Source organism: Trachurus trachurus, assembly GCF_905171665.1.
Source record: "Trachurus trachurus genome assembly, chromosome: 11".
Lineage (NCBI taxonomy): Eukaryota > Metazoa > Chordata > Actinopteri > Carangiformes > Carangidae > Trachurus > Trachurus trachurus.
The window spans coordinates 12,515,867-12,586,223 of NC_139904.1; the positions used below are offsets into that span (position 1 = coordinate 12,515,867).

General features: G+C 42.9%; 6 protein-coding genes across 15 annotated transcripts; 3 read left to right on the forward strand and 3 right to left on the reverse strand.

Annotated features, from left to right (window-relative positions):
* Positions 1-2,356: 2,356 nt before the first annotated feature.
* c19h1orf216 (chromosome 19 C1orf216 homolog) lies at positions 2,357-5,894 on the reverse strand. Of its 2 annotated transcripts, none has more exons than XM_083981864.1 (2): positions 5,850-5,894; positions 2,357-4,019 (listed from the first exon to the last, which is right to left on the reverse strand). In XM_083981864.1, exon 2 carries the CDS (start codon positions 3,998-4,000, stop codon positions 2,906-2,908), a length of 1,095 nt encoding a protein of 364 aa, XP_083837990.1. In that variant the 5' UTR covers positions 4,001-4,019; positions 5,850-5,894; the 3' UTR covers positions 2,357-2,905. The 2 variants fall into 2 exon arrangements, with proteins under 2 accessions (XP_083837990.1, XP_083837989.1); XM_083981863.1 differs by lacking the exon at positions 5,850-5,894 and adding an exon at positions 5,697-5,826.
* Positions 5,895-12,493: 6,599 nt separating this feature from the next.
* Positions 12,494-27,849, reverse strand: clspn (claspin; the record flags this gene model as incomplete). Its single annotated transcript, XM_083981495.1, has 24 exons — positions 27,630-27,849; positions 26,210-26,330; positions 25,338-25,777; positions 25,086-25,238; positions 24,275-24,355; positions 24,105-24,177; positions 23,877-23,979; positions 22,561-23,180; positions 22,275-22,463; positions 21,200-21,363; positions 20,868-21,082; positions 20,283-20,335; positions 19,949-20,142; positions 19,027-19,582; positions 18,573-18,606; positions 18,326-18,404; positions 18,057-18,199; positions 17,806-17,967; positions 17,433-17,554; positions 16,316-16,443; positions 16,052-16,172; positions 15,014-15,093; positions 13,445-13,606; positions 12,494-12,619 (listed from the first exon to the last, which is right to left on the reverse strand). The coding sequence occupies exons 1-24, from the start codon at positions 27,654-27,656 to the stop codon at positions 12,494-12,496; spliced, it is 4,146 nt and encodes a 1,381-aa protein (XP_083837621.1). The 5' UTR covers positions 27,657-27,849.
* A 2,470-nt stretch (positions 27,850-30,319) lies between these two features.
* On the forward strand, positions 30,320-58,611 carry ago4 (argonaute RISC component 4). 9 transcript variants are annotated; one of them, XM_083982635.1, is made up of 19 exons: positions 30,320-30,498; positions 37,962-38,133; positions 38,986-39,106; positions 40,161-40,342; positions 40,950-41,086; positions 42,147-42,320; positions 43,029-43,116; positions 43,594-43,741; positions 43,880-43,999; positions 44,088-44,249; positions 48,302-48,450; positions 49,360-49,544; positions 49,648-49,807; positions 50,477-50,647; positions 51,655-51,829; positions 51,923-52,057; positions 52,162-52,263; positions 53,264-53,463; positions 54,180-58,611. In XM_083982635.1, exons 1-19 carry the CDS (start codon positions 30,480-30,482, stop codon positions 54,286-54,288), a joined length of 2,709 nt encoding a protein of 902 aa, XP_083838761.1. In that variant the 5' UTR covers positions 30,320-30,479; the 3' UTR covers positions 54,289-58,611. The 9 variants fall into 9 exon arrangements, with proteins under 9 accessions (XP_083838761.1, XP_083838764.1, XP_083838762.1 ...); XM_083982638.1 differs by having other exon boundaries at positions 42,147-42,281; positions 50,477-50,648; positions 51,659-51,829; XM_083982636.1 differs by having other exon boundaries at positions 42,147-42,281.
* A 2,802-nt stretch (positions 58,612-61,413) lies between these two features.
* On the forward strand, positions 61,414-62,103 carry cldn35 (claudin 35; the record flags this gene model as incomplete). The annotated part of the gene is made up of 1 exon (XM_083981828.1): positions 61,414-62,103. The coding sequence occupies one exon, from the start codon at positions 61,414-61,416 to the stop codon at positions 62,101-62,103; it is 690 nt and encodes a 229-aa protein (XP_083837954.1).
* Positions 62,104-62,179: 76 nt separating this feature from the next.
* airim (AFG2 interacting ribosome maturation factor) lies at positions 62,180-64,542 on the reverse strand. Its single transcript, XM_083981656.1, has 4 exons — positions 64,067-64,542; positions 63,513-63,692; positions 63,302-63,420; positions 62,180-62,916 (listed from the first exon to the last, which is right to left on the reverse strand). The coding sequence occupies exons 1-4, from the start codon at positions 64,333-64,335 to the stop codon at positions 62,876-62,878; spliced, it is 609 nt and encodes a 202-aa protein (XP_083837782.1). The 5' UTR covers positions 64,336-64,542; the 3' UTR covers positions 62,180-62,875.
* A 530-nt stretch (positions 64,543-65,072) lies between these two features.
* Positions 65,073-69,742, forward strand: cdca8 (cell division cycle associated 8; the record flags this gene model as incomplete). Its single annotated transcript, XM_083981605.1, has 10 exons — positions 65,073-65,163; positions 65,924-66,052; positions 67,604-67,644; positions 67,783-67,858; positions 67,961-68,025; positions 68,166-68,248; positions 68,345-68,443; positions 69,215-69,344; positions 69,507-69,593; positions 69,707-69,742. The coding sequence occupies 10 exons, from the start codon at positions 65,073-65,075 to the stop codon at positions 69,740-69,742; spliced, it is 837 nt and encodes a 278-aa protein (XP_083837731.1).
* Positions 69,743-70,357: the final 615 nt, after the last annotated feature.

Below are 70,357 nucleotides of genomic sequence, written 5' to 3' on the forward strand. Positions count from 1 at the left end.
TATGAGTTCTTTGTTACAACCCTTGAACTCATGTCTAGTCTGGCTATAAGTAGAAGTATTACAGTCATTTTTTCAACAGTACAATGACGGGGGGGGGGGGGGGGGGGAGTACTGAAATCCCTTTGTCAGACAATGAAAGGCAGGAAATGTGAGCTCTCACTGTTTGGAGGTGAAGAGGGAGCAGCACAACAGAAACATGCAGATCCTCCTCCTGCTGCTGCTGCTCCATGAGTGTCACCGTGGGGGGTGGGGGTGCCACCACCACCAGGCCCAGCTGTGCGCACCCCCCAGGAAGTTCTGCACACACACACACGCATTTAACACCATATACCTGATTTCCATGTCTGGATTTAGATTATATAGCCTACTCACTGAATCAGGAGGTTCACATGCAGAGGAAGAAGCACCAATGGCCGCAGTGTGTGAGGATCAGCACACCGTTTTATGTGACACGGTTATAAAACATCATGATCAACACTTGAAGACACTATTTATATATTAAAAAGTGCTAAATAATGGTTTCACTGTTGATAAATGAAAAAAAAGGTTCACTCTTTGACCTTGTGGCTCTTAAATTGGTGAGGGAGACCACCTCGGGAGACCGTTTGACCTCTGACCTTCTGAGCATCTGCATCAAAAACCCATTCACCTGTTAAACACTGAAAATGTGTAGTTAAAAAAAAAAGGTATTAACATTTATAATTACAGAAGCCAAATAACTTTTGCTGTTTGCTTATTCTGAAGTGATAAACATGTGACATTTAATTATTATTGAATGTGAATAATAATTATTATTATTCATATTTATGGCTGCAGGTGTTATTAAACAGTTTTTATAATTTCTCAGAGAACCTGCAGCAACTTGAAAGTCAAATGAATGTCTTAATTCTCAAATGGTCTATTAACCAGTGATGAAACTGTTATATTAATACAGAGTGGCACCAATATGTTTATTTATTGTTTTATTCCCAGCACCTGCAGGAGGAGGAGGTGGTGGTTCATGTGTGTGTGTATGTGTGTCTGTGTGTGTAGCACCATCAGGGGATGTTTTAACACTGACACATTTGACATCACTGACACTTTTTCCTCCCGGGGCGAAGTTGATCAGGTGTGTGGGGGCTCATTCATTTATCTCCTTATGCTCTCACCACCATAGCTTTATTTTGGATGCGTTCACGGCACCCTGAAATCGTCTCGGTGTTTTACTAAATCACAGTCAAAGGCATGTTTCTTTTTTTCTTCTTGTGTGTGTGTCTGTGTGTGTCTCTCTTTCTTCTCAGAGGTTGTTGCTCGGCGCGTTGTCCCGCTTGTAACCGTGTTATCCGCGCGGCTTTGAAGCCTCGTGAACATCCACCTTCAGCCAGCGAACAAGGGATCGATATGTAAATGGACCTATACTATAGTGGCTGTGCGATGCTGCGTCCAAGAGGCGATAAGCTTTGAGAAAAAAAATAAAATAGGCTAAAATAAACGGGAGTTAGAGCTACAGAGCCGGGGATTATCCCTGCACACACTTGCCCCGGGGTTTGGCTCTCCCCGTCCTGCGCTGCTGCAACCAACCGGACCCGCGTCTGTTGAGCAGCAGCGGCCGGATAGGAGCTGCAGGGCCCCGGGGCGCAGACTGCCAGGCTCCCCCGGGGCGCAGAGGGCCCCAACCAACCAACCAACCAACCACTCAGCTCAGGATTGGAGATTATAGGGTGGCGGTGCGGCTGGTATCTCTCTAAACACACACATACACACACACATGCTCATGGAAAAGAGGTGAGATGATGTCGCAGTGCCCGCGGCGGCGACCATCATCATGCATGCAGCCAGCCAGCCAGGCCCAGCCATGAAGATTGACGCTGACTCGCTACTGAGCTGAGCCTCCTCATACGGATATCACACTCCCTGCAGAACAGAACACACACTCCCTCGGCCCCCTTGTGATGATGAGCCGATACAAAACCAACTTTGTTCAAACTGACAAAGACGCAGTTGTGGAGCTGAAGGTCATTGGCCCGCGGGCGCCAAATGGCTAGTACAGAAAGTGCAGCAGCTCTCTCTTCAACTAAGAAGATAACAACTTGCCCCCACCCTCCCCTCTTCTTTAAGTCAGATCTGCACCGAGGGGAGCTTTTGATAAAAAGAAAAAGAAAGAAAGAAAGAAAACCTGCTCCTTGAAATCATCAAACTGATCTGATCTGAAATGAAATGAAGGCTGTAGTGGCTCTTAAAGTGGAATTAACACACTATAACTCCCTGCGGATTAGTATAAAACCATTAGACTGGGTGCTATTCATGTGTAGGAAGAACAACAGAACACGTCATGTTGAGGTATAAGGTCGTTTTATTTCTTATTTCTTAAATTATTTTCTATACAGCATCTCAGGGTAGAAATCAAAACATCATCATTAATTAAACTCACTGTGATATACTCTGATATTTTTTTTGGTACAGCAGGTGTTTTTTTACACTCACAAGTCAAGACATACCATAACAGCAAACACACGTAGAACATTTTTGATATAAATATCTTATTCATTTTACAATAAAATGTTTATTTATCTATTTATTTTTTCCATTGCTTAAATGAGAATACAGTATATTCTCAGACATTTGGGTTTGGAGAAGGGACTGGGATTCGGAGGGGGGATCCACCTGAATAAAAACAAGTCGAATACATTAATTGATGCTCTGGGTGGGAAAACCAGAAATGCAAATCTACAAAAACACAAACACGATGTTTTTGTGTCATTACAATCAGCAGAAAATGAGCGTGAAGCAATAAAAATGTCAAATAGGATGATGGGAGATTGTCTTTTTTAAAGGGGAAATGGCAAACAGTAAAAAAAAAAAAAAAAAAGTGCTGTTTTGAACCACTTCCTGTCAGCTCCTCCCACCCCTCTCTCTCTCTCTCCGTTTATGACTGGACGACGGCAGCGGCGGGGGCGGAGTTGGCGACGGCAGCGGCGGCGCCCATGCGCAGCAGCTCCTTCCTGTGCGTGAGGATGACGTCGAAGCTGGACTGCAGGCGGTTCTGCTGCTCCTGGATGCGGCCCTGCAGCGTCCGGACCCAGCGGATCAGCGCCAGGCGGCGGTACATGGTCAGCTGCACCTGGTGCTTCTCCATCTCCTGGGCCTTGAAGCGCTCGCGGTCTCGCAGCGTCCACACGGCGTCCATCAGCTCCGGCAGCTCCGCGTCCGAGTCCGAAGACTGGTCGTGCTCCTCGCCTCCCTCCTCCTGCAGGTCTGCCAGGTTGCTGGCGGTCAGCGACTTGCGGCTGAAGCTGCGGTGTCGGGCCGGCTGGTCTCGGTCTCTGCTGCCGGTTCTGTTCTGGTTGCCTTGCTCCTGGTAGTTGGACTTTGGCTCTCCGACCCCGATGCGGTCCCAGCCTCCCATCAGCATCCCTTCGCCGCCGCTCTCCAGGTTGAGGGAGGACCTGCTGCTGCCGGACCGGTAGCTGTCGGACTCGGAGTCGCTGTCTCCCCATTCGTCGTCGTCCTCCAGCCCCTCCTCTTCCTCCGCCGACTCCCTTCCTCTGAAACCCAAGCTGCTTTTCCTCCGCTGCAGCTTCTCCTGCTCTCTCTGCTTCTCGTCGTTCTGGCTGATCATCATCCTCCCCACCTCTTCCTCCATCCTCCGCTCCTCCGCTCCGTCGGGCGGGACTCGACCGTACCCGTCGTCCGTGTTCTCGATTTCGGGCAGGGGCTCCAGGGGGCTCCAGCAGGGCAGGCGGGACCGCGGGGACAGGACCCCCGAGTTGTGGTGATACCCGCCGGAGGACGGCGAGGAGTTGGGCGGGTCGCGACCCAACGGGCCCAAGTTTCGGGGACGCACCTGGTTTCTGTTCTCGTCTCCTCCTGCCGATCCCTGCTCGTCCTTTCCCGGCAGGAAGTTGAAGTTTCCATCCTTGTCGCACTTCCTGTTCCGAAGCGAAGAGGAGGAGCCGTAGTTTGCGCCTCCCTGGCCTCCGTAGGCCGAGTTCTGATGTTGGTCCTGATGTTGAAGCATCATTGACCTCGACTGAGCTTCACTGAAACGACAAGGAGACAAAGTTACAGCGTGAAAGGACCTTCGATACAAGTTAGTCAAACATGGGAAATTTGGATTTGTGCATTTATTTTTGAATTATTGTGATTTATTTTATAATTGATTTTTTCAGAGAGTCAAAAGCTTCTGTTCAAATCAACTTGCAAAGACTTGAAACTTTTGGGTACCCACAGAAATCAACACACATTCTTGCACCAACTTGGACTCAAACTCAAAAACAACGTTCTCAAAAACAATTAAGAGGGGAAAAAACAAAGAAACTCCAACAAAAGAGTCGACAGGAATTTTTCCTCAAACATGAAACTTAGCGTGGGAAACTCGGGTATCCAAGACATAACACAACGCCCAAACCTACCACATTAACGCTGTCCTTCTCACAAAATGTGTTTCCTGTTATTCCACAGTCTTAGATAACGACACTTCCCAGAAACTCAAAACAAATCGAGCTTTTCAGCTGCACAAGCGAGACGTGATGAATTGACTGAATGTTCACCGTGACAGACTTATTTCCCCCGTCTCTGCAAAGCTGAGTCTGTGTTATAAACAGGAGTGTAAACCCAGCGATTCAATATATATATAAAAATATATATAGGGTATAGGTAAAACCAGTCACCAGCAGTTTGACAGGCAGATACTTTGCAGCAGAAATTGTAAAGAAGATGCAGATTTGTGGAGGAAAACAGCAGGATTAACAAGAACAATTGGGCGTAAATGGATGAGCCGCAGCAACAATACACGAGAAGAAAAGAGGAAAATGAAATCCAGATCAGCAGCCCACCCCTACCCCACACACACACAAACACACAAACACACACAGACACACAAACACACTCACACTCCTGGGTCGAACCCAACTCCTTGTTTATGTCTATAACTACAGGCTGGTCTGCGCACTCCACTTCTATTAGCATCAAATATTTACATGTCTCCTCAGAATGGAAATTTCTCTAATCCTGACTTCAGGCTGCTGTCAATCACCCCCTCTCCCCCCTTCCTCCTCCTCATCCTCATCATCCTCCTCCTCCTCCTCCTCTCAGTCCCTGTGCACGCGCGTTCACGTGGTGCTGAAGGACAGCGACTGTGGCTCATGACGGGAGCGCGCATGCAGCAGCAGCCACAGACTGATGCTTAACGGTCACGAGGAGAGAGAGGGGGAAGAAAAAAAAACACAGGCATCATCCATGTCGCCGCTCCACTCCATTTTTGAATGTCGCCTATTATAATCAAGATTGTGTCTATCCATTTATCCATACAAAAAAAATAACAACACAATGCAATTCACGCGAAAGAAAAGGAGAAATTAATACCAAAATAGTCCCGCTGCTGCTGCTGCTGCTGGCGCCGCCGCTGCTGCTGGGTGGATGTTTCTTATCTGTACCAAGAGATGCCCGTTTTTACACGGACGACGCCACAGAGCGTAAAACGCGCGACCAATGGCGCTCAACGGCTGCTGCATGTTTACGACGCAGTAGCAATAGGAATATTTATAATAATAATAATAATAATGATAATTAAAAAATAAAATAAATCAAAACACGACCCCTTCACATCCTGATTTCTTTAAAAAGCAAACCCAGTATCCGCTCTACACATGATCAAATCAGACAAATACGGAGCAAAGCAGGAATATTTCATCTGCGCTGCGTTATGTAACGCTCACCCCATATCTGTGCCGTCTCTCCTCTCTATCCCTCCTCAGTAAAAAACAGCCTCAGAGCCGGCCTTTCATCTCCTATTTGCCGATTGCATAAGTCAAATGACTGACAAGGACCCATGTGAATCTATTTGCATGAGGATACGGATTTGTTCTTACCTCTATTTATCGCCGGTTTGCTGGTCGCTGGAGAAGCTGGACGATGCGCCCTCCCAATTTTTTTCCCCTCCTCCTCCTCCTCCTCCTCTGACCCTCCTATGTGATGTTTATCTTCCTCTTCCTCTCTCCTCCTCCTCCCGTCCTCTCTGGTGCTGGGAAAGGAGGACTGGCTGGCTGACTAACAACACTTCCTAAACTGGGCTGGGACTCTAGGAAGACGGAAACCGAGGAGAATGAATAGAAACAATAGATGACAGTCATGTTGCTGTGATTTTACAATGAGCAGCAACAACCTGGGGATATATTATCTTCTGGACAGTACACTCCTATATGTCATGACCTCAATAATAGCCACATGACGACATGGTTATGATATGCCCATAAAGCTCACATGTGTTTTAAAGTTATGGATGATCAGGGTAATTTTGTTCTAAATTTACATCAGTTTCATTCATTGCTGATTGTCATGTGAGGTTATGTGGTGGGGTTGTGTAGCAACAAGTTTTTGTTCAATGATTCATGCTTTTTCTTTCTTTCCGAGAAAGAGACACTATAGGCTACAGGCAAGAACACAGTTTTTTCATGCACTGATCAATTTTGAGATTTTGGACTATTTGTCTTCCCTAACATGTATTCTTTCAGAAAAGTCAAAAGAAATGGTAGAAAATCCACATTAAGCTGGTTGTTTCACTTCGTTTTGTTTTCTTTCATAAGTAGATTTCTCCATTCACCAAAAGTTAACATGCTACTGTGACAAACTGTGCTGTGCCTGTTGTCTGACCCATGTCATGTCAGGTATCATTGTAAAGCCCTGTCGCTCCTGAACAATTATGTAGGCTCCAAAATGGTAATTTCTTCTGTATCCACAAACTATCGTAAAATCTCCACTTCAGAAGCACTTACAGACACCAAACCTTCCAGTTGTATTCCTGTCGATATTCTGAAGGTTTTGACAGAGGAGATTGTTGATATATCATTCAAAGCCTGATTTATACAACATTTTATTTCCTAAAAACAAAAGAGATATCCAAAATCCCCCTCAGTAAAAACTTCTGGCTCTAATATGTCAACAAAATAAAACAAGAATTTTGAAAGGGGCTTTATCCATTGTTCCGATTTCGGTACTGGAAATGTATGCAAATTAGCGCATATTTCTTTAGATATTGCCTCATTTACAAAAACATAAATTTTGACAAAACTTGTAATACAAAAAACATTTGTCTTAATGTCAGTGATAAACTTGGGAAGTTTCATGGTGATATCTGTTAGTTAAAATCTTTACCCTATTCACCTGTAGTGTCCCCCCTTAAACAAACAAAGAAACAAACCTACTGGTAGTAAACTGTTTATCTGAGTCGAGTTTTCACTCTTTATGGTTTGGAAAAATAAAAGAAAACATCCAATGAGCTGAGAGGTCAGAGGTCTGAGGCCACGGCGGGTTCACTAAACCTGGACAAACACCTGCCCTGCGTGATGGATGTGTCTTTGTGCTGAGGCAGCAGACGATATAGAGTCAGAGTCTGGGAATCCATGGTTCAGTGTGATCATGTGAGGGGTGAGGATAGAAAAACTGAGTGCTTTCTCTCTCTCTCTCTATTTATATCATATAATTATGTTTTGTTTGAGGGCTCTTCCTGTTGAGCAGAGTGCTGCTCTCTGAGAGAACTGTTGAATTCCTCTCTAAATTGGCCATATCCTTTAATAAAGTGGCTTGAGATAATGCATATCGAGATTTGGTGCTACACAAAATAAAGTCGACTTGAAGTGAAAACAATCTCATTACAGTGAAGCCCAAACGCCAAAATATATCAATATCAAGTCAAACACATTTTTAGCAATAACAGCTTCTTTCTTGTTGTTTAACATTTCATATAAAGTGATATAAAGCTCATAAAGCTCTGATTTCTTTTGCTTTAGTCGCAAAAACTGAATATTGATTATCTGTCTGTAACTTTTTTTTTTTTTTAAACAAGCAAACAAGGGGAAATTCCATCACAGGAGAGACAGTTAAAGGCCGGAGAGTTTCCCTGCAGCTGTGATGTGAATGAAGAGATTCACTATGAGTGGGGGAAAAATAAATCATCTGTTGCTTTTACCGTGTTATACTGCAGTTCATTTTTCTCTCCCTACATTCGTCTTATTGGATATAATAAGCAAGTCCATGCCCATCCTGGAGTGGTTGTCAAAAGGCATGCTGGGAAATGATGGAAAACACTTACACGGGTCTGAAGTAGAAGAGCGAATTCCAACGCTTCCGGTGAGACATTGAACACATCATCATCATCATGCATCACTGTCTGAGAGGAGATTAATGCTTTTTAAAATCTCACAGTCACAGAAACCAAAAACAACAAGACGTCAACGACAGGTTACAGGTAAGAGACGTTGAAAATGTTACCCACAATGCATTGCCTCCTGTATTATAGTGACAGGCAACTTCATGTCTTTACAAAGGGAGGTCTGCAGGATTTGTTGCAGTGTGATACGTCTTCAAACTGGTGACTGACTGTTCTCATGACTGTCAGTTTCAGATCTAAGGGCATGGCAGTTGTGTGTGTGTGTGTGTGTGTGTGCATGCAAATGTGTTTTCTTGAGGTGTGTGTGTGCGCTGTGTGTGTGTGTAGTATAGAGAGGCTACATCAGACAGACTTAACAAGTGTTCACTGTCTCTCTCTTCCCTGCTCTCATCCCCCTGACATGTCGTTGCTGACGGCAGAAAGAAAACCTCATGCCCCCCCTCTTCCTCCCCCCACACACACACACACATTCTCTCCATCGTCCCCTCCTTCTCTCCTTCAACAACATCCCCATTCAAGTGCATCAGCTCCAGGCATCCTCCCTCCTTCCCTCCCTCCCTCTCTCCCTCCCTCCTTCCCCACCGTTCACTAGTAGCCTAAGCACATAAAAAATACATCAAACACAGCCGTCCGCCCAAGGCCTCGTCACACGCAAAATCATCTCTCCCTCCATCTCTCTCTCTCTGAAAAAAAAAATGAAAAAAAATGAAAAACACAAGTTACAAAAGACGAGTACAGAGGACGCTGATAGAAGGAGGGAGAGGATGAACTCGGAGGACTGAGGGTCATCAGCGAGGCCTCCTGGGGGAACAAAGATTATTGTAATGTTAACACCAGCTGCCCCCCACTACCGTTGACACACACACACACACACACACACACACACACACATGAAAAGAGTATAAAAAAAGGAGCATGACTTACCTTGTGCATAATAAGACCTTGTTTGAATTGTACACAGCCTCCAGCACCGTGACCCACTTCCCTCAGTTCAGCTCCACATCTGCTGCAGCACCAGTCTGGGCTGTGACAGCGGCCGAGGGCGGCCGGCAGCACCCGTGGGCCCCTCCTGTCAGATCCTTGGTGCCGAGATGAACACTGTAGAGAAAGAGAGAAAGAGAGAGAGAGAGAGGCCTGCCGGACCTCCAGCTCACAGCCAGGCGCTCTCACAAAATCAGCCAAATCGGCCAAGACGTGCTAAACTGAACCGCTAATCCAGCACGAGGGGCTCGCTTTGCACACTAATTATACACGTTTTATTTTAAGGCATAGAGATGCGAGCAGACACGCACACACGTACAGTGCATAGGCTACGTCATGACACAAGCAAGCGTACACACACACACACACACACCCTTGGGTGCTACAGCTCATGTTGCTCTTCAATTATTCCACCCTCTGCCCTCTCTCCTCCTCATAATCTGAATAAACCCAGATCCGTGTCCTCTAGATATTTAGAAGCCGGGCCTCAATGCCAAAACATGTAACCTTCCTCCAGATGGAGGGAAGGGAGGAGGGGGAGAGAGGGGAGAGGGTTGCTTTATTGTGTTGACCTTGTAATTCCCTCTTGGAGGTTGAACAAAGTTGTGAAAATTCACTTTGGAGAAGTGGGTGTGTTCGACGCAGACAAACGGAAGAAGGTAAATTAACTCCCCAACTTGCAAAGACATAATAATTCCTATTAAATTCTAATTAGAAATGATCTCTTGACCCTGCAAACACCGCCTTGGGATTTGAAGCCAAAGTCTTTATCTCGATTAATTGCATCGTAATGGCTCAAAAGTAATGATAGATGCAGCTCTGCAACAAATTTATCAAATTGCTCCTCTGTGTGAAGCCTCTCGGCCCCTCTGAGATCTTTTCGGAAATCCGGCCACGAGCTCCGGACTTTCCACTAGAACAAACAAACCACGAGCTCTTGCAAAGGTGGAAAATGTAATCGCTGCTTCACCGGCACCAGGATTAAGCCCGTCTGCCTGCAGGTACAACAGCTCGCTGTAAGCAGGGCCCCTCCATGGGGTTCACTCCAGACCCTCCTGGCGTTGGCCCCTAATGATGTGTAATGGGGCCTCCTGCGCCCGTTCCTAACCCCGGGACCTCCTCCTAATCACCGTGGCTACTAATGAGATGGAGAGACATGAAAGGCCTCGTTAGAAGACCCTCCCTTTAATGTTGGCCTATTATTAGCCACTTAGCAAATCATTAGTCTCTAAACTGCAATTATACTTCAAACCTGGAAGAAAAAAGTGAAATAAAGTCAAAGGAAGATTTTCACAAAGAGGACTGGTGGAGGAGCAGAGCTTTTAACTGAACATTCACTATGAGGACAAGTGGATTTTGTTGTTTAAAATATTTGTTTAAGTCCATTTTTTTCTTTCCACAGCACCACAGGAAAGGAAACTGTGAAAACGACATTGTTTACTTGTACAAAGATCTGAGCTTGTCTTGATTTATGGTTTCTATCAACGTCTGTGCTGAGCGGTATAGAGAAGAGTTGAATGATACATAACAAGTCTTATCCTCAGGAAGCCTGACAATACACACACTATACTGTTTCTAAGAGCTGTACAGTAGCAAAGCATGAGATTCAAAGAAACAACAAGTAGGCCTAGCAAAGTAACAAACAAAGAATGAAAAAAAAAATACCATTGAAATAAAGTAAATCCTACAAATGGCATCAATAATCCTGTCATGTGGACAAAAGTCAGCCTCATATACAGTAGGCTACCACTGATAAAATTCAGTTTTTAAGCAAATTAACTATGGATGCAGTGATACGTTTATGATCTACAAAATTTCAATTCATAATCTAACATTATTATTTCATAGCGTGGTGAATGTGCAGGTCACAACTTGTCCATGAGAGCGTTTTGGATCGAGTTGGATTGTGTATTTGATGAGTTTGATGAGGTACGTGTTCCATTCACCTCCATTGTGTTCACTGAGCAGCTCACGTCTCTGCCCCGCTGATCTCAGAACAACATGCATGCGGTAATTAAAGGTAATGAACCTAACTGCTATGACTATAGGGATTATGGCAAGAGGCGAATTTGCCAAAATGTTGAACTATCACTTTTACAAAATGTATTTAAATGTATGCAAATATAGTAGTAGTCAGTTCTGACCGAGTGAAGCGATTGGACGAGAGACATCCCAGAGTTTTAACGGTCCTGGGACTTTTAACTGCATGTATCGAGGCAGGTGGTCAAATAACCGTTATTTAGCGCCCGTTTTCGACTGGAGGAAACGGCACAATGCAAATATCAATACAGGCTACTTCAAGAAATAACATTTACGGTAAGTTTAGTGAAGTATTATAGTCTAAAGAAGACGGAGGGAATAAAATAAATTTGGATATTCCCAGGTGAGGTATGTGTGGACAAAAAGCAAGTATGCACTTATTCGCCATAGTCCAGTTATGGGACAATTTGTGTTGGTCTAGCTAAATTAATACAAAACATTAATCTGTAGTGTTTTATTACTGTAAACCAATATGGCGGCCGTACAACCGTTATAGTTAGCAGCTTCGAACCTGTGACCGAACCACTCCAGCTCCTGTTTGATTGCGTAAGTAATAAGTTGAAAGAGCCTCTTTTAATGGCAGTTTATCTGATTTGACACAGTGAATTTGATTCGTTCTATGTGAATTATTTCCAGCATGATGAGAACACAAGCTGCGTCTCTATCTGAGCTTTTACACATGGTCTCATTCATGTGCTGCTTATGCAAGAACTGTTCAATTCATGTTTTTAGTTTTTCACAATTCCCTGCAATTTGAACAAGTTCATATAATATTGTAGATTTTGGCAAAACATGTAAAGATTAAACTGTCATGATAAGATTTTTATACTTTCGTAACTCTGAGTGTAAACATTTATTTAGCCTGAACGGGTCAGACAGAAGCAGCAACAGCAATGTCTTAAAATACACTTTTATTTACACTGTAAAACAAATACATTTAAAAATCATCATACAAAAAAAAATGTATCCCTAATCATTAAAAACCACAAAAAAAAAAATCAATCCTATTTACACAATAAAACATTTGAAATGGACAAACAAATTGATTTAAGTGTGTGTGAGACAAAGTTCACCAAGTGAAGCATCAAAAGCTGCTTCTCTGGTGTTCTTTAGTTTGCCATTTCAAGGCAATGTAAACATGTAAACACACACATGACCAAGTATATGTGTGTACCTAAAGAGACACACGTTTGCCAGCAACCTTAGCCTGCCGTCAGCCCCAAAACCTTGCCACCTACTTTATTTTCCCAAGTCTCACTTTAACTGGATGTGTCCTCACTCATCGGCCTGGTGGTTGATTATCAGTGATTTAGTGTATTTGCATCCTCAGTTGCCCAGGAAGCTGAAGATGCTCCTCTGGGGGCCTTTCGTCTGTCCAGCAGCTTTGTTCTGCCCACAGAGCCTCTTCGCTGCCGGGTTCACAGCCTCGACTTGTCTCCTCTTCTTCATCATCTAAAGATCAGACGTGTTTTTAATTAAAAGCCTTTTACACAAAACAATCTGACAAACACATCTGAAAAATCCTTCGTGCAAACTGAAACTGAAAGATTATCATTGTAAAAGAACTGAATGGTTTGTTGGTTAAATGAACAGCTGAGTCACTTAAAAAACATTAATTACATTTATTCATCTCAACTCTAGCCTTTATTTTCAACTCTTACAGTGAAGGATGTTGAACTGTCTAGCAGCAACACACTTCTCTGCCATCTCTACACAATAATCTAGCAGGGAAAACGCTGGGCTTTGGCGCCACCTAGTGTCACATTCGGAGTACTTCAGAAAACAACAAATCCACCCTTAACATTCACATGACTATCACACTGAAGTTTCTCCAAGATCTTTGGAAAGTATTTTGTTTTTGTACTTATTTTAGCTCAGTGATATCGACGCAAACAGATGGAGTCGGGAGAAGGAATTTATTCATTTCCTCATGGAGACAAAAGTATTGAGATTAAAGCCAAATTAAAAACTGATTATCTCATTTAAAAGTTAATGAAAATGACTAAATAGTTGTTTGATTATCAAAACAGATTCTTCCTTTGACCTTAAATGGCAGATTCACAAGAAAAAGGCTAAGTTTACTTTGTAAACTAAGTTCTTAATGAGGTGTTGAAGCATTAACACCATCAACAACAGTCCACTTCAATTGTTGGTTACCGTTTTCTGTTTAGTGTTTTCTCTGATGAATCACACAGTCATTTATCCATGTGAGAACATCGATTTTCCAGTCTTTTCTAGTTACTTTGAGTCATTTATCAACATTTCTTTCCCTCTCACCTGGTTCTGAGGACCATTTGAGGTCGTGCTGTCCTTCTCAGGAGACAGCGTTTGAAACAGGAATCCTCGGCTGTTCCTGGGCGCCAGAGGATTTCCCTCCGAGATCGATGCCAGCTTCTGGAGGACGGAGTGAGGCTGACTCAGTAGTGAACCCCTCCTCACCTGGAAGAAATCAATTGAACATCAATTTAACACTGACCTTGTTCAAATCAAGACATTTAGTGGTGAACTTTGAAGCATTTGAACTCTTTTTCAGTGACTTTATTTATCTGGGAACAATAAGTACAGGACAGAAAATCAATTTTTATAGTCCTCCAGCAGCAACAGTTTTCTGTCCCTTTTAGCTGCAAACGAACCTCTTAGAAAATCAGGCTTGTCACTGTGATAAACCCTTCGCACAAATTCCAAATGATGAAAGTAATCAAATAGTAGCTGTAGTGACCTAACGGAAAAAAACTAAAACAAACACTCTTCACATTTGCCTGAGAACTGTGAGATAGTTTACCAGAATAAAAGCCAGAGAAACAGCCTGAGGCAGCAAGTGATGAAGTACGGTAATACTATCTTTACAAAGTCACATGCTACCCATTAGAAAAACAAAACTAGAATTGTCCCCATGTGGGTGTCTGCCTCCGCCACACAGACTAGTGCCATGTTACACGCATAGTTATATAAATTATTAACCATTTTGTGTCTTTTGTTGGCATTTTGTGAGCTCACTGTGATCTTGACCTTTGTTCATGTAAATGTTTGTGCTAAAAGTTCCTTCAAGGTCGAGATTTATCATGTCCATGAATTTGGGATGGACAACCTAAAGGCCCTTTCACACCAGGGACGAAATTAATAAACACAAAATCAAAACCGTTCACACAAGCGGCGACACAAATATGTGACAGATACAACAATTACATTCCAAAGTTTAGCTTTGCATCGGGTGGTTCTTCACCTCCACATCGTGTCTTAAATCCATTTAACACAACTACTCTTTAATTATCCCTTACGTGTTCAACACTGTCGTCTTTTTACCAACTTTACTATAGCAACTCAGCAGCTCACTGTCTGATCAATATCTGATCACTGTCCTTCATTCGTTGTCTTTGTAAAGTTTGTGTCCCATGTCAAACAAGACAAGGTGGTGAACATAGACTGTATATAAAAAAAGATGATGAGAAGATGGTGAGAGCTATTTCTAAACCGTCTTTGGTGAGAGACACCGGTTGTTTACATTGTTGTCATGGTGTTGTGACGTACCTCCTTTTCACGCTACATGATTGGTCGATGCGTTTATTTGCCGGGCGAAAGCTCAGAAAAATCGACCTCACTACAGAAAAAAAAATTGTGTTGCATTTTTGCTGCGTAAAATTCGCAGTCGGCGTGAAAGGACTCGTGATGAAAACCGGGGTTCGAAAAAAACCATTGGCGTCTCTGGTGTGAAAGGGCCTTAAAAACAATATACACTCCGAGCTTTCACTGACATGTAGGCATAAAAAGTTACACAAGAGTTTCCTTTCACATTAAAAGCTTTTAGCAACCAGACTTTAGAGTAAATACAACATTTCAGTGACTCACCTGTGAAGACTGTGCTGGTCTCTGGAAGGGATTGAGAGCCGACGTCGTCTTCTGTTCTGGCTGCGATGCCGCTGCGGGCTCTGGTTTGAAAACGGTGGAGGTTAGTAAATAATCTGAGTGACCAGATCTTTATTCATCCATGTACAGCTCTTTGTTTTCTTTGCTTTGAAAGGTGCTGTATGATTATTAATCAGCGACTAAATTGTCAGCTTGTACAGAGCGGTGCAGCTAATGAATAATTTATCATATGTAACTGAAGATATGAGTATTTAAAGCCCTCTGAATGTCACTGCTCAACTTTTTTTTGTTCTATGGCACAAGAATGCCATAGATATCCAGTCACAAACTGTGAAGTTAAATTATTCAGCAGTGACAGTCTTGGCAGCAGTTTCCCCCATTTGTGTGTGGTTTAGATTAGTTTAGTTTTCTGGGGAAAGCAATCTGTTAATTTATTTCATTAATTTGTTTCCTTTCCTGGGAAGACAGAAATGCCACAACTGTCCAGTAACACACTCTGAAGGAACATGACATTTAGTACTGGCAGCAGTTTCCCTTATGTGTCTGGTTTTGTTTAAACATGCCAATGTTTTGGTCAACCCGTGTGTGTGTGTGTGTGGCTCTGAGATTAGACAATTTCTCTCGGTAAAGGTCTGGAAACTGTTGCCCATGATGCCACATTCACTGGATTTAGTAAAACCAAGTGTTCTCTTGATATAACTTGTTCAAATAAAAAGACAAAAAGTACCATTTACCAATAACTGGGTCCAAAACTTGGCTTTCTGTTGAGTTAATTTTTAAATTTTTTGACAACTTGTAAAGTCTCAATGGCCTTTACAAACCTTGCTCCCTAAAATCCTCAAGTGACCCCCCCCCTCTGGTTGTTCCTAGACCCAGAGTTTAAAAAAAAAAAAAGATAGTGTTTTTGCTGTCAGCTGTAGAGGGATTTAACTCTAGCTAAACAAAACAAACAAAAACATTGGGTGTTTTCTTTTTAAGGGGCCATGGGATTCTTCTTGTGAGGGCCGATATCAAACCGACCTTTTCTCTGCAGAGTCTTGGCAGTCAGCTTCTTGGCCAGCTTCATGAACTGACTGTCTTCCTCTCCAAGCTGCTCATCGTCGGCATCCAGATCTTCTCCTTTCTTGGCTTTCTGTTCAGACTGTGAGAGGAGACACAGAGAGAGAGAGAGAGAGAGAGAGAAAGGAATGAAGACGAGACAATAACAACAACAAGAACAAAAACAACAAACGCCTTGAACGCACACACATACTCAGTGATAAATGAACAGAAGACGCAGTTTACCTGTTGTCTGAGCCACTGCTCTCTCTCCATTCTCTCCTTCCTCCTCTGGATCTCACTGTGGTCAACATCTGCGTCTTCCTCCTCCTCCTCCTCCTCCGCTCCCATCCTCTCCATGTTGAAACCATCATCTAGAGGAAACATTTTTAAGAGGAAACTTTTAAAATGACAACATCAAAAGGCATCTGTGGAATCTAATCTGAGCTTCTGAGGAACTCAAATATTTTGTTTTTCTTGAAAGAAATCCACTTTTTTTTTTTACGATGAGACTTAGTCTTTTGTGGCGAACAATGATTTTCTTTGTTTTTCCATCTCTTGTGTGTATCTGTTGGTCTGTGTGGGAAGCTGTTAAGTCCTTGCAGAGATAATTTGATTTGTACTGATTTTGAAATCAAATAATGTGCAGAAAAATATACAAAAGAAAGAAAACATGAACTACCTAAGGAGTTAAAGCAGAAGTAAGCGATATTTTTGTGTTAATATAAGTCTTAAATAGTTATATCTTCCGACAGCAATCACTTACATAGAGTGTTTGGACCGAAACACGGGTCTGTCAGTCACTCTGCTCTGAGCCGAGGAGAAAACTTTTCTCGTATCCTACAAGTTTTATCCAATGAGGAGAGAGAACGGCATGAAGGGCTGTGTGTGCAGCCAAGGGACGCCGTGAATGTGGCGACGTAGGGACGAGGACCAATAGATCCATGACGAGGGCGAGGGCTGCTAACTCCATCGGCTGACAAGACGTTATGGTGCGTTCAAGGCAACCCGTAACTCGTGTTTTTCTGACCTGTGAAGTCGTACCAGTTCAATCTGGTACGAGTTCACGGGTCGGAAGTTACGAGTGGCCGTTATAGTGACTTTCACAGGTAAAACAGGTCGGAAAAACACGAGTGGGTTGCCTGGAACGCTACAAAGTCGTAAGTCGTGACTTGAAGCTGTAATTTACAGTTTCAAAAGCCTGCCTGGAACGCAGCATTAGCCAAAACGACCGGATCGCTTACTTCTGCTTTAAGTTGTTCCTAACAGAAATATGTCTCCCTTTAACAACTACTGTCATAAATCAAAATGCACTACATTAATAGTATTTAAGGGTATTTATTCCCACGTCCTGTCAACTCACCGATGTTTTTCCAGCGGAAGCGTCGTGCTCGTCCGGGCCCGTCAGAGTGCAGGTCGCCATCAGCCAGGTAGCGCTCCTGGTAGAGCCTCAGACGACGCTTGTCATCATCCATTATCTGCTTCCTGTAAGGGCAACAGATGCATTTATATAAAAAAACAAAAAAACTTTAATCTGTTGGTTTAAAAACAATTTACGGATACAAGCTGTGCAGGTTTTTTCCTCGAGGGCTTCCTCTTCGGTTTAGAGCAACGGTGGAGGAAAACTGGAACAAGCTCATCCACAGTGTCTCTCTCTCTTTGTTCTTGCATTAATAAGACACTGAACTACACAGAAATTAGCCGACGTTCGAGGTGTAAAAGCAGCTGTTACTTACATGTGGATCTTGTTGACCTGGTCCTGCAGCTCCTCGTCCGATGGAAGCTCTTCAAGAAGCTCCTCCTCCTCGTACTCACTCCCTCTGTCGCCGTCCTCGTCGTCGCTGCCCAGGTCACTGCCCGACAGCTCGGCCTCCGACTCCAGGAAGTCGGTCAGACGCCTGTGGACAAGACGCAAGACGTGACTCAACCCCCGTGTGCTGCAGCATGAGGTGTGAACGGTGTTTAGTTTTATTTTTGTTTCACTCACATTTTCTTCTTTTTCTTGACCTGGCGCGGTGCAAACACGCTCTGCATCTCCTCGTCCTCGACATCATCGTACCCGTCCTCACCAGCATCAGCACCAGCATCAGCATCAGCTTCCTCCTCCTCCTCCTCTCCATCTTCCTGCTCCTCGTTTTCATCTCCACCATCTTCATCATCTTCCTCCTGTAAAAAGGCATGATTTGTGTTAGTTACATAAAAACCAGGTCATAAAAAAAAGACATTAGTGTTTGTTTTTGCGTTTTCAGACTTTACCTTCTCACTTTCTACATCTGACAGGAGGCGAAACTCACAGTCCTCTTCTTCCTCCTCTTCCTCTTCTATCTTCTTTTCACTTTATGGAGAAAAATTTCATTAATTAATGTATTAATTATTACTTCATACCTGGGTTAAAAAGAAATAAAGGAACAAGTAATAAAAGAGAAAGAACCGTTTCACAGATGGATAAATGTTACATATCCACAGAACAACCATTTATAGATATCAGCGGTTTGTACTCTACCTGTCTAGTGCTGATGAAGTCTTGTGAGCAGAACCTAAAAATGACGACAAAGACGACAAAACTTAATATTGAGAAGCTAGAAGGAAATTCTTGACATAGATGGTTTTGGTATGTCAAATCATGACTTTAACAAAACAAAACAACAAAAGAAATCCCAATGTGATTGATTTATTTTTTATTAATGTTATCGCTTTCTATTGTCCTGTCACTCTGAGTTCATTTTATTTTTACTTTGCCACCTTGTGGACATTGAATTTTCCCCTGATTATGATGATTATGATGATTATGTTGTGTCAATTTGTTACAGTAACTTTGTTCTTGAAAAATATCAACAATAAAATATTTTAAAAAAAGAAAAAAACATAAATCCCAACATGTTGATGACGTTTCCAGTTTTAACAGCCAGTCTGAAAAATGAATTTAGGCTCCAGTTGGTAAAAGAAAGCACAGATACCTTGACTAGGAAATTTCCCTGAGCACAGCCCCAGCAGCTGGTCCATGGTGTTGTCAGACTCGTCATCCTGTCCTCCCTCTTTTCTCTTGTCTGTTTCCGTCCGCTCCTCTCCTGCCTGTGTCGGTGGAAACGCTCCGGAGCACAACCCCAGCAGCTCGTCCTCCTGTGTCGATCCGAGGCCGCCAACGCCGCCGCTGCCGCCGACCCGACCGGAGCTGCTCTCCGCCGTCCCGAAAACACCCGAGCACATCCCCAACAGCTCCCCCATGTTGGCATCCATTGCGTTTTCGTCCAGACTGTCCAGGATCAGCTGTCTCTTGTGGGAGCGGGGCGCACCGGGCCGAGGCCCCACGTTGAGGAAGCCGTCCGCATCCAGTAATTGGGAATGAGCGTCGTCCTCCAAGGAGAAGCGACCTTGGGAGTCTCCTCCCAGGCCGGGGCCAGATGCTGCTCCGCCCAGGGGCCCCGAGTCGGCACCTGGGGACGGAGGAGCGTAGAGGTCCTGGGAGTCCTCCACAGGGAGGCAGAGAGACGGCTCGGAGAGTTTACCTGAGCTCTGATGAGGAAGAAAAATAGAAAAATTAACAAACAATGCTGAAGCAAACAATATTGTACAAACACCGTCTATGCCATTTTTTCATTTTCTATGTTTTATAGCTACCTTTTACCCATTTTAATTAATGTTTCCAGTTTATCTTGCTTTCATTTTGTTTTCCTATAAGCTTCTTATCTTGCCTGTACAGGCTCTTGCTCATTTGTGTTTAATTCAAGGGATTGTGAGTAAGTGTAATGCGTCAATATACTGTATGTCAATGTATGTGGTTTGTTTTTTTTAAATTAGCAAATACACAAATTATGACACTAAAATTGTGCAACTCTATAATACATTGTGTTAAACAAACTGAAAGATGTGATATCTTACCTTAGAGGCAGAGCCGAGGAAGCTGGGCCTGAAGAGGCAGGGAGAGGGGGAGCGAAACATGGAGGAGTTGGAGACGCCTCTTCCCGTGGAGCGCTGGTGACTGACAGGCTGGTATGATGTAATCATGGATCCTGCGAGCTCGAAGCTGCTGTTGTGGCTGTTGTCCTTCACCAGGGACAGAGAGTCGTCGTCCTCTGGAGACAAGAGTAGAGACAAGAGTGAGAAGAGAAGAACGACCTGCCACATAAAGCAGCTTCATCTGGAATGAGGAGTGTGAAAAACTCGTTATCCATCGTTAATGGTCCATTATGAGTGCATCCGTCACTCTACTCACCCATCTTATTACTGCTGTCCTGTCCAGAGGGACCGGACCGTCTTATGCCGTCGCTAAAATAAAAAACAGTTCATGTGAAGTTTCTCCATTTATAGAATATATCAACTAAATATGCTGTCAAAAGCTACTCACTAAAGTGTGTCCAAGCTAATTTCAGTCAGTACGATTAATATCGTAATAATAAAAATCTTAAATAAAACTGTACAGCCAACCCATGACACGATACATAAGTTTAGTGATGGGGCCATTCAATAATATTATGTTTTCTTCCATTTTAAATACAGCGAGGAAAATAAGTATTGAACGCGTCAACATTTTTCTCAGAAAATATATTTCTAATAGAGCTATTGACATGAAATGTTCACCAGATGTTTTTATCCGATAGTGCCCCATTATCAGAAACTAAAAAGAACAACATTTCACCATAATCTTTCAATACTTATTTTCCCCGCTGTATATCATGAAATTCTACTGACGGAAATTTGCTTGGACACACTTTATCTATTCTATGGCAGATTAATCATTCATTTTTGAAAGATGTAGGTTCTGCAGTGACTCACAGAGTCAAACATCAAACACACTCACCCAGTGCGAGAGCAGGAGTTGCCTGGGAACAGCATGAGTGTACCATCTGTGTTAACGAGGTCAGGGGTTGGCGATGGACCGGTCAGAGCCACGGGAGAAAGGCTCCTGATCCTTCGAACTACACTGCCTTCCTCCTCCTCTTCCTCATCCGCTTCATCATCATCATCATCATCCTCCTTCTCGTCTTCCCCCCCACCTCCCAGTAGGTCGTCCACACCCTGAAAGAGAAAGAAGACGGGACTCGGCGTGAGCAGAAATGGACACGAATGCAAATGAGATTCAAGTCAATTTCATCATTTCACAACATCAAGAAACGAGACACATCTTCTTACTTCTTCCTCTTCTGACTCATCCGTCAGCTCTTCCTCCTCCTCCTCTTCGTCTCCACAGTTTTCATTGTCGAGGCGAATCAGCTCGGCCTTGCGTGCCCGCTCCTCCTGTCTCCGTTGGGCCATGGCGAGCTGCAGTCGCTGCTTCAGAGTCAGCAGCTTCTCTCCTACATGAGAGACCAGAGGAGGTTCGTCACAAGAAAAAACTGCTCGTGTAGCCTCCTGTCCACATTAGCTGACATGGACGATCGCCCCTTTTTTTGTAGTTTATACTATGACTAGGGACGTCACAATTATAGAATTTCTTGGTACGATTATTGTCAGAGAAATAATCACTGTGTTACGATTATCATTATAATGCATTTTAACCCAGTTCCTGCTCGTTTACCTACAAGTCTTCCTCTACTAAACTTTACCACTCGGGCACATCTCTGTTCTGCAACGTGCACGGAACAAATACAAAGTCACACAAGCAGTAACGCACAGTTGTTGTGTAACTTTTTCGTTCATTCGCTCATTTGCCTGTATGGATCCGGCATAACCTTTATTGGAAAGTGACGGTATTAAGGAATCTTTCTATGATTAATTCATTGTGGCGTTTAAAGAGGAACTATGTCCTAAGTCCAGTTGCTTTTCCACTGTTTTGATAACACTCCCCTCGGCCATGTGCTTTTGTTTATAACGAAACCGGCGAGCAATCAATCAATAGAGCGGTAGATAACGTTTTATATATCATATACGATGTAACAACGTGAATATTTGTGTAGTTTAATCTGTCATAAACAAGAGATTGCGGGTTACGGGGCGCGTTTGTGTCGCAGAGAAGAGAGCGGGGACACCGGGGCAATCTTGCAAAGTTGTTTTTCAACCAAGAGACACAATAAGTGACATGCACGTGTAACAAGTTCAGCAATTTATTAAACCATCACAATTACTCCAAAGCTGTTTAATTAAGGTAAAAATGTAGCATAGTTAAGATAATCTTGCATAGTTCCTCTTTAATACCGCAATTTATTTTGAAAACAAGTGATCGTGACATCCCTAAGTTTAAACCCTGACCTGTGGATGTGTTTCTTACCAGGTTTGGTGAGCACCGGCTCATCTGCTCCCTCCTTAACAGTGACAGTGAGCGACTCCGTGTGCAGCTCCTCCTGCCCCGACGAGGTGCTGTCTTTACGGATGATGCTGAGCTGCATCGTGCGTTCTCCTTGGGGTCGCACAGGGGGCTGGACATGACGAAAGTAGCGTTCCCTCAGGGCCACCACACCTGATTGAAGAAGCGCAAAGGAGGATTACTGAGGTTTATTCTTATTCATGACACATTTATTATTCATATCTTGACATCTTGAAGAATCGTGACTCACCGGGGTTGAGCTGAGGAGGCTCGAGCTCAACAAACGCTCCGTCGTCAAGACACAACTTGGCAACAGGCGGCGGGTCCAGTCCAAGCTCCTTCAGTCTGGCCAGTTTGTCCTTCTTGGGTTTGGCGGTTTGCTGAACTGAAGCCTGTGCTGCGGTTGCATCGGTGCTGACACACTGAGGGATCACAGGCTCCACCAAATCCCCAGATTGAGGCTCTTTATCCAGAGCTTCAGAGTCCGTTGTCACCGCGGTCTGGCTCTGCTCTCGCGGAGCAGCAGAGGTTTCCTCCTCGGAGTCGGAGGCAGATTTCACTGCTCCATCATCGGCCGGGACCGACTCCTGCAGACTCTCTGAGAGGTAGAGCATCGGGCCCGATTCCTGGTTGGAGTCGAGGCTCGCGGCGGCCGCCTCTCCGGCCTCGTTCGGGCTCTCCTCCTTCTGCGGGGACGAGGTGGCGGCGGGATGTGATAAGGGCTGGATCTGTGTGCACAAGAGGTCCAGAGAAGGAGAGGAGTCCTGCTCCGTGGACGGCTGTTGGGGCTCAGTGGGGGGGTTTACAGGAGGAGGTAGAGGAGGAGCAGCTGGTTTCGTCTCCAGCATCATGGCTGAGTACTTTGTAGATCTGAAGAGAATAAGAATATAATTGATACACAGGAAATTAAAAACTTAAATGGAATATATACCATTGAACTTTCTGACCTGTCTCCTGCACTACAAAACTAATATGGAAACCATTTCTGCTATAATGACAAGAGCATTTGTATAAAAAACACTGTATTATTTTTCTTTATTTAGCTCCCATTGTATTTCACCCTATACCGTTTGTTGTCTTTTTTTTTTTTTTTTTTTTTACACACACAGGAAGAGTGCACATTAATCAACACTACTGTAAATGTGCCAGTGTTAGCCAAGTGGTTCATTTTCAACTGTAGCACCTGGGCAATATGTTAATTGCCAGCCTATAAAACAACACAGCAGTATTACATAATATACAATTTACTCAATACTACCTAAAATGATGGTGAGGTATATACATATATGAAACAAACAAGAAAACAGAATAATAAGTATAAATGTAGCTGTCACATTTACTTGGAACTGATATTCTGTGTTTTTGGTTTTTGTGTTGTTATTTCCCAGCTTGTTTTTGTTTTGCTGTGTCTTATGTATGTTTGTCTACTGATAAAAATGAATAAACTGCATGCTGGTGATGTTAGTAGGTTAAGTTACCAGTCAGATATGTCTGTTGAAATTGGAGCCAATGGTAAATAAATGTGTGACTTGTGTGATCTCAGCATGTGTATGTGTTTGTCTTTACTTGAGCAGCGCCATGGCGGGACCCTGTGGCCGAGCCCTCTTCCTAAAGAACTGGTCGATGGTCTTGGGCTCAGGGATGTGGTAGGGCAGGCCCAGTGTGGACTCTACAAAGACAGGAGAATGTGTCAGAAGATGCAATCTGAGTAACATGGAAGACATCACACTCCTCTTTTCACATTTCCAATGCAATGCCGTAAAAAAGAAATGTGAGTGATTCTTGTGAACTGACCTCTGACCAGCCTCTGAGACTCGCTGTGGAGCTGCTTCATTGCCTCTTTGCTGGCGCGTGCAGCTTTCCTCTCCTGAGTGAAAACACCACACATGTTGCAAATGAAAACATTTGTTGGTATTAATTTTTGCAGTGTTGAGAATAAATTGAAGCTTTTTGGCGCTGCATACCACACGCTGGGGTTTCCCTGGAGCCTCCTCATCATCGTCATCCTCCTCCTCCTCCTCTTGAAATTCATTCACGAGAGGATCCTGAAGCGATATTAAACACCAATGTCTAGACAACATCTGTGAAATCCCAGGCCTCCCACTTCTCTCCAAACAACACTTCACCAAAATCTCATTAACTCAAATAGATTCTGTTGCAAGAATTTTTAGTTCTTGCAAAACGGCAACTGGCAAAGCTTTTTTTTTAAAGGGATAGTTCAACAATTTGGCCAACTGGCCCATTGCCATAATCCCTATAGTCATAGCAGTAGGTTTGTTACCTTTAATTGTCGGTGCAAGCTATTTTTAGAACGGCCGAGCCGTGAGCTGCTCAGAGCTACGCTACGGAGGCTCATGGGATTTCTTGGTTTCCCTCATGAAACTCATCAAATACACAATCCACCAACTCCAAAACGCTCTCGTGGACAAGTTGTGACCTGCACATTCACCACGCTATGAGATAATAAAGGAACGTTACGAGACGGAGCTGTTTTAGAGGCAAATTCAAGCAAAACCGTATAAAATAGCGTAGCTCTGAGCGGATCGCAACTTTGCTCCACCGTTCTAAAAAAAGCTTGCACCGACAATTAAAGGTAACGAACCTACTCCTAAAACTATAGGGACTATGGCAATGGGCCAATTTGCCAAAATGTTGAACTATCCCTTTAATATATATAGAAATACAACAGCTGTTTTACTTGTGAAGAATGTAAGACAAGAAGAAAGACAGATTTGATTGAACATTTCAAGCTACAAATAATAATCTTTTTCCTACCTTGTGTTTCTTTATCTTGTTTTTGACTGCAGCTCGGATGGCATCCAGAGACTCTTCCTCCTCCTCTTCCTCATCATCCAGACCAGTGTCAAACAGATCTGTGTCTCCCAGTGGAAACCCACTGTCATTCAGAGACCGAGGCAGAGGTGTGTCCTGAGGAAAAAAAGGTAAAGTCGGGCTTAATTATGTGGGAACACATGAACAAGAAGAAAAAAGTTCCACCAAGAGAAAAGACAAAGCTGCACGTCGTACTTCATTCACTTCAGAGAACCGCTCTTTCTTCCTCTTCAGCTTTTCCATCGTTTTGTTGCGCTTCTCCTTTTTCTCCTGATGCCTCTGGCTCTTCTCTCTCTTCTTCTTTCGTTCCTTTGATTTCACCACCTCCTTCATCTCATCCTGTTGCTCCTCCGTTTCTCGGTCGTTCCCCCGCTCAGGCTCGCTGTCGTCGCTGTCAACTGGCGCTCGGCTTATTCTCTTGCTCTTCTGCGCCCCTTTCTCTTTCCTCTCGTTCTTCTCTTCTGCCTCTCCCGTCTCCGTCTCCATCTCCTCTCCGCTGGAGGCGGACAAGACCAGAGCTTCGGCCATGTGGACGCTGTTGTCTGCAGCCGCTGCCTCCTCTTCACTGTCGCTGTCTCTGATGGCATTACGGCGAGGTTTCCTGTGAGCTGTGATGTCTTCATCATCATCAGAATCTGGAAGCAAAAAAAAAATAAAAATGATTTAGACACATCACAAAGCACAATGAAAATATTTTTCTAATGCTAACTATCCGCAATATCCCTGAATATGCACCCACACTATCCTACATATTGTGATTTTGCTCTCTCCAGTATTGCCTATTGATTAATAAACACTTGAGCGTGATTATTCAAGATATTTCCTTGTAAAAAAGTTGTGATTTATTATAATACAACTAATACTTTAATACATACGGTCGTGTTCTTGAGTCTTCTTTGCGTTTTTATTGAATATATAAAAAAATGGACCATTCAAACTATAATTTGACTGTTGCACTTATTGTAAGCTTCATGAACTCACTCCTATCTTACATACATTTTGCCTAAATTGATCCTTCATTCACACAACCAGCTTGGTCATCATCATCTACTGTTTTGTTACTTCACCTGGAAGCTCCTCTCTTTTGCTGGTCGTCTCCGGGACCACCTCCTCTGCAGGAGACCCCACCCCGCTGTCTGAATCACTCTCTGCTGCTGCTGTTTGGGCAACAGCTGGGAGCTCGTCAGCCTGGGTGCAATAAAAAAAACAAAACATGATTCAACCACAATCAGAGCTACAGACTGCCGATGTTATTTGAGGCAGTGCAAGTTAATTTTTCATCTACTTGCGCATGTGCAAGTAGTAAATTTGTTCACCAGTGGCCCCTAACTTAAAAGTTTTAGGAGCACAAGTAGAAAATTTTGCGATCTTTTTTACAAAGCAAATATTCAAATTTCCTTTTCACCCATGATCCTCACACACATTGGGCACGGACACCTGTCATGACAGATTCCTGCTTCTTTGAGTCGTCCCTTGTACATTTCACCAGTGTTAAAAGAAAAACACTGCAAATTTACTGGTTGCACATGTGCAAGTAGATGATAAATTCACTTGCACTGTCTCAAATTTAAGGGGGAAAATTTGTCTGGAGCCCCTTAACTGTTAATATTTGCCAAGTCAATTTACAGTGTGTGTGCATCCCTAAATGTTCTGCTTGCACTCCTAAAATTTTAAATTGGGGGCCACTGTGCTCCTAGTAGAAAAAATATATACAGTGCAGTTTCATTAACATGGGGGAACTGCATTGTAATCTGATGTCTTATCAGTGAGGCTCCACAATCAATTGTTATACATCAAAAAGACAAACACTCACAGATACAAGTCCTGTGATACAATAAATGGTGAGATTGTACTTTCATCAAAGCCACAGGTCATCATGTATTGATTTAATGGTCAAAGCAGCAGAGTAACTTTACAACCATCCACAGCCAAACTTTAAGGATACCAGAGAGTAGCATGTGTTTGTTTATGTTAATGTTAAATAACAAACCAGGAAAAACGCTGCTGCTGTGTAAAGTTAACATCAAACATGGAGGGAGGTCGACTGTGTGACTTAAAACAGCCAGGTGATTTTAATTTACATTAGTGGCGCCTTGCTATAAACCAAACAATAAGTTAGCAGGCGACATGGCTTCCTTTCACCGCTCTCTGTTAGCCACATGCAGCTACGTTTCTTTAAAGTATACATAGCAGCAACAAGTAATTCATATCTGAATAAAGTTCACAAAGTCCCAAACTACTTAAACAATGTTTAAATAGCGGGATAACCAAGTAAAATGTGCTTCTAATGTGCATTTAAACGACCAGGCCAAGTGGATGACCACCGACCCAGCTGGCTACATCTAGCGAGCCAGCTAAGTGGCTAACGCTAACAATTATCCGCAATGTGCAAGATTTCTTCGATTATACTAATAGTTATCGATAATACCAGGATATCTGTCATGTATGATAATCTCACGATGTTTTCTAGAAGCGTTTCCCACTCACCTGTTGTTGAGAAACGAGCAGGCTCATCTTTGTCCGCCGATGTGTTGTCTCTTATCTTGCTTTTTATAAAGAAGAAACCAACAAACACGACGCTTTGTCGAGTTAAAGCAGCCACAAACAGACCACGGCGACAAAACGTCTGCGTGGCTAAAAAGGCTATTTCAGCGTTTTAAAGCGCATTGATGAAGTGTTTTTCAACCGGTGCTGCTCCTCTTCTTCCTCCTCCCGCCTGTTCCTCACTCCGAATAGAAAATTTGATCTTTGGCGCGCCGTGACAGCTGGACCCGCAGTTTTTCGTCACCGAGGTGTCAATCGCCCGCTTCTCGCTCTCCCATTGGTCCGTTCGGAGATTTGAGCCCGCCCACTCTGACGTCACCGGTTGGTGGGAACATTCTGAACTCACCGGGAGGGCCCGGCCGGGCGGGGCTGAGGAGGGTTTCCTCTGGAAAGTGACGGTGAAGGTGAAAACACATCAGGTTTTTTCATCTAATAATAAATCTACACAAATTAACCTTAGAATATTTTAATTGTCAATTTTGATTTAATTTGACTACGTAATCTTACTTTAATAATAATAAATCCTGTAGTTTTAGTCCTTGTCATCATCTTGAAATTAATGTTTTGGAGAGGGGTGTCAAGATTAGAGTAGCTACTGTAGGCTACATCTTTCTTTTCTTTCTTTTTTTTCTCTCATCTATACTGAGTCGCACATTCTACGCATTCAAATAATTTATTTATAGATTTATAATATCGATTTACTGCAGATCCTGGTCCTGGATGATATCATCTGCTGAATGTCATGAATAGCCTATTATTTTCCAGATTAAGATTTTATATACAAAACATCTCTCTTCATCATCTTCTCGTCTCATAGAATAAAGTTTATTTCTATAGTTTGAACCACCAAGTGATATAAAAAAGTTAAAATAGCTGTATCTTCACCAATCATACAAGAAAACATCCCTGTATCATGACTGTATAAAAACTACAATAACTTGAGAGAGACATTAGTGGATTTCTATTTATATATTTTACACTAGTTGGTAGACTAATGAATCTGATAGTAGCCTACAACACTTTAAGTTCTCTAACCCTGCTTTTTTAGTTCAATAGAAATAGAAACACTTAAAACAGGACAGTTTAAAGGAAATAGACAACAACACATACAACAGTAAAAAACCAAAAAACAATTCAAATAATCATAATAATATAATGAATCATTCCAAACATCATTCTTAATCAGAATCAGAATAGCTTTTATTGCAGTTTTTACACCTGCAAGGAATTTGGTTTCTACGGCAAAAAGAAAGACGGACAGGACAAAAACACAATAACAACTAAATATAAATAAAGTAAAAAGTAAAGAAGAAACTATACTAATAAAAATATACAGCTGTAGGTATAAAGGTAACACATTACAAAGTACTTTGAATACACTTAACCTGGTGTTTGATCAGTAACGAGTTTGTATTTACATTCCCACTTAATTGCATCCTCTTGTGTCACATAAAGTTACAGCCTGTAGGCTACACTCCTTTTTTTAAACCAATAAACCGTGTACATGAAAGTTCCTTGGGTGTACAGATGAGAATAAACTCTACCACAAAACCAATGTCCATTCCTCAGAATTGTCTTTTGCACGTAATATTTCAACACTAACAGCTCATTTAGCACAGGTAAGGCATGATATGTTACTGTTCTTCTCTCAGGTAAGTGGAATAATACATCACCACTATGTTCAACATGGGCAAAATCAATTTCAATCACCCTAAAACACGTGAAGTCACTGTCAGAAAACTTTTTGCTCTCCTCTACTCACACACACCTGCGGCCCATTACGCTTTCACCTATATGCCCTTTCCCCAACATAATACCCCACCTAGTGGTCAAACACAAAACTACTGTATACTATACTATACTGTACTATACTATACTACTATACTATACTTTACTACTTCAGCATACTTGTAATTTCTTATCTTCATAAAGCAAAAATAACTTCATCCCTGATTAATTTCAAGTCCAGATTGAAGGCCTATATGATATATCAAGACTCCCAATAGTTTCCTTTCCTAGTATAGTCATCATTAGATCATACTCTATACATGCTCACAATCGTTTTACGCTTATACATAGGCTACTCATAATTTTATTTTGACTCTTTTTGTTATAATAAGGCACTTGCATTGCTTTCTTTTGTTGTTATTGTTGCTGAATTGTTTTTGAATCTTTGCATATCTTTATATTAATATACTGTAATTTCCCAGCTTGGGATCAATAAAGTCTATCTATCTATCTATCTATCTATCTATCTATCTATCTATCTATCTATCTATCTATCTATCTATCTATCTATCTATCTATCATTTTATATAGGTATTTTGTATAAGCCCATTAAGAGTTTTTAACCTTACTATTCTTGTTACATTTCTTTTTTTTGTAATTGTCCATGATTTTTATGGTGCGAATAAATTAAACTAAAAATTAAACTGGCTAAATGGCTCCAACACAGCCTATTCATAATAAATGTTGACGATCAGTTTTTAATGGTAAAGTTTATGCCATGGTAAAGTTTGATCCTCCAGCCAGTGCGGTAGAGAAAAATTACGCATGCGCACATGAGACCAAACAGCTCCTCATTGACGCATGCGCAGTTACAAATCGTCAGAAGCAGCAGCAGCAGCGGTAGCTCAGGTCAGTCGGTCCAGTCAGCAGTCAGTCATCCACGCATCTATCTATATTCCCCCTTTTCTTAAATTAGCCACTTTAAGCTTCGCGATACCGCCCCCAATTTCAGCGTCGGTACGGAGCCGCCAGGCCGGGACAGAGACGGAGAGAGAGGCCTCGGCCATGGAAGCGCTCGGACCCGGTAAGAGATTTAAAAAAAAAAAAAAAAAAAAAAAAAAAAACAGAGAGAGAGCGAGAGCGAGCGGCGGGAGCAGAGCAGCGAGCCGTGTGCTGCGTCGCTTCACTGGGGGCCGCGGCTGCAGCGAGGCCTCGACGCGCTGACGGGGAAAACAAACCGAGGCCCAGCCCGAGGTCTAGTGTGGACATGATGTGTGTGCGTATTTACATCGAACCAGAGCCACGTTTCTGTGGGGTTTTTTATCGGGTCTTTACGCTTTTGTTTTTTTTTTTATCGTTGTTTGTGTTTTGAAATATTATTATTCCTCCGGAGCGCGCTCTGCTCTGCTCAGCTCGGCTCTGCTCTGCTCGACTCGACTCGTCGTGTCGCGGCTGCATTGCATTGTGTGTGTGCGAGTGTGGGGATTTAACCAGGACCTTCCTTCTTCCTTCCTTCCGCGTCGTGGTGTGTTTACGTTGGTGTTTGTTCACGATGTTTTGGCGACAGAACCACTAAGATATTTGTTCTCGATACCAAACATCGAGGTCGAAATTTGATTCAAATGTGCCTTTTTGTGTTTATTGTCTTGTTTGAACCGTGTTACATTTGAGCCATCACCGACAGCAACGACGCGTCTCCGCGGTGGCTCGCCTGCCTGCCTGCCTGCCTGCCAGGCGGACGGACGGTCCAACATGACAGCGATGGGTGGTGGTGGTGGTGGTGGAAATTACAAGATGAATGTCAATAAAACCACATGTTACTGGCATTTAATGAACAAAACGTGCGTATTTTTTTTTTTAGTGGGCTCGTAATTTCCACTGGTGTAGCTTAGCTATATTGCGAGACTGTCATTGGTTTACGCGCTTTTCTCCTTGGGCAGCAGCAGCAGCAGCAGCCATGCGCCTGTGTATGTGTATGTGTGTGTATGTGAGAGCGAGAGCACACAGCGGGGATGGATGACGCTTTTATCGATCAGATCTGCAGTCCAGCTCCATATTATTCATCTCCTATATGATAACAAAGGCACTTATTTCGCCGCGGTGCAGCGATCTAATGGGGGTGGTGGCATGCAAGAGTACAGGCTGCACACACACACCTGCACACCAAGCGACAGATTGCGTTTCTATTGTCACAAGCACCACGCAAAATAGGTGTTTACATATATTTTTTTTCCTTTTTTCCCCTCCTCCTCCTCCTATAAAGGCGATGAATGAGGACTTGAATGCATCTCGCAGAGTAAATCGCCATTTTTCTAAGCTATAGGGAAGAAACTTTTTATTTTTGCCCACACAAGATCTTGAAGCAATATGTATTGTTTGTGTATTTGAACAACATTGTATTTGATTTTGCAGCATGAGGGTCTGAGAGGATGATTGGAGGCAGTAATATTGTACAAGCATCCACAGGTGTGTGAGGATTCATTGTCACATAATCAGTGCAGGCCATTAAGTTTGTACTGCAACAGCTGCTGCATTACAATATGGAGAAATTTAAACCCTTAAAACCATTTCAGCACCACTGAGCCACATTTCTTTGATATTAACATTTAATTATTTTATATGCACTTTTTTTCTTTGTATGTGGATGCAGATTTCTTTTCACAATCATTGTTAACACTGGGAATGATTTTTGTGGCCAGTGAAGGAGACTTTTGGGGGAAAAAAACCTTTGCAAAAGAGGTTTGTGATATTCATTCACACATCATAGGCATCTCTGTGTGCCTTAGTTGTGCAAACTTGTACATTTTAAGCATTGAGATATACATGTATAGATATTGTTGTCACAAATGCAGATTAGGTTACAACTTAAAAGCATCTGTTTAAAACTACACCTCTCAGGAATAACCCTCTGTGATACAAGATCCTGCTTTTGTTGCTGTTTTGACACTTTTATTTGGAGGTTTGTGCTCTGAAAAATGAGATTACACTAGTTTAGGATTCATCAGTTAAGTAGTACGAGAAAGGATGACGCTTGAATTGCGCCACAGCTGGATGGATGTCCTGTTGCGCTGTGGCTCAACAGTCGAGCTGCTTCTGGTGCAGTTGAAGGTGGTGGTGGTGGGGGGGTTTCTTCAGAAACATGCATTTTGTGGCTTTTGGCTTTGGTTGTGGCTCGAATTATTTAGGCAGCAGGGGCCTCGCAAAAGTGTGATGTGATGTACTAGGTCTGAGGCGTCTTCACAAAGCAGGAGGTTTAAAACGCTGTTCAGAAACAAAACTGAAAGAAATCAAAGGTTGGTGCAAATATAAATGGAGAGGAGACGAGTCCACTGAAGAGTGAGCTTGAGAAATTAATGATTATCCCAAATAACATAACTCTAGTTAATGAATATAGCACAAATGAGGGCAGGATTGTGGAGCGAAACACATCTAATGGCTTCATTTGATAATGATTTGAGCTGATTTGCATTGACGAGCGTCGCACTATATTTCCGTTTGTGGTCACGTAACGTTTACCACAGTCTCCACCGTCCAGTGTGTGTGTGTGTGTGTCTGTGTGTGTAGTACCTTTTTTTTAAATCCAGGTGATTTGCAGGTGTGGGCGTCAGTCAGTCAGTCAGTCAGCGTGCTCCCTGCTCAGCGCTGTTAGTCTGACTCATCACCAGGCCGAGCCATCATCCTCATGCTTTAGCTTTAAGCCCAGCTGTCTCCCAGCATGATCACACTGTGGTTACCAGGGACACACATAGCATTAGTGGGCGCCACAGCACGAGCAGCAAAATCTCACTCTGCGAATGTGAGCGGCGACACACGCTGCACACAATAACACAAATGGGGTTTTTAAACGTGGGATCGCTGAGGAGTAAGACGGTGCAAGGAGGAGATGATCTTCTTTTTTGCTCCTCTGAACATGTCAGCGGCCAATTTGGGAATCCAGAGACACACGAGCGCTCACATAGACTTTGTTTGCCTCCAGTGCATCTGTCATTTTCTGCGCCAGGAAAAAGCTAATTTCACTTCCTCTGCGACTTGAAGTAAATGTAGCCGCCTCACTTTAGAGCAGAGGCATACAATTATGGAGGAAGTGCACTTGAAGAGGCCGTTTAAAAACCGAGGCCTCTCTGACAGGTCTGCCCGGTCTCGGATCATATCCAGCTTTGTTAAAAAAAAAAAAAAAAAATGTTTTATTGATAAGTGGGGTCTGTCAGAGAGAAACCACTCCACAGACCAGATCAGATTGTCCGCTCAGTGATAATAATCAATAATGCATGACGGGGGGGGGGCTGCTAAATAGCCTTATTAAACACACAGTCGGTGTCCAAATGTAAATTTCTATCTTAGACTAGAGCCATAACGTTTTCAAAATACGCTCGTGAGATTCAGAAAGATATGAGACGTAGCTCGGGAAGGAAGTCGTTTTCCAAGAGGGGTCCCCTGATGGACATAATGTTCTTTTTACACTTTTATAGCTTTAATTTGTAATTAAGTTGTACTCTCTGATGTCACACAGCCTCGTTTTCTCCTATTAGAGGCTGTTGGTTAATTTTTTATGTCCGCCTGCCTGTGCCCATCTTTTCCCCATGACAGGTCCTGTCCAGGTTGGGGCTCTAAAATATCCTCATTTGCATGAATGTAGGCCAATGTGTGTGTGTGTTTTCCTTCTTATGTTGGTGAAGCAGCAGTGCAAAACACTGGATTGACCCAACGTTAATTCTCCAGTTAATTTACTTGCACACAACATACCAATGCTATGTCGGTTTTTGCGTCATATTATTTCTTTGGATTGATTAGAGCTGCTGGGACAGAAAACCAATCCACCATCAAGTGTTTTTGATAATGAATTTATCATTTCAGTCCGTTTTTTCAAAGCAAACAGCCTCCAGTTTGAGCTTCTGACATGTGAGGACTGCCTGCTTCTGTTTGTCACACATCATTCAAAGCTGAACGTCTTTGAGCTTTTGTCTGACAAGGAACAAAAGAAGACACTTGAAGATGCCATCTTGGGCTCTGGGAAGTTGTGATTGGCGTTTCTTTCGCTGTGTTTTGATATTCCTTTTTGGATAATTGTAAAAAAAAATAAAAAATAATAATGAGCAGATTAATGAAAACCTTCCATTTTATTCTCCGTTTCACTTGTTGCCGTTTTTGTTTGCCACCACCTGACTGAATAAACAAAACAACAAAGCGGGTAGCTCGGCTGTTTCATCTGTTACCTGATCGACAGAAAATAACTCAACAACTCCTCTTTTTATTTTTCTTTAAACAAAAGCAATCAAACACTTCTGTTTTGCAGCGTTTCTTTGTCTTCTCTGGTTATAAACAGGAGTTTATTTGGGTTCTGGACATTTATCAGACTAAACAAGCAGCTTGAGCTGTTTTCTTCACCTCCTCCTGTCTAGGCTGAACAATAAATCGGCTTATCGAGAAAATAACTAACTGATTAATTGATAATGAAAACCTCTGGGGAGGGTGTGGTGGCGGCGCTGAGAGCAGAGAGTGGACGGACGGAGGGGCCGTAGAGGAAGGATGTGATCGGGCATTTAACGCTGAAACACTCACCCACAGCGTGGTGGTGGTGTGGTGGCAGCTGAGGAGGCTATATATAGGTACCGCTCTGTTTTTGGTGAAAGTGGAAGAGGAGGACTTGAACTCACTTTAGCTGCACACACACACACACACTCTGGAGTAAAAGCCTTTCTGTAGCTACCACCTGTACACGCAGTTGGTAGAAAAACACAACAACTTGATCCACAGAATGCGTAACTTATTGAATTCTGTGTCCCTAAAACCACAGGAGGTGTTAAAAGTCTTAAATTTGAATTCAACAAATGTCTTAAATCTTTTTAAAATCCTGTCTTTGCGGCGCTTTTAGAGGCTCAGGATGTTTTTTTGTTTTTTTTGGGTAACTGATTGCATGCTGCTGTCACGCATCTGTAAACTTCAAGTGGGATTGTTCCAAGGTTGGATTTAATTAACGGCTGTGACTGAATTAATAGCTGCGTTGATTTAATTAATCATCATTAGGATTTGTTATATATTGCTGGGAAAAGCTGAAGACGCGGGTGATATAGTGATAATAAACGCTTTTTGTGGCTGTGTTGGATTGAAACAGTGATACTAGAAATGAAGATATGACCAGGTTTTGACTCAACTAGCCTATATTGTTGTTTTTGTGGTTGTACTGTTGTGTTAAACTGCATTTTTATCTTTTTATTCCCACTGTTCTGTACTGAATCCTATATATAAACTTAATTTCCCTGCCTCTAATATATCACATCAATACAAGGTGCTAATATGGAGGAGAAAATGAATGTGGCTGTTTAAGCTGCTGCACACTTGAGGTGTTGTAGTGCACACACACACACACACACACAGCGTTGTTGTGGAGCTACACGGTTTGCAGCTACAGCGTCGAGCGCACAGCACTTTGTTGTTCCTCCTACTGTCAGTAACAAGGCCAGTAGGGCGAAGTCGACTGAATCATCAGATGGTTTTAATCCAAGTCGTGACAAAGAGCAGCAGACGTGCAACAAATGGCTTCTTCTTATGTGTCATAAACAAAAAAGCTGAATGGCGTTTTAATGAAGGTAATGGTATGTATGTATGTATGTATGATGGAGGAGGAGGAGGAGGAGGAGGCCTGACAGGGAGGCAGGGGAGGTGGTGGTTTGGGGCCCAGGCGACATGAGGGCACGTTGGGAAAGCGTGTTTTCAGGAAGCGATGGGGAGGGTCCTGATTGTCTGTGCTCTCGCGCTTCACTTGCTAACTGGAGCGTGTGGGTGCAGGGAGTTCAGGAGGACCCCCGCAGTCTCTAAGCTGAGCCCTCCACTGACAAAAGCTCTGAGCAGCAGCAGCAGCAGCCTCCTCCGACCTCCTTTGACGCCACCGACTCGATTTATTCAATATTATATTATTATCTCAACTTCTATTTGTACCCAGATCGATATTGTTTCCCGTCAAACATCAGTTTTTCTACACGTTTTTTCTATTTTTTTAATAGATTTTGACAAAGCTTAACGTAAATATGTAACGTCGTTGTGAAAGGGGATGAGTCATTATCAGGTTCAATGTAACTAGAGGCGGCCCGAGGTCATAATTACATGTGTTTTTCTTTTTTAAACACATTTTATTGTTTCTAAAGACAGAGACGATACAAAACACAAAACAAGATCCCCCCCACCTCGAACCGTCAGACAGCACATGCTATACAGAATTAGATGAGAAGAGGTGCAAAATAGTCAAATTGGCCAAGACAATAATAATAATAATAGATAGCTTTATTTTACAGACTCCAAGTCCAATAATGATTAAAAAGAAACAGGAAACAGATTACTAACAGACAAACAATATAGACAGCACACTGTCTGTCCACACACAAGCTAAAAACGCTGCAGTAATAATGACATAATGATGACAAATATATTTTTTTAAAAGAAAGAAAGAAAAACACAGTTGTAGTTTGTTTCCAGTCGGCGGTATGTAATCATGAGTCGAGGGTAACCCGTCATCAGCACAGCAGCCTATTATACTCTGTGTCCCTCAGTTTGACGGTTGTAAAGGGGGACGTCCTTATTCCATTCAGAAAACTGTCTGCCCATCAATCAATCAATAGCAGGTTTGTCAGATCTGCAGGTATATAATCTAGGAAGGGTGTCCAAACCTTTAAAAATAATTCGTACTTACCCTTTAAAACAGCTTGTAACCTTTTATATGTGATGTTTTGTGTTGAAGACGTTGCTTTGCCTCCGTTGCGCTGCAGCTTTATTATGCTGCTCAGACATCATCACACCTATGTTTTGGCACCTGCACGTGCATATAACTGTATGTGCATGTGTATGTGTGTGTTTGTGGTTCACTGTGTGTGTGTGTGTGTGTGTGTAACGGTAATCCCAGACCTCCTCTGCGCGGCACCCCCTCCATATGGCCCTGCTGTCTGCCTGTCTGCGAGGAGCCACGGCCTTTTGTCTGGGCGTTCGGGGTGGGTGCCCCCCGTGTGTCTGGGTGGAGCTGGGGGGGGGGGGGGGGCCGGGGGGGCGGGCCGAAGGATAATTGGAGGTCATTGTTCCGCCGGCCCCCTCGTTGACCCATGTAGGTCAGGGGGCCGGAGCTGCGGATCAATCAAAGCGTGTATGTGTGTATATATGTGGGCGGCGGCTATTTCAGTGCATTCAAGCAGGTGTCACTGACGAGATGGTTTGCAACAAGCTTGGCGTTACGCCGCGCCCATTCATCTTTTTAAATCTGACATTTAATGGAGAGAGTGAAAGAAAAACAGTCGACACCCGACCCCACCCCCACCACCCCAAAAACCGCGCTTCATTTGAAACTCGGTTTGTGGATCTGTGCAGGAAAACAACTCTGTAATGACCGGTAAAAGTAAAGCTAGTTAAAGTTTTGATATTGGTTGCAATATCAATAAATGATCATTAAAACTCTGAGCTGGTGCAAATCATTGATTTCCATGAAGGGAAATCGTTATGTAACAGTTGTGATGCTGCATATGAATTATAACCCCCTCTCCTCTTCCTCTTCCTCTTCCTCCCCAGGCCCGCCCGCCCCTCCCTCTCTGTTTCAGCCTCCGCGGCGTCCCGGCCTCGGCACGGTGGGGAAACCCATCCGGCTCCTTGCCAACCACTTCCAGGTGCAGATTCCCAAGATTGATGTCTATCACTATGATATCGACATCAAGCCTGAGAAACGGCCTCGGAGGGTCAACAGGTAAAACACCACACCAGTTTGGTTTTGGGTTTTTTGTCAAAATTATTTCAGGTCTTTTTTGTTGTAAATGTTTGTTGCATCTGTAGCAGTTAAAAGCACAAACTGCCTGAGGAGGAACTTGTCTCCAATGTGCAGGACAGTTAGGAGTAGGTTTGTTACCTTTAATTGTTGGTGCAAGCTATTTTTAGAGCGGCGGAGCAGAGCCACGAGCTGCTCAGAGCTACGGAGGCTAATGGGATTTCTTGGTTTCCCTCATCAAACTCATCAAATACACAATCCAACAACTCCAAAACACTCTGGTGGACAAGTTGTGACCTGAACATTCATCACGCTATGAGATAATAACAGAATGTTACGATATGGAGTTGTTTTCGAGGTAATTTCATGCAAAACTGCTGATGCTCGTTGCCTTCAGGGGCAGTTTTTCATCAAGCAGTCTCTGCATTTACCTTATTAACAACTTTGTCTGTTAACGTTCCGTTATTATCTCATAGCGTTGTGAATGTGCAGGTCACAACTTGTCCATGAGAGTGTTTTGGAGTTGTTGGATTGTGTATTTGATGAGTTTGATGAGGGAAACCAAGAAATCCCATTAGCCTCCGTAGCGTAGCTCTGAGCAGCTCGCGGCTCTGCTCCGCCGTTCTAAAAACAACATGCACCGATAATTAAAGGTAATGAACCTACTGGTATGACTATATGGATTATGGCAATGAGCCAATTTGCCAAAATGTTGAACTATCCCTTTAAGATCCTAGTAAGAGAAGCAAAGTGAAACTGCGCCTGTTTGTGTTTGCATTGTCTCCTTGTATTCTTGTGTGTGTGTCTCACCACCCTGTTGCCTCTTCCTATCAGGGAGGTGGTGGACACCATGGTGCGGCACTTCAAGATGCAGATCTTTGGAGACCGGCAGCCTGGCTACGACGGGAAGAGGAACATGTACACAGCACATCCACTGCCGATTGGAAGAGACAGGGTTGGTGTCTGAAACAATGAAACGCTCAGATTCATTTCTTTGAGAAAAAGAAAGGGAAAAAAAAAAGTGTGAGCTTCAAGGATTTATGAAGGGACAAACGGTTTTGTATTTAAGACCGTATACTGAATGATTTCATACGTAAGGAGGTGACAGACGTATGAAACTGTTTATTGGATTACGTTGAGCGGACAGACGATGTATATAGATTTGTGATTGGCCAGCTGCCAGCTTGAATTCCAGATTAGCCCCGAAAATCTGGAGCAATAATATGAGATTTAATGCTCCTAAAAGAAGAAACAACTGCAGACGCTCTAAAGCTGTAATGTTTCATTAACCTGTTCAACCTTTTGCTTTCGTGGGAAACAATTTTGACGACATGAAAATTAGTTCTCAGCTATTGAAGCTAGTCCAGCTGCTTTATTATGGGCAGTAGATGCTTTAATCACAGAAACTAGTGTCTGACCTCTAGATAATTAATTTCTCTCTTGCAGCAGTTTTCTCTTTCTACTCTGAACCTAAACCAAAAAAGAAAAACAAAAGAATATTAATGTTAAGACGCAGACGGTTTGAATCTGATTGGAGCCGTTCCTTATTGTGTCATTTGGTAAATTCCACCAGACAGCAAACGTAAGCTTTGATTACTAACTATAGTGAAGTAATAGTGACCAGAGTGAAGTGAAAATAAAGCTTCCTTGTTTAAGAAAAATCTGCATCTTCAGCAAAAAAAAAACTGTACACACTGTACATGCAACATTTAAAACAACCTATCCATAATTTCTACAATAATAAGAATGACATAAGAGAGTTCAGTATGTATTTGTTTACACACGTGGGCACTAATGAAATGTTTGAATGCTGCTTCATTCAAAGGCAAATCGATTCACCAGAGATTGTCGGTCCTCTTTGCCCTCGACCACTTATCTCAGTCCGTCACCTGTTCTTCAATCAATTTCTCCTCGCACATCTTTTGTCTGCCTCGCTCCCCTTTTGTCCTCCCCCCCTCTCTCTCCGTCCTCAATTCGCTGACGCTCCCCCTCTCTCTCTCCGTCTCTAGGTGGATCTGGAGGTGACGTTGCCTGGCGAGGGGAAGGATCAGACGTTCAAGGTGTCGCTGCAGTGGGTGTCGGTGGTCAGTCTGCAGATGCTGCTGGAGGCGCTGTCGGGTCATCTGAACGAGGTCCCAGAAGACTCTGTCCAGGCGCTGGACGTCATCACGCGGCACCTGCCTTCCATGAGGTTAGCTCCGTCCATCCACGACGCATCGGCCACGCGCTGACAGCGTTATTGCTTTTCAGCTTTAATTTGTCTTAATTTCCTGCCGTCAGACGTCTCTCTACCTGATCAAATTAAAATCTAACTCTATAATAGGTTTGTCTCTCCACAGTTCATCACACTGTGATTGACTCACTCACATCAGCTTTTGTAACGTTTAATAACGCGCTCTGCTTTGTGACAGATTTGAGATCTAACTTAAATTAATCTTCACATCATCTGTTTTTACTTTTGCTTACAGATTAGTTTTTTAATGTGTCGCTGTGTGTGTTTGACTGATTTCCCTGATATGTTACATTTGCATTGCTTGTCATTCAAAAGTTGCTTTATTCAAAATTATTTTTCACGTTATGCCATAAAATCTAAGTTAAAGCATATTCTTGGGATTTTAATCTTTGTCCAGCTCCTAATAACTCCCACACCCTGATCGATAATCAATCAACATAAAGTCAAGCAACTCTGAAGCTGTGGAATTACAAACGTTTCAGTCATCAGTCTTTTTGAAATAAAAAGAGAAATGATGTTGGGGACGATGGTGTCGGTCACTGACTCTCTTTATGTGCGCACACAGGTACACTCCAGTGGGGCGTTCGTTTTTCTCCCCTCCGGAGGGTTACTACCATCCTCTGGGTGGGGGCAGGGAGGTGTGGTTTGGTTTCCATCAGTCTGTCCGTCCTGCCATGTGGAACATGATGCTCAACATCGACGGTAAGAGGAACAATCAACTTCACTTCCGTGTGTGTGTGTGACTCGTCTCTGAATCCATTCATAAGATCAACGAAACACATTTGTATTAAAGCAGAAGTTAGCGGAATATTTGTGTTAATATAAGTCTTAAATAGTTATATCTTCCGATGGCAATCATTTATATAGAGTGTTTGGTCCAAAACACGGGTCTGTCAGTCACTCTGCTCTGCTGTAAGCCGAGGAGAAAACTTTCCTTGTATCCTACAACCTTTATCCAATGAGGAGAGAGAACGGCATAAAGGGGCGGTCCTCTCTGTGTGTGCAGCCAAGGGATGCGCGTGAATGTGGTGACGTAAGGACGAGGGCGGGGACTGCTAACTCCATCGGCTGACAAGAAGTTAGCCAAAACGACCGGATCGCTTACTTCTGCTTTAAGTTTTAATACCAGAGTATTAATTTGTTGGAGAGGCTGCAGCATTAGACATGAGATTCATGTGTTTTCTTTGCACTCGGTCAATTGATTCTTTATTCTGTGACACGTCTGATATTTTGGATATATGATCAGTGAAGAGTCATTCGGTGGCAACATGACTACTGATTCTACCTGGTGTTGAAATGAATGAATGAAAGATAACATTATCAATCAAAATAAACAAAATTATCAAGTTATCCACTATGTTTTCTTTTGGAGTCTGAAAAGCCTGTTGCTACAAGTCGTCTTACTTCTCAAGAATCTCAAGACTTTACTGGATATATTTCGCTGTTCCTGTAGCTGGAACAGCCACCACCCCCACCAACGCAGCTACCTGGATTTTCTTTTTAACACAGGACACTGAAGACAGTTTCTGAGTGAGTAAGTGAAGGTGCAGTTGAGACGTCACGACCAAATCGCTGTGACAGAAACTTGATGTGCTTTTAAAAAAAAACTGTTAATCTTTTGAGATGAGGAATTACAGTCCCATCCAAACTCTGCCTGTGATGTGACACCATCCTGAACTTATCTCTCCTTATTTAAGATATTAATTTGTGCTACAGGCAAATAAGTGATGCATCTCTTTTTCTTTTTTTTTACCCGCCACAGTGTCAGCCACCGCTTTCTACCGTGCTCAGCCTGTGATTGAGTTCATGTGCGAAGTGCTTGACATCCAGAACATCAACGAACAGACCAAACCACTGACGGACTCCCAGCGCGTCAAATTCACCAAGGAGATAAGAGGTGGGCACTCGTCACAAGTGCACACACAGCACACACTGGGTATGTGACTCGTTATGCCTTGGATTTACACAGAAGGGGGAGGGCGAACGTTAACACACACACATGCGCACGCACGCACGCACACAAACCTGTATGACTCAGTGTGTATCAGTTCAGCACAGAGATTACATGTAGGTGTGAGCCTGCCAGGCACACGCATGTTTGTTTTTTATGCAGTGTCAAAGAGCTAAAGAAACTGCACCCACTCCTGTCACATGCTCTCACTGTAAACACACTGTACACACACACACACACACACACACACACACACACACTAACAGAAACTGGGGAGTCTCAAAATGTTTGAGTTTAATTAAATGTAAAACTGCATTTTGTTGAAAGTAGCCTTTTTTTGTCTGTGTTGATATTATTGTTAACTACACAAAGAGCCTCCACTGTAACTGTACTAACCCTGCAGGAGCCACTGGTGTCTTCAGAGTGCATAGTTTGAATCGCAGAGACACTTTAACTGTTTGCCGTGTCCGTGTGGTTTGTTTGTTTAATTGAGTGATGACAAATGTCTGAGAGGAAACGGCAGAGGGCTGTAAAAACCCCTCGACACAGCAGCGTTTCATCTTTTTTTACAGTTGTTTGTACAAATCCAAGTTGCTTGATTTCTTCTTCCTTTTTTTTTTTTTTAAAGATGTCAGACTTTTCCGTTAGCGGACATCGTTTCCATAACAGAGTTTTCTTGTGTGTTTCGAGCAGGTTTGAAAGTTGAGGTCACACATTGTGGTCAGATGAAGAGGAAGTATCGTGTGTGCAATGTCACACGCCGACCCGCCAGCCACCAAACGTGAGTGCCATAGTAACACCCGTCAGTTTTGTGGAGCCTCACTCACTCTTTTCTTTCCATATTGTTTTTTTTAAAGAGGAACTATGTAAATCCAGTCACTTTTCCGCCGTTTTACTAACACTCCTCTCGGTCATGTGCATTTGTTTACAACAAAGCCGGCGAGAAATCAATCAATAGAGCGGTAGATAACGTTATATATCATATACGATGTTACGACATGTATATTTGTGTAGTTTAAGCTAATCGTAAACAGGAGATGTTACGGGGCAAGTTTGGTTTTCAGCCAAGAAACGCAATAAGTGACACGCACGACACACGTGGAAGGCAGAGAGCCTCGTAACAAGTTAAGCCATTTATTAAACCATCACAATTACTCGAAAGCTGTTTAATTAAGGTAAAAACGTTGCATAGTTCCTCTTTAAAACGTGCTCACGTCGACGTCTGTGGTCTTTTCTCACATGTCCCGTTGGTTCACAGGTTCCCCCTACAGCTCGAGAACGGCCAAGCCATGGAGTGCACAGTAGCTCAGTATTTCAAGCAGAAGTACAACCTGCAGCTCAAGTATCCACACTTACCTTGTCTGCAAGTGGGACAGGAACAGAAGCACACCTATCTTCCCCTGGAGGTCAGAACCAGGCTGTTTTCATACTTTGATTTATTTTACTTTGATGTCCACCTGCCATGTTTCTTTTTTTGTGAGTGGGATTTCCTGCTTTCCCTCTCATCTGATTGATTGATTGATTTTTTCCTTCTTGCTCTGCAGGTCTGTAACATCGTAGCAGGACAACGCTGTATCAAGAAACTGACAGACAACCAGACGTCCACCATGATTAAAGCTACGGCTCGCTCGGCCCCCGACAGACAAGAAGAGATCAGCAGACTGGTGAGAAGTCGTTTACCTCTCAGGGCAAGAAAAAGACACGAGAACAGCGAACGTTTATAGGTCCTCCTCCCTCTCTTTCTTCCCCCAGGTCAAAAGCAACAGCATGGTCGGGGGCCCGGACCCTTACCTGAAGGAGTTTGGCATCGTTGTGCACAATGACATGACGGAGGTGACGGGCCGTGTTCTCCCTGCGCCCATGCTGCAGTATGGGGGCCGGGTGAGTACAGACACAGGCAGGGACTGTGGCAGGGTGAGTACTGGGCAAGGGGCTGCACTCTGGGGGCGCGAATCTGACCGGGGGTACACACACACACACACACGGGGGGAGGGGGGGGGGGGGGGGGGGTTCATCAAGGAGTGAATGGTGGGAGATGAAGGGGTAAGATCCAGGTTCACGAAGGTCGTTAATCAGAAAGATGAGCTAAAGCAGCGGTGTGGAACTCATTTTAGTTCAGAGGCTACAAACAGCGGAATTTGATCTCAAGTGGACCGGACTAGTAAAATAATAGCATGATAACCTATAAATTAAAAGAAATTTTAATTTTTCCCTTTGTTTTAGTACATTTTAGAAACGACCTGAAATTTCTTGATACAAATATGTGCGATTTCAACAAAATTATGCCTCTTCTGTCTTCTATGTAATTTTCACACTTTGCAAATTCATCCTGGGGGCCGAATTGGACCCTCTGCCGGGTCAGTTTTGACACCCCTGAGCTAAATGATTATTGATAATAGGATATAGTTTAATTAGAAATTGATTAAGCAGTGGATTTTTGAGCTAATTTTGTTAATTTTGGCATGAATTAATATTCAGAAATGTTTCAGAGGCTGCTTTCTGATGTGAGGTTTATATTCCCATTTCATGCAGGATTAACGTGAAATTTAATTGATGCGATTTATTAAGCTGACGACTGTTTATACAGCTTTAAAATATGCAGACCTGAAGGATCTGGAACTTGCCCTTTGTTTTTAATCCTGCGGTGCACCTCAGCAGCGTGTTAGGCTTATTTATTTATTTTTTTACAAAATACCTTATCCTTTCACCGGCACTGCTCATGAGCATGTAAATGATACGATGCCGCACACAAGACGAGGCCTTGGCTTTTCTCTCGTCACATTCAGCGGTGTCGGTGTAGGTGGAGGAAACGTGCCGAGGAGCTGCTGAGGTTCACCCTCTGAATCTCAGATCAGCCAATCCAGACTTCACACACACACAGAGGGAAGTGCTAACATTATTTTTTAGCAGATCTGTGTAAACCTTGAAAGGCAAACGTTTGCATCTAGCCCGCAAACACAAGATGTATCTGGGAAAATCTTTTATTGATGTGCGTTTTAACACCTTGTTATAAGATGCAAGAGGCTGAATTGAGATTCAAGGATTGTGTGTGAAAGGGGGGAAAATATGGATGTGTTGCCAACCAGAGGACGATAAGACTCATAACCCCCACCGCCAGCATCAAAGTAAAAAAATCTGTCTGAATTCTTTCGAGTCGATCTGACTTAATCTCACATCTACAAATCAAAAGGTTAATATGAATACTACAGGGGCTGGAGTGTAACTCTCCAATCAGATGCAGCGTTTAATGATTCTGCAAAGACGAGATGAAACTTTAATGATCCCTGTGGGGAAACCGGCTTCGTGTTTGGCGGCTGCTCTGAACCTCTCTGAAAGTTGTTCCTTCAGAATAAAATCAGAATCTCGCCCGAGGGGGGTAAGAAAAACAAAAAAACACTTAAATCCCCACTATTGGCTGCATGAACTATGTGCTGGTTAATTTAAGATCCTATCACAGCACTCTCTCTCTGAAAGGCTTGGCCACTTGCCTGCTGGGATATTGAGTCTAATCGGCTTCTGGTGAAATGCCTTTAAATGTAGACTGAGAGCTTTTCCCATTTCTGTGATCACTCGGTGTGAATGAAACATACAACTCTCACTTTTCATTTTATTCAATGGCATGCTGATGATGATGTCGATGGTACATACAGTCGCTTCAAAGCGGGCCGCTCCCTGATGAGACTGTAATGCACGACACGTCGAGATGGGAAAAGGCTGCAGTCTGTTTTTACTGTGAAACAAACATATGCACTGTTGTTGACGTGTTTTCCGTAATTGACCGTCATTTTCTTGAGGTCGTTTGAAAATCCTGCACCTCTGATCACTTTTAAGACTTTTGAGCCAATCTCGTAATGAGATGGAGAAGCTCTTAACTTTTCCTGGCACACTCCGGCAGTTCATTGTGGTCACTCGTTTTTGGAGAACGTAAGCTCTTAATGGCCTTTGGCAAATCTCGTTAACTTAACTGAAAGCCATTGCCCTTTTGAATTTGTATTCACAACCAAACTCCTTTGGATGTAGGAGCACTCACCTAATGATGTCGCTATGAGAGAAGGTGCAATCCTCCTGTTCACCGTTCATGTCAGGCTCTCCTGATATGAGAGGCTATAAATCAAGATTATATGTCTGTGTGTGCAATAAGATGGTGAGCCTTTCTGTTGTAAACAAGCCTCAGTCACTATGGGTGTCATGTGCAGAATATCAAACCTGTTTAAAGGGATTGCTCAACATTTTGGCAAATTGGCCCATTGCCGTAATCCCTATAGTCATAGCAGTAGGTTTGTTACCTTTAATTGTTGGTGCAAGCTATTTTTAGAACGGCGGAGCAGAACCGCGAGCTGCTCAGAGCTACGCTACGGAGGCTAATGGGATTTCTTGGTTTCCCTCATCAAATACACAATCCAACAACTCCAACGCTCTCATGGACAAGTTGTGACCTGCACATTCACCACGCTATGAGATAATAACAGAACGTTGCGAGACAGAGTTGTTTTAGAGGTAAATTCATGCAAAACCACTGATGCACGTTCCTGTCGCAGGCAATTTTTTGGCAAGCAGTCTCTGCATTTGCCTCAAACTCTCGTAACGTTCCGTTATTATCTCATAGCGTGGTGAATGTGCAGGTCACAACTTGTCCACGAGAGCGTTTTGGAGTTGCTGGGTTGTGTATGAATTTGATGAGGGAAACCAAGAAATCCCATTAGCCTCCGTAGCGTAGCTCTGAGCAGCTTGCGGCTCTGCTCTGCCGTTCTAAAAATAGCTTGCACCGACAATTAAAGGTAACGAACCTACTGCTAAGACTATAGCGATTATGGCAATTGGCCAATTTGCCAAAATGTTGAACTATCCCTTTAAGGCCTCTATACAAAAACCAAAACGGTGTGAAACTAGCTTTTCAATATGTTTACATGACTGTGTTGTAATGCACAGTCTGACTGTGTACAGGGGGGCTGGGTGGGGTTGTTAACCATCTTAGGCCCATTAAAGCACGTACACCTCCTATTTACTGCTCTTTTCTCCTTAAACTATAGTATCAGCACTTTCTAAATACCAGTCTTTGTGTCAATCACTTGGATCGATACACCAGCATTACAAGTTGGGAAGGATTTGTAGCGGTCTTACTGTTTCTCTGTGGCCCAGTGCCACTTTCTCTCTGCGTGTTAATTGATTGATTCACATCCAGACTGTTTGTGAGTGACGTCCAGAGTCGCTTCATTCAGTTTAACGTCCATATCGGCTCCCGTGGGCGCTGTCACAGCCAATCAGAGTGGCTGATTCAGAGGCTCGGCCTGCCGCCTCAGCTCTGTACATTTACATTTAGTCATTTGGCAGAAGCTTTTATCCAACATGAGTCACAAGTGAAGGACATCAGTGAGCTGCAGTGCTACATCTATTTAATAAGTGCAATGAAATAAAGGAAGTGCATAGCAAGGGCTTTTTAATCTCGGTATTTTGGAAAGGAGATTCTCTGCGTTTACCCAAGGTAAACCAGAACAGGAGTGTTTCATTGTGAGCTCAGAGTGAGGAGAAGTTGGTCTGAGTTTATCGTGTTGACAGAAAACACAAGGACATATTTAGAGCATCAGAGGCTTTGGAGCTGATTTTTCCAGCAGCAGGCGAAAAGCAACCCATAAACACTTCTCCAGATATGGAGCAAACTCATTAACTGATGCAGACAGAAACTTTTAAACACCTTTTTATGAGCTATGGTGTAAGACGATTAAAGTGATTGACATATATAATTATCTGAGGTTGTTCTGATTCTGAATATGTAAAACTTTTACATGTTTTTTTAGTAAAAACGCAAAGGCACAAAACACACACACACAACAAAAAGTCTTTATCATGGGCCTAAGAGGGTTAATGCATTGTGTTAATCTGCAGGTGGAAGGAAAGTAAGAATGTGGGTTGGGCTGTAGCACCTTTTGTATTGGTCCATCCAACCGGAGGGTTGACTAAGAGAGTAGGGACTCTCTCCACAGAATAAGACCGTGGCCACGCCCAACCAGGGCGTGTGGGACATGAGAGGGAAGCAGTTCTACGCCGGCATCGAGATCAAGGTGTGGGCCGTGGCCTGTTTCGCCCCACAGAAACAGTGTCGAGAAGACCTGCTCAAGTGAGTCACGCCGTCCCGTTGTGTTGTTGAGACTCGTCTCTCAGCCTTATTTTGCACCGTGCCGTGACATTTTTATTAGAGTTCAGTCACTTAAAACACACTTACACACCTTGTTGCGGGAAGGTAGGGATTGTTGGGATTTGTGGTCCATAGTGAAACATCTGGGCAGCTGCTGGATGCATTACAGTGGAATTTGTTGTAGTCACATTATATTTATTATCATAAGGATGACATCTATAATTTACCGCATTTTTTGTTGTTATTTGCTTTGCACCGCAGCAAATGTTAATTTAACAAGAAAAGAAAAATCTCTCAATTTTGAAATAAGTTAGTCAATGAAAGTTTGAGTTCACTAACTTGATTTGTTAAAGCAGAAGTAAGCGATCCGGTCGTTTTGGCTAACTTCTTGTCAGCCGATGGAGTTAGCAGCCCCCGCCCTCGTCATGGATCTATTGGTCCTCGTCCCTACGTCACCACATTCACGCGCATCCCTTGGCTGCACACACAGAGAGGACCGCCCCTTTATGCCGTTCTCTCTCCTCATTGGATAAAGGTTGTAGGATACAAGGAATGTTTTCGGAAGATATAACTATTTAAGACTTATATTAACACAAATATTCCGCTTACTTCTGCTTTAAGATTTGTCTTTAAAAAACAGAAGCATGTGACCTTTTTCTCTATTAAAATATCTGCCTGTGGCTTTATTATTTTTGGGCCAAGACCAAAGTCACACTTTAATTGATAATATTTCTATATAACTCTTGTTCTCTGCACTGAGATCCACCATGTAAATACAATGATCTTGCACATATTTAATGAATCTGAACATCCCTCTGTTTGTTTGAATATTTATTCTGGTGCTTTATTGAGCTGACAGATTTCTGATCCGTTTCTAACGCTTTTCACCAGGAGCTTCACCGACCAGCTGCGAAAGATCTCCAAGGACGCTGGGATGCCCATCCAAGGCCAGCCGTGCTTCTGTAAATACGCCCAAGGAGCCGACAGCGTGGAGCCCATGTTCAAACACCTCAAAATGTCGTATGTAGGGCTGCAGCTCATCGTGGTCATTCTGCCCGGAAAAACACCAGTTTATGGTAAGAAACGGAAACTGAAGAAGGTCTCGTACGTACGTTGGATCGGCAGGCTTTGTGTTCTCTGTGATATTGATCTCGGCCGTCTCCATCTTCAATCCCACAGCTGAGGTGAAGCGGGTGGGCGACACTCTCCTCGGCATGGCCACCCAGTGTGTGCAGGTGAAGAACGTAGTGAAGACGTCCCCCCAGACCCTCTCCAACCTCTGCCTCAAGATCAACGCCAAGCTGGGCGGCATCAACAACGTCCTGGTGCCTCATCAGAGGTCAGCGTGGGTTTAGTGGTTTCCTCCTTGTGCAGACGGGAGTCAGGAATGCTGGAGATAACTTAGATGCTTTGTTAATATACAGGTTCATCTCGATAAATTAGAAACGTTTATTCATGTCAGTAATTCAATTCAAAAAGTGAAACTAATACATTATATAGATCCATGACACACATAATGAAACATTTCATGTCTTTATTTTTTAAATTTCTTTTAATTGTAAAGATTAAGGCTTCACATTTAATGAAGACATTAAAATTCAGTGGCTCAAGAAAATTGAATATTACAAAAGACCAATTAAAAAAGAATTTTTAATATGGAAATGTTGTCCTTCTGAAATAGTATGTCCAGCTATATGCACTCAATACTTGGTTGGGGCTATTTGATTACTGGAAATTGACTTTTCCATGATATTGTAATTTATTGAGATGCACCTGTAAATAGATCCCTGGAAATCGCGAGGTGTAGGGTGATATCTGAGCCAAAAGTCTGAATCTGCATAATATTCATATAAATTTAGCAGTTCTTGGCATTTACTCAAGTCTGCAGCTTCTGTTCTGAGAATCTGGGAGTAAATATTTCCCTGGCTTTTAATTTTGTAGAATCATAATTTGATCTTTTTTGTTCCTGACACAAGTTTTTCTCTCTCTGTGCTCGCTCTCGGCGCAGGCCCTCTGTGTTCCAGCAGCCCGTCATCTTCCTTGGTGCCGACGTGACACATCCTCCGGCCGGCGACGGGAAGAAGCCGTCCATCGCGGCGGTCGTCGGCAGCATGGACGGCCACCCCAGCAGATACTGTGCGACGGTGCGGGTCCAGACGTCTCGACAAGACATGTCCCAGGTAACTTTTAAATTAGTGAAAGTTTGCAGAGGCAATTAATTAACTCTAGTGATTGGCAGAACATTGGCTGGGATCTCATGTAGTAATAAAGCTCTGAGCTCCAGGATCTGTCATATTTGTCTTATGAAAGTAAATTAAATCTCTTGGTTTTAGACTCTTGGCCAAAAAAGAAAGACATATGGATTTTCATACTGTTAATAATCTTATAAGTTACTGCTCACTGCTGTCACGTTTAGACTAATTATCAGTTAATATAATTAAGTTGGGGCTTTTAATTAATGAAAATATTTGATCTCATAAGTGTCTGTAGTTGATCACAATTAATGGCAGATTTTGCATTTGTTAAAAATTAACATTAAAGAGGAACTATGCAAGTCCGGTCGCTTTTCCACTGTGTTGCTAACCCTCCTCTTGGCCAAGTGCATTTGCACAAAGCCGGCGAGAAATCAATCAATAGAGCGGTAGATAGCGTTTTATATCATATACAATGTTACGACGTATATATTTGTGAAGTCTTATCTGTCATAAACAAGAGATTACGGGTTTTGGGGCACGTTTTTGAGATGCTAGATGGAAAGCAGAGAGCCTCCATTCTCCCTTGTAACAAGCTAAGCCGTTTATTAAACCATCACAGTTACTCCAAAGCTGTTTAATTAAGGCAAAAATGTAGCATAGTTAAGCTACAAATCCTGCATAGTTCCTCTTTAAAGTGATATTTCTGAAGTGTTTGATCATGGAGCAACATGCTGCTATATGCAAATGTAACTTTATCAAACATGAACTACAAACAATGACAAGGCCAATATTTGTCCAAAGGCTTCATTGCATTTGGCATTAAAACAATATGCTCCAATAATATCATGACCACCAACTGATTATACAAGACAAAGGTCAATGTAACAGATTGTGTGTTTACCACATTTTAAAAAGGAAATTGCGATAACTTTTGACTGCTCTGAAGTAAGCTTGTTGTTTTAGTTGTTTTTCTTTTCTCTCACGTTTCCCTGGAGTCTGAGTCTAACCCGCATCGTCTACAGGAGCAGCTCTTCAGCCAGGAGGTCATTCAAGACCTGACCAACATGGTGCGGGAGCTGCTCATCCAGTTCTACAAGTCCACGCGCTTCAAGCCCACACGCATCATCTACTACCGCGGCGGCGTGTCGGAGGGACAGATGAAACAGGTCGAGATCGGCTGCTGTGTTTACACTCCTGTGGCTCCTTCTGTGTAGGATATGTTTCAAGCGCATGTATTGTGTACTTCTGTGTACTTTCAGGTGGCGTGGCCGGAGCTGATCGCCATCCGTAAGGCGTGCATCAGTCTGGAGGAGGATTACAGGCCGGGCATCACCTACATCGTGGTGCAGAAACGTCACCACACTCGTCTCTTCTGCTCCGACAAAGCTGAGCGGGTCAGTGGGGAACGCTTGTGTTTTATTTTCACAGTTTTCCTACTGCTCTTGTTTTTTTTTTTGGTATTAACTGTTGTTGTCTCCCACTGTTCGACCGCTTCCAGGTCGGGAAGAGTGGAAACGTCCCGGCCGGCACCACAGTGGACAGCACCATCACACACCCGTCCGAGTTCGACTTCTACCTGTGCAGCCACGCTGGGATTCAGGTGAGAGATTCAAGCTTCACACGCTTGAGTGTTACAGACCATAATCACACACAAACTGAATCCTGAATTAAGTGTCTCAGCTACAGTGGCATGAAAACGTTTGGGCACCACATTCTTTTGCAGGGTGTTGCTTTCCCCTTTTCATCTTAAAAAAATAAACTGATATTGCTTCAAATATTGCCTTCGCACCTTTTGAAGACTTCCACTTGCTTTAACTGTTCACATGAACAGAAGTTTTGACCAGGGTGCCCAAACTTTTTCATGCCACTGTACATAAGAATTCACATGCAACTTTGAATTGTTTCAAAGCTGGAGAACTGGAGAAAGCTGGAAATGTTTTGCATAATCAACTGAGGCTGGACAATTAATCGAATTTTAGTCGTGATTCTAATTTTGGATCCCAACGATCTGAAATGTATAAAATGGAAAAACTTTATTTTTTTTATTTTGTCTTTTTCCTAGACTATTGGGATTTTTTCCAGTTAGAGTTTTTTTATTACTTCTTTAATAGACATGGAATTTTATTCTGAAAGACCGTCTTTTCTGCCCACATGTCAGTTAATTCATAAAAGCAAATGTAGTGACTCATTGTTGGCTAGTTAGTTAGTTAGTTAGTCAGCTCCACTGGCCTGTTGTTACTGGTTCATTAAACGTAATCGTCAAAGTAATCGTGATTTCAATATTGACCAAAATAATTGTGATAATGACTTTGCCATGATCATATTTACCTTCAATAAAACAAAACGATGTTTGAAGCCCATCATTTCAGTGGAGTGTGGTCACCGCTGTAATCATGCGTAATGACAAAAAACATCTTCTCTGACTCATCTGATTATTTAGCTGTTATCTAAGGTGAAACACGACACACATCCTTTCACTCCTACTACTCTCACTGAAGAGTCTGATCTGAACACTCACACTGATTGGTCGGTCAGAGCGTCTCTTGTGTTGCACTTCATCACATGACTTTTTTTTTCCCCGTGCTCCGTCCCTTCCTCAGGGAACCAGTCGTCCCTCCCACTACCACGTCCTGTGGGATGACAACTGTTTCACGGCCGATGAACTGCAGCTCCTCACCTACCAGCTGTGCCACACCTACGTCCGCTGCACTCGCTCCGTCTCCATCCCAGCGCCGGCCTACTACGCCAGGCTGGTGGCTTTCAGAGCCCGCTACCACCTGGTGGACAAAGACCACGACAGGTGAGGAACTAAAGTCTATTCACGTGATGAGACTTTTCTCTGCTGCGCGACAGTATTTGAAAGGCTGAGGTTGTTATGAGTGGATAATGTGTTTAAAGTATTCAAGACCGCCGTTACAGTTTAGAAGGATGAAGTGTGGACAGACTTTTCTCAGCTTTTTAAACACAAGTCTCTGTCAGGAACTTCCCGCACTTGACAAATGTTGTGACTTTAAAGTGAAGCTCCACTTTTACTTTCAGGAATAATTGTTATATTTTGGTTATTTCAATCAATTTATTAGATTTAATGTTGTTTTCGGCATAACACAAACAGTTGTAGCAGCCACAGATGAAGAGAGTTAGAAAAACACATTTGAATGTGTGCAGGAAAAAAAACAATGAGTTAAGGAGGACATTATGTGACCAGGAACCTCTGCACAGGAGAGTTGTTTTTCTTTGTTTGCGTGTATTTTGCGTGTATTTTGCATTTCTGCTGAGCACGATGAGCTTTTAACACGTGATATTATCTTGTATAATTTACGGAGTAAACAGGAGATAAAGCCTCTCTGTTCTGACAAACACTTGTGATTCTCCAGAGTCAAGACAATTTAAACTAACCACACCTCTTACAACTCGATTAATTCATTAATGTCCTGTATTTCTCTGACGTGTTGTTGTTGTTCCTGATGGAGCGGTGGAGTAAACTCTTGTCTCTCTCTCTCTCTCTCTGCGTCTCAGCGCTGAAGGCAGCCACGTGTCGGGCCAGAGTAACGGCCGGGACCCCCAGGCATTGGCCAAGGCCGTTCAGATCCACTATGACACCCAGCACACCATGTACTTCGCCTGAGCTAGCGAGCACGTCAGCCAGTCCATCCGCGGATTCCCCCCTCCCCTCCCCCCTTTTCTTTTTCTTTTCCTGTCCTTTTTTATCTTTATTTTTTTGCCAGTCTCTCTCTTCTTCTCCCATTTCTCTCTCTCTCTCCTTGTAGTCTGTCTATTTCTCTTCATTACTCACTCTACAATTTTTTTTTTCTGAATCTGCACCAAAGCAGCTCTTGGACAGAAGAAACCCGCTGCGTCTCTGACCTCCAGCGGTTTCTTTTTTTAACGGAACAATCTCCAACCAGCGTTCCCAGTCGAGCTGCCTTTCTAACCAGCAATCCAGCACTGCGGAGCCCGACGGGCTTCACAGAGCACAAAAGGAGGAAAAATAACAAAAAAAAAAAAACCAACGAAAAAACAAAAACAAACCACACACACGTATATATACTATAAGTTGAGCCATTATTTTTTTAGTTTGTTTTTGTTTTTTCTATTTGAATGTCTGCACTCTTGTGTTTTGTAAGATACACTGAGCAGAGGGAGTGGATGGGCACAGTGTGTGTGTCAGCGCAGCTCTTCAGCTCTCCCAGCTAAGCAGGACTCTTATCTACTTTTACCTCAAAGCCCCTTTGGGCAAAAATCTGTCACAAGGTCTTGGGTTTATTGGGTAGTGGGGAGGGAACTCTACATGAAAAGAGATGGAGGGGAGTCGACCTTTTGAGAATGATATATATATTTTTTCCTTTTTATGAGCGTGTGTTTTAACTTTTTCTCCTTTACAGTCTTTTACAAGCGAGGTGACCAGGGTGTCCATGCCCATTATTACTTTCCTCCCATTTTAACAAAGAATACACAAGTCTGTTTGTGTGCGTGCGGGTGCATGCGTTTGTGTGTGTGTGTATGTGTGCGCATCTCTGTATATACATGTACTGCTGTATGAGTGTGTTTGTGTGTGTGTGTGCACGCGTTTCATGGCAGGCCACTGAATTGTAAAGGGAAATCAAGGAGATAACTGCTGTAAATGCCTCAGATTTGTTTTTATATTCACACATACAGTACAAATAAGCATATATTTACATCTATAGAGCAACTTTGAGACATATGACGTAAACGGGGCCTCGTGCAGGCCGGTGGTGGGGTATCTGTAGCAGGGCCGGGGTCACTTACTAAATGAAATCGAATTGAAACGTCTGCTGGGATTCGCACCTGCAGGAGCTGCGTCTGCTCCGTCCGTGCCTCAAAAACAACATCGTTTAAAAAAAAATAAAAATAGAAAGAAAATCCCAGGAAATATGAAGCAGCTTCATCCGTTTCAGGTAGTGAGTGTCGCCGGGTCTGATGTGTAGCAGTAGTAACTGGTCTGGCCTGTGACTGGCTCAGCATTGGGACCTGTTGGACGGCTGAAGGCATTAAACACAATACGGTCTTATCAGCCTCTGTGTGGAAAAAGCGGGATCTTATTTTTTTTTCCTTGGACCTGATTATCCGAAAGATTATATTCTGATGACGACGATGATGATGACACTGCTGGACGTTGCTTTTTTTTTTGTTTGTTTGATTGTTTGTTTTTCTTTTTTGAGTTTTCGTAGATTCAAAAGGCCGGAAACCATCATAGTTTTTTTTTGTTTTTTTTGTTTGAGGTCTCCTTTGTTAATACTGGCCAACTCATTGCACTGACCCGGGACGCTAGGCAAGCAACAGAGGGCACTCTCAATCTCTCTTACCTTTATGCATTTATACATATGAATCAACAAAGCAGATTTGTAAAAGTTTAATATAAGATGTTTTGTGGTTATCTTAAAAAAAAAAACTGTTGTTTAGAATTAGTAGTTTACCATTGTTGTTGTTGTTATCGTTGTTGTCAATGTTGTTACTATTGTGATGAAATTTTAAGGATGGCAGCAAAAGCCACTTCTATAGTTACTAGTGCGACTTCAGGAATTAGACTTTGGTTGTTTGAGCTGCAGGTTGAAGGAGTTCGAGCTTTTGGGTTGGAAACCTCGTTTTTTGGTTTTTCTGTAGCGTTCTGGTTAACGGTGAGAAGAAGATGGACGAGTTCACGCTTCCTCTGTCGGTTCAGATGCGTGTCGAGGCCGGAGACAGATTTGACGGTGGTTGTGTAGCACTCCAACTGGTTTTTTTGTCCCTCAGCTGATATCGGCTGCTTTTGATCGGAGAGTTGGAGACAATCAGGGATTGTTAATCGGGGACTGAACCGAGATTATGGGGTTTGTCGAAAAAAGCAGTTTGCGATAGGCAATGAGTTGAATTTTTAGACTTTTTAAAAAAACGCTTTCTATTACTCTGTGTGTATTTGAAGTATACCCATCTTAAAGTCTCTACTATTTAACGCTATTTGTTTCCTATTTTTATGCATTTTTAACACTGGATTAAATTGACAATAAGCAGAAGCACTGCCCGAGGACCCCTGTAAACACAGCAGACTGTCACCACAGGGCAAAGAAGGTGGTGGCGGTGGAACAAGTGGCGCCCCCTGGTGTTTGTGGTCGGGGTTAAAGAAGCAAGGATAAAGAGGGGTTATTGGTTTTTTGTGTTTTTTGGAGAAACAGTCGGCGTGCACGCCTCATCAGGGGGGGGCAGCTCAGCGAAAACGCTTTTGTAATAAACCACCCGTAAAGCAGCAGGTTTACTATGAATGAGTTTGAGCACCTGCCTGTTGGAGGCGTGGGCGCTGACGTCGGCCCAGAGCGGAGGCAGCAGAGGGAGGAGGGGGGTGGGGGTGGGGTGGGAGTTAGGGGGTGGGGAGGGGGTGTCCATGGCATTGCATGCAATAAGTTTCACTGTTCAAAGTTGGCAGATCTGTTTCTCTTAACATGCACTAGTTTCACCAGGCCAAGCTGTGGTTGACAACTCATGTGGCATCTCTTGACAGCAAATGATTTGATGTTTTTTAATATAATCAATATTCGATCATTGAGCTTCCGATCAATGATCAGTCCCTGTTTGTAACGGCAAGCAATACGAACCCAGCTCTAGTTTCAAATGTGGAAAAACAAAGCTATAATTCTACTCATTGTGGTCGTTGGTCTACTCTCACTATTGTGTCTCTGTACTTTTTTGATTTCTTTTTTTTTCTTTTTCTTTTTTTTTTGTTTTTAATTTCTTTGTTTATTTCATTTGCTTGTATCAATCAGTGGGAATGTGCATTTGGTGGAATAGTTATGTAGGCTTTAGACAATTTTCTTTTCAAGTAACAAAATTTAGACTTTGCTCGCCTGCATGCCAGAGTATTGTCCTTTTTAAAAAAGAAAAAAAAAGAAAAAAATCTTTTTGAAATCATATTTATTATGAGAAAGAAAAAAATATAAATGCTTTTTTTTTTTTTTCTTTTTGGGTAAACGTTTATCAGCTTGGTGGGACTGTTTTAGGCTAGCAATATTTGTCCAGTCTCTCTAAGATGTATTTTAAAGATTCCTACACAAATGTCAGTAATTTGGGAGGTACAAGCTGTTTTCTGAGGCGAGCGTGGGGGGGAGGGGGCGGTTCTTTGCGTCGTGTCCAAATCCAAACGAGGTACTTTCTTCACACCTGGACCCGTCAAAGACCAACCCCCCCTCCTCCCCTCTCTTCCTCCATCGCCAGGTTGCCGTAGCGAGCATCCATTTTTTTGTCTCCTGGTTCCTGGTTTGTACCTGTGGCCACACCTTTTTGACGAAGGGGGGGATGGGCGGTTTGGGGAGTGGGTGGGGGCTCTCCTGTCTCCATGGCAACTCTGCCGACCCCTCGCAAATGCACTTCCTCTTTGTGAAGGGGTCTCCGTGGCAACAGTGGAGCAGGATTTACCTCTTTTTAACCTTTTTAAAAAAAAAAAAACAACACACACACGAACATCCACGGTTGTTTCTGTGCCCCGATAGAAAGAGAGCATGAATTATTTTTTAAATTCCTCTCACTTTGATATATTGTTATATCTTAACAGATTTGTAATTTGACATTGTGTATTGTGTATTTTTATTTTATTTTTCTCCCTTTTTTCGGTTCCTTTGTTTCGGGGGTTTGTTACAGCTCTGCTCTTGTTCCTTTTTGATTTGTTTTTTTTCTGCTCGTCTCTTTGAAGCTGTGTGTGATCGTCTCTATAGCAACAGAACCTAGAATCGGAACACTCCTGCTCTGTGAATGGAACGTTCCGATCCTGTGAATGAACGGAATCCTTTCTGACCAGGTGTGAGAGGGGGGCGGGGCGTGTTCTAGCTCCACCCCCACCCTCACCATCAACCAGCAAAGGGCTGTTCGCTCACTGTAATTTGCTACTATGAGACATGTTCAAATCTTGTTTTGTTTTTTTTGTTTTGTTTTTTCTTTTTAGCCTGCAGGGAATTCTTGTGTTAATGTGCAAAGTAATAAATTGGTATTTTATGCCTATAACACAGTGTTTGTCTATTCTCGTCATTATTCATAAACCGTGTGTGATTGGACGTCCTGTATGGAGCCAGTTGACCAATTAACACCAAAGCCTGTGTTTGTGTTTTGTCACTAGATGGCATTCTTTACCTTCTTTACCAAGGCTATTGGATCCAGTGATGATTGAGAACAGTAAAACATTAACGATGGTAGGCTTGACGTGATCACAGCACCTTAATGATGACTTATTTTCACAAGTTATTTCTCCTATTGTGTTAAAACAATAAGTGTTCATCCACCACACCTCAGGTGCCTATGTAGGAAAATCCTTAACACCTCCACACAAGATTCACACTGACAAAAAGTTTATGCGTGTAATATATATTCAAAATTCCTATAAAATTTTCTTGACATAGTCACCAGTAGCCAAACTCATTTTCCCTCTAACTTTGGGGACAATGTTGGTGTTGAAGCTGTGAGGACAAAGCTTCTGTGCCTGACTGACACCTCAGGTAAAATAGTTCACGTCGTCAGCAGCTACCAGCTCTAGGACAAAAACACTGAATAACACCAGTTGTTGAATGAGAAATTCTGTATTTGTGTAAAATGTTATAAAGAAAAAAACCCACACACCTAATTCACAACCTTACATGTTGATAAAACTAATTGCTACATGGAAAATCTAAACTACTGCAGTGCTTATAAGGCTGAAAGGCATTTTACTACTTTCCTGTATTAGACTCACACACACACACACACACTTACACACTTTTCCATCCATTCACACAGGAAAACAAACCATCACTGGTATGTGTCGCCTTCCTCTGCCTCCCCTTTTGTGTATCCATCTCCTCTCTCCCGTTTCCTGTGTCCCGTTGCCGGTTGTCATGACCACCGTTACCAAGGAGAGCGGAGGCTACAGAAGAAAGGGGGGAAACCTGAACCACAGATCTTGATGCCATGATATTTAATTCATCGGCTCAGTGTGATGCAGATTGAGCGGGAGCGCTAACTCTTCTTGGGTAAAGGGGGAAATGCCTGAATCAGGAGACAAAGAGCTGCTGTCACGTCCTTCTGTTACACTTTGTTTATTTCTCCTCCTCCGGTTGTTTATTTAACATATTGATTATTAACTTCAATAAATTACCTTATTTATATTTCAGCTTGTTTATGTTCATTTTGTTGATAACACAGAGGTTTGGTTGTTTTGTTTTTACCTGTCACCTGTGTTTCTCTTGTGGCTTTTCAGCTTTTTCAGCCTCATTGTTAAAGGGGCTGTGTGTGTGAGCCCACTTTGTACAACTGTTTCTCTGTCAGACTCAAAAAAAAAAAAGCAAACTGAAAGCTCGTCTTTGTAAAAAAGCCCCTTTAAAAAAAAAAAAAAAACACCAGTTTTTGTAGCGTAGAGTGACACAAACCTGCGTAATCCCCATTGTAGAGGCCTCCCCCATGTTGTCTTTGTGCTAAAGGATCCACCTACAGACACCGCTCCATCCATCCCTCCCTCCTTTTGTTGTCTCACCCTCTTTTGCCCTCTCCCTCGCTCCCTCCCCCTTTCATCACTGGGTGTCTGTATTTTCTATCCTAGGGGGTTCAGTGTGTGGCATTTGCAGGGTTTTTATTTTGACCGTCACCAGCAGTGGGACTTGGAAGATGAACTGATGCTCTATTTAACCCAGAAGTCTCAGTATCCGGCCCTGATTTGATATTAATGCTCTTGTTGGAACCGGATTGACCCATTTGGGCTGCGTAGATGCCAGAGGAAGCGGTCGCAGGAGGAGGGGGGAGGGTGAAGCCAAGCCGAGCGGCTGAAGCCTGGCAGTGAAGTGGCCTCGTCCAGGAACCAGGAGCGTTTATTGTCAACAAGAGAGACACTTCAGCTGGAAAACAGCAGCCACAAGCGTCTGGTGAGGTTTGTTTTCCCTTGGAGAAGTGCTTTTTTTTATTATTATTATTACAAATCTGCTCAAAAAAGTGACTGGAAGAACTTCTATTGACCTACTCCTCTGCAGCTCGGTGGATATTTGTTTTGTTTCTTTCATTCCTTGAGGACAAAACACAGGATTTCTGTGAACGAAGAGGTAAAAAAAAGCTGCACGCATTTGTATTCGGTGTAATCAAGCATCACTATTGTGACCCTCGCTGTGACAGGATACACTCATAGCAGCATCGGTGGCCTTGAATCCAGGTATCAGGTTCTATCAGCCTGATCCATCTCTGGTAAGGCTACACCGAACCAGCAGTGACACTGAAACACACCGCAGCTCAACAATCGACCTCCTGGGATTGAACCACGGTCGAAGGCGAAGAACCAGAACACCGCATCCACGTAAGACAAGAGAACCGGCCTGGCTGAGATCCATTTCATCCACACTGGCCTGGACGGTGAAGCCCCGATTGATCCTGCCACAGGTGGCTGCACAGCTATCGGCTCCTCAATAATGCATTGACTCGGGCTCTCGAGTGAAAAGGAAAAGGGGGAAAGTGTGTGAGCCTCTGATGCTGTGAGCAGGTGGATGACTGTCAGAGAGAAAGCAGGCGATTACATCTGGATAACCCAGTGACCCCGTGGAGGTGGAAACAGAGCAGATGTTGAGGAGAAGAAGAAAAATGGCTGCTGACAAGTTGACACTGGGTCGAGGACCTTGAAAAGCTCGTAGAGACAGACCAGCGGAGCACAGCAGTGGACTTTAAAGACCAAACGAAGGACAAGTACAATAGGATCTCGCCAAAAAGGACAACCGTAGCAGTTCGAGAGTGAGATATATAAAGACTTGTTTTTGTCGCCATGGTGAACACTGGTATGCAGCTGATCAGCTTCACCTGCGCGGTGACCGGCTGGATCATGGCCATCGCCGTCACGGCCCTGCCTCAGTGGAAGGTGTCGGCCTTCATCGGCAGCAACATCCTGACCTCGGAGATCAAGTGGGAGGGCATCTGGATGAACTGTATTTACCAGACCACCGGCCACATGCAGTGCAAGACCTACGACTCCATGCTGGCTCTGCCGCCCGACATCCAGGCCGCCCGCGCCCTCATGTGTCTGGCCATCTTCATGGGCTGGCTCTCCTGCACCGTGTCCTGCTGCGGCATGAAGTGCACCACCTGCGCGGGGGACGACCGCCGGGCCAAGGCCGGCATCGCCCTCGCAGGCGGGGTTCTGTTCATCCTCACGGGCCTGTGCGTCCTGATCCCCATCTCCTGGACCGCCAACACCGTGGTCCAGGATTTCTACAACCCCAACGTGCCGCTGATGCACAAACGAGAGCTGGGTCAGGCCATTTATCTGGGCTGGGCCGCTGCCGTTATTCTCATGATCAGCGGGGCGGTGCTGAGCAGCACCTGCCCGCTCATGGAGAGGGGCGGCAGATACCGCAGGGGTTACATCGGCCGGAGCTTCGCTAATTCACCCACCACAGCGCCAGACCCCCCGAAACCAATCACGACCAACAGTCTACCGCTGAAGGAGTACGTATAGGAGGAGGAGGATGCTGTTAAAAAAAACTTTGCAACTCTGCTTCTACAAATTGAAATATATATTTATTACACACACATTCAACCTCAGTTCTTTTCTTTGTTTGTACATCTCTTTATAACTTTGTGAAACTTGTCTTCAGTATTTAAAAAGATTCATGTTTCAAGTTTGACTTTTACTCCACTGTGATTTACAGTAGTGCCTGAAGAAAGCCCGTCGCCTTCACTGACTAATCAACAACATTCATTTAACAGTCTGAGTGTTAAGACGGCTTTTATGATGGCGCCTTGTATTGTGAAGATTGCAGTGATTTTCTTTGACAATGTCAGTACCTCCTGATTTCACACATAAAGCCTTGACTGAGTTTGTATATATCTAGATTGTGAAATAAAAGAAGTTTGGTAAAGTGTGCTTCACCAACTACTGTATGTTTGACCTGTGTTTCTCTTTGTCTTAACTGGATCGTCCTAAAAAACAGATTCCATCACAATACAATGATTTTCACTGTATATTAACACGATGATGTGAAATGATTTCACAAGGTCTTTTTGCAGATTGAGGTAGTCCTCATTTTTATCTTGTTTTGGATATTCACATATAGTCTGTTGATACTTTCCATCCAAGCTCAGTTCTGGAGACAATTTAAAAAATCGAGTCCTGATCTCTCAGCATCAAGTGCATCCAACCAATTCAAACCCATATTACAGCCAGTTCAGTTTTTGTGATGGTAGTTCAGTTTTTCTCCTCCTGGTCTCAGTTCCACTTTGAACTCTCTTCATTCTGCCTCCATGAAGAAGGAGACTTTGTAAAGTGTGTCTGAAAGAAGACAGAGAAGTTTTAAATTCACCTTCTATTTATCTAGATTTTTGCCAAGCATTGATCTCTGGCTGAACTATGTGTTCAATAAAGTGACCTTAGATCATTATCAAAATATGGTTTATGCATGTTGTCCCTGGAACCAAATCCCCTTAGCACTCATTATGTAAAGTAGATGATTTCTAGGGTTAGGGAGGTAAAGATTAACAGTGTGGACTGATTGAAATGGTCTCTAAAGATATCACCTAATACATATAATTTATCTTATGAAAATGAATATATATATATGTATATATTATTTGCCTAGCACTTCACAAAACAATGTTGTAAAAGAACAAACTGAAGTAATCAACATCATTCAGGATTTTGTTTTGTTTTGTTTTACCTGTGATACAGTCCTCAGCACTGGGAGACTCCAAGGATTTCCATCTCTTGGGAGCAGATACTAAGAGGGAGAGGTTGTCTGCTCTGAGAGTCTGAAGCAGAATTTTCCTCTGTAGAAATCTAAGCTCACGAATTGAGGAAAAAAAAAAAAAAAAAAGACACTGAGCACATCACAAACTCAAACCAACACAGACATCAAATATAAAGGATACTGTCGCCGATAGTGACGCTCAGCATCCTGCAGCCACTCCAGCATGTCAGCGATTGATGGGGTGGCGGCTGAGCGCTCGGTTACAGTGAGAATATCCAGACTGTCTGTGTTCTGCTCGTACAGCTGCATGGCTGCATACACCTGGTTACTGACGGCATCTCTGGCAGACTGGAGAGAAGCCCTGAGGGAAAGATGGAGAGAGGGATGCAGGGCATGAATAGTGGGAGTACATGAATAGTATAAATCCCTCATGCCTACAGTATAGTTTTTTTTAAACGCTTTATTGTTCAGCTGGTATCATGCAGCTCACGTGGAGCATATTCCTTTATACCACTGGTGTCTGATTGTCTCATGCCAGTGGATCAGTAGTGACATCAATTATAATAGTGATATAAGAGTGAAAGAGACAAGTTTCAATCACTGGGGGTCAGTAAAGACACATAGCTTACATTCATACAGGCTGATCTGGTTCTACATGGCTGCTGTCAGTCTGCACATGCTGCTACATGACATAACAGTTTTCACATATGTTGCATTAACTACCCAGTTACTTACATCTTCTCGTTGAGTTTGCCCAGTACGGTATCTGTGGCTTGTTGGAGTTTGAAACGCAGCTTGTCCTCCAGGTCAGGAAAGGCTTTGAGTGGCGTGTTGGCGATATTGACGTTGGACAACGCTGTGGTCTGCTCTGCTAAATTACCAAGTGACTCCATCAGAGGGCTGCACTCGTCCAACGCAGTCTTCCATACTTTCTGATTGGTTTCCAAACTCTTGAAGCTTTTTCTCAGCGCTTGATGGAGTGATGCCACGGCAGGTTTGGACATTTCCGTTGCCGATTTTACAAAAAAAAGGAAACGAAAACTACACGTGTACCATAAATTATTCCTGACATTTAATTGAATGGTAAATAGCTTCGTCTATACGAGTTCTACATCAGTTTATAGTGTGACCGTATCTCTACTGGAACCAAAGATTATCTATTTACCATTCATAAACCGTCAGAACATCACATTTCCACCATGTTGCTTGAGCACCACTTCCGGTCCACTGATGTAAACACTGACGCTAAGTGCTGTGATTGGTCAGAATCTGTTTTACCGTGACGTGTCAAAAACATGCGTCCCCATTGGCTGATTCGGGACGTTGGCTCCTCCCCGCGCGGAGATTTGAAAACGACTTTTGTGAAGAAGAAGAAGGACGAGTCGAGAGTCCGAGAGGAAAAAAAAAACACAACCAGGTAACGATTTTTTGTTGAATATAAAGATCACAACTATATCAAATGCGTTGTTAAAGTGTTTTATTAACATTTTGTGCGTGTAAATAAAACGATAAAATAAAGTAAGTCGGGCTATAGTATTCTCTATTTGCGGGAGAAGCTCGGGATGTGGCTAACGAGTTAGCACTAACCGTTAGCTCGCTAACGTTGCGTTAGCTTCATTACCAGCCGCATGTCGACAGTTTGTTTTTAAAGAGACATTCATGTAAACTGGTGATATTTGTCTTTTTACTTTGTCAAGTGTGAGTCTGCTAAACCTTTTTTTCGCTGTCTATCCATGCAGACATGGCTCCCAGGAAGAGGACAACCAGACAACGGAAAAACAACCCGAAGTCGGCCAAGCTAGAAGCTTTCCTGGAGGATTTCGACAGCGAGGGTGAATATATGTTTTTAACCATCGTGATCGTGGGTGTTGTATTACTGGGTAACTAATCACCCATATCCCGTGTTGTAAGCTGTTTTCTTGTCTGTATAATATAACAACATAAGTTATATTTCACGCCTGACCGTCCTAGGTGAGGGATCCCTCCTCTGTTGCTCCTCGGGGTTTTCTTGGGAGTTTTTCCTCAGTCGATGTGAGGGTCTAAGGACAGAGGATGTTGTCATCATGCTGTGTAAAGTCCTTTGAGGCAAAGTGTTAATAAAAACGGGCTATACACATAAGACTGCCTTGCCTTGTCTAATGTCGATGCATTATGATGTATGGGGTATTGTAGTTTGTCAGTGTATCTGACCTATCTGTCTACTGCTCTGAGAGAGGATACAAAAAGTATCGAGGATTTTTTCCCCCCCTGAAATTAGTTTAGAAGAAGCAGGGGTTATTGTTTATGCTATTCTTATTCTATCAGATATTCGTTTTAAATAGAGAGGGAACAAGTGCAACTACAGTCTTTCACAGTGTCACAGTGTGTGTTGTTTTTTTTCCTGTTTTTATAGTGTGTTTTTTTGATTGGTTTTTAACCTGCTGTAACTACTGGTGTTTTCCTGTCATCTCCCAATCTCATTTCACAATATCACCTATGACCTCTCCTAAAAACAAGGGAAACCCCGTTAGGCTAAAATCCTGTCAGTGTAGAGCTTATCTGGATATTAATCAGTTTAATCGCTAACACTGCATTATTACTTTGTTTTTACAGTGAAAACCAGAGTTGGGCAGCTGAAAGAAAAGATCAACCAGCTGCTGAAAGATGTGGACAACAGCTACAACATGGCTCTGATCAAGCTCCCCAAGGCTGTCAGGCTGATGCCCTGGTTAGAGCATTGCAGTAAGTTGATACTGACCCTCTGAAACCCACACCTCCCTGATTCTGCCAACGATTGTTGTAGGACTCAAGCCAGTTACGCCTCAGGGACATCTTTGGCATTTATCGTGTTTTTCTAGGTTAAGACACATGACTGCAGCTCTTCTTTCTCTCATAGCCCAAATGTGATCTGAGTGAGTTTCATAAATTCTATCTAAAGTAAGGCTGAACAATTTGGCCAAGTGCGATTACCAAACCACAGGAGCTGCAGTTTTCCTTTTTTGTGATAAAGGTAAACACTTGCCACAAGTTTGTGCATTTTCAGCCCTTTGTAGTGTGTTGTCAACTTGTCACTGTTGTGTTGCCATTGAGACACCCAGGTCATTTAGACAACAAATCATATTCTCAAGATGAAAAGGAACATGTTTGTTTGGTACAAGACCCAACCAAAATAACATTAGTTCTTTATTTTTTAAGGGAAAATTAAAGCAGAAGTGAGTGATATATTTGTGTTAATATAAGTCTTAAATAGTTATATCTTCCGACAGCAATCACTTACATAGAGTGTTTGGACTGAAACACGGGTCTCTCAGTCCCTCTGCTCTGCTCTGAGCCGAAGAGAAAACATTTATCGTATCCTACAGTTTTTATCCAATGAGGAGAGAGAACGGCATGCAGGGCTGTGTGTGCAGCCAAGGAACGCCGTGAATGTGGTGACGTAGCGACGAGGACTGTTATGGTGCGTTCAAGGAAACTCGTATTTTTCCAACCGTGAAGTGGTACCAGTTCGATCTGGTACGAGTTCACCGGTCGGAAGTTACGAGTGGCCGTTATAGTGACTTTCACCGGTAAAACAGGTCGGAAAAACACGAGTGGGTTGCCTGGAACGCTACAAAGTCGTAAGTTGTGACTTGAAGCTGTAATTTACGATTTCAAAAGCCTGCCTGGAACGCAGCATTAGCGAAAACGACCGGATCACTCACTTCTGCTTTAAGCAAAAATGAACACTCACACTAAAATCACAATAACTGCCCCATATGATGTCTTTTGTATATCTAAGTATTTAAAATCCTGAATTTCACTTTCCTCAATTAAAGTTCAAAGTCTTAAATGTCCTTTTTAGTCTGCCGTTGGGAGTTACTTTAGTATAAACTGGTTTTGTATGTGACTTGTAAAAGTCAAAAGTAGATCTGAAATGAATTATTTACTATTTTATAAATTCACATCCATATTCATTTTAGATATTTGCATATTATATCAGGACTTATTGTTTTCATTGATGTCTTTCAGACTTTGACAGGTATGACTATGAACTAGTTATTAAATGGCATTCATCATGGTGGTAAAATGTTCTTCTGTTCCCTGTTCATCTTATTAATCAGTGGGGTGGTAGGAGGGTGTATTACAACCTCCTGTGTTTAAAAGACCACAGTGGCTGATATTCCTGCCAAGCCACAGTCATTACCACCTACTCCTGGCAAAAAAAACAAAAATCCTGTGCGGCAGAATAGAAAACTTACAAATGGCCCCTTTTAGTCATCATTAAATGAAAAGCATCCGTCTCTCCCTCTGTAGAGTCTGAGAAGCCAAAGTCACCGGCGGTGGATGATGCAAAGGTGAGTCAATGAACTTCGTATTTCATTCTATGCCAAATGAGTCACAGTGTCACAATTTCAGATTGTCTTTGGCTTGTGTGGGTGCACCATGTGCTGTGTTAAAGCCTCATTTAGTTTCTGATTTGTGTCTATTAACAGAGAGAAGAGGAAGCTGCTATTGTTGAGAGCGTCGTGGCTGAGGACCACGCCGTCCTTATGAAAGCAGTCAAGAAACGTATGTTGAAACCTAAGTACTATTAATGCTGCTAATTTGTCCTGATTGGACAATTAACCAATTCTAAAAATCGGTTCATTTCATTCTGCCTTCAACCTGCAGCGTCAAAGAAAAAAGGATCCAAATCCAGCTCAGAGGATGAAAACACCCCAAGCACCACAAGAAAGGTAGTGGATCATTTTCATTCAGTCCCAGTGAGAAAACAAAAACACAGCTGAATGTAACAGAGCCTCGTTGATCATGAATGTGTGAAATGTTATTCACTTGCAGCCTCTTTATGTTATGTAAATACTCGTTCTTAATTCAGGGGAAAGCTACAAGAAAGCCTCCAACTACATCGAAAAGAGCAAAGGCGCTGTCAGTCAGCAAGCAGAACACCTCCATCAGACGGTTTGACACTTTTCTGTATTTATTTGCTTTTTTAAAACTCCTCTCTGAGGTGAAGCGGCTCAGTCATGTGAAACTAACACGTCTGTCTGGGTTCAGGTCGACCAGGAAGCCTTTGGTGACGCCTGCCAGGAGCATGCTGGATTCTTCTCTGATGATGGGACCCACTCCCCTCATTACCCCACGCTTTGACCCCAGGTGAAGCATCTACACTGCAACACATTATATTTACTAGTTCTTAGTACTTATTTAAAGGGATAGTTCACCCAAAATTGAAATTAGAGTTATCCGTGGCTTCTCTGAGTTACAGGGGGTCTCGGCGTAGCAGTGCATGTCCATATAACGGTTGCAAATGGATACCAACTGTCTTCGTAACAAAAAGACACACCAAAAAACATCCAAATACCTCCATGCTGCTCGTATGTAATGTCCGTCTTGTATTGAAGCCCCGAAATGCGAAATTGTCCCGAAAAAAATTAAATAAGTCTATATTTCAAGCTTGTTTTGTAGCGGAAGCTTCTCGAAGCTCCTCTCCAAATTTGGACGAACTGGGAAGAGGACAGACCTTGGTTCGTCCAAATTTGACGAACCGGGAAGAAGAGCTTCCGCTACAAAGAAGCTTGAAAAACAGACTTATTTAATTTGTTTCGGGACAATTTCGCATTTCGGGGCTTCAATACAAGACCGACATTACATACGAGCAGCATGTTTTCACAGAACCCGATGGGCAAACAGTTGTATTAAAATACAGGTTGGTCTTTAAAGCTCTAGCTCCGTTAATAGATCCGCAAATGGATCCAATCGCCTATGATTTTTATATATACATGAAAATGGGCACTAGAGACTTGTCCTAGTTCAATCTCTGTTAAGCGGCTGCTCTCCTGGAGCTTGTGTTTCCCCCTCAAATATCAAAAACATAACCCACGGTGAAGGATTTCTGTTTCTCACCACGGCCCCTCTTCCCCTCAGGCTCCCCAAGACCCCTGCTGTGAGAGTTCCCCGCCACAAAGAGAGGGTCTACAGCATCTCAGTCAACGGCTCTCCCATCGCAGCAGGAGACGAGGACATCGTCATCAACGTGCCCATCGGCAACGGAGAGGTGAGTAACTGTGGATCCTGCAGGACAATGTTACAAGTAGTAAATGTATGTGAGAGAGAATACAAAACAGTTAACTTTGCATTTAACTCTGAATTATGATTGCAAGATCTGTCTGTGGAGACGTGACTGAATTTCAATGTTTTGTGATGTTATGTCAATCAGAGCATCCAGCTGTTGGCCAGTCAGATGGACTCGGTGGACCTGTCACTGCTGGATGACACCGCCCTGAGAAGCATTCGGCAGCTGCAGGTACAGTTGATAGAGTATTGATCACTTCTGTAGGACATCTCTGTAGAGTCAAAGTGTTTATTTGCGGAGTTTATTTGCATTTCACATCTATGTCTTTTTTCTTTCTTTTACAGAATCGGCTCACAACACTGTGTGGAAAAACACAGTGACCCACCTGTCTACTGCTCTGAGAGGATACAACACATACTATATGTTGTGTTTTTTTGTTTTTTCTGGAAATTAGTTTAGAAGAAGCAGGGGTTATCTTTTATACTTCTATTTAACATCAGATATTCTTTTTACATGGAGAGAGAACAAGTGCAACTGCAGTCTTTCACGGTGTTTGTTGCCTTAATGTTGTTGGGTTTTTTTTCTTCCTGTTTTTATAGTGTGTTTTTCAAAGTTGATCGGCTTTTAACCTGCTGGAACTACTGGTGTTTTCCTTTCACCTCCCACCCTCATTTCACAATAGCACCTATGACCCCTCCTTAGAACAAGGGAAAACCCTGTTTGGCTAAAATCCTGGAGGAATTTAGGTCTGTCTTATTTTAGTGCTGTTCAAGTCTTCCGTCCCTTTTGGCCAGTCGGATTTGTAACAGCCAAGATTTTAGTTCATCCTTTGGAAATCTTTTAAGGTTTTTTCAAACTGATCGATTTCTTCTTCCTCTTCTTCTACTTTACAAATATGATTTACTGTATATTCTTTGATTCTTTTGTAAATACACTCTCTTTTTTTATGTTGCATTTTGTTTCTGTTGAGCTCAAAGATCCTCCATGTTTTTATG

Excerpts from the sequence above, each read along its gene's own strand:
- ago4 (XM_083982635.1), top strand. Across the intron at positions 50,648-51,654 it reads TCTCGACAAGACATGTCCCA|GGAGTCTGAGTCTAACCCGC; the intron begins GGTAACTTTTAA and ends TCACGTTTCCCT. Across the intron at positions 51,830-51,922 it reads CGGAGGGACAGATGAAACAG|GTGGCGTGGCCGGAGCTGAT; the intron begins GTCGAGATCGGC and ends GTGTACTTTCAG.
- airim (XM_083981656.1), bottom strand. The coding sequence starts at position 64,335 with ATGTCCAAACCTGCCGTGGCATCACTCCATCAAGCGCTGAGAAAAAGC. Across the intron at positions 63,421-63,512 it reads GAGCGTCACTATCGGCGACA|ATTTCTACAGAGGAAAATTC; the intron begins GTATCCTTTATA and ends TCGTGAGCTTAG. Across the intron at positions 62,917-63,301 it reads TGCTGAGGACTGTATCACAG|ACACACTTTACAAAGTCTCC; the intron begins GTAAAACAAAAC and ends GTCTTCTTTCAG.